We start from the raw sequence: 72,089 nt of genomic DNA, 5'->3' as shown, positions 1-72,089 counted from the left end.
CATTGTCTCTGATTGGGAATCATACTTAGGCAGCCTTTTTTCCTTTGTATTTTGTGGGTAGTTGACTTTGTTAGTGGCCTGTATAGCCCTAGTAAGCTTCACATTCATTTAGTTGTTTCTTGTTGGCGACATTCCTAAATAAAAATACATGTACGCTCACCACGCTGCACCTTGGTCCGGTCTTTTCCCTGACGACATTCGTGACAGAACTGCCCACCACCAAAGGACCAAGCAGCGTGGCCAGGAGAGGTTGCACATGGGACGGTCAGTGGAGCTGATGTTGGAACCAGAGCCAGTCGGGGAGAAGAAGGTGAACTTGGAGGGGAGTGAAGGGAGTGAAGCAGAGACAGTTAAGGAGTTGATGGGGAGATTGGAGGAGAGAGTTTGTGCATGAGGCACGACATTCGCCCTACGAAGCGTGTCCTCAGTTTAATGTCACCTGAGTCAGCTCTCTATACGCATCCTGAGGTACGTGCTAGCCGTCTGGTGAAGACTGTGCCAGCTCTACTCTCCAGACCTCCACAGCCCGGTGAGTCCTGCGCTGGCTCTGCGCACTGTGTCTCCGGTGCGCTGTGACAGGCCGGTTTGTCCTATGCCTGCATTCCGCACTTGCCGGGCTAAAGTGGGAATTCAGCCAAGAGGAGCGGTGCAAGGTCTAAGCACCAGATCTCCAGTGCTCCCCCACAGCCCGGTTCGACCTGTGCCTGCACTCTGGAGGTACCGGGCTAAAGTGGGCATTCAGCCTGGAAGAGTGGTGCCAAGGATACGCACCTGATCTCCAGTGCTCCCCACAGCCCGGTTCATCCTGTGCCTCATCCACGGACCAGGCCTCCAGTAAGTCTCCCCAGCCTGGTTCATCCTGTGCCTCCTCCAAGGACCAGGCCTCCAGTAGGTCTCCCCAGCCTGGTTCATCCTGTGCCTTCTCCAAGGACCAGGCCTTCAGTAGGTCTCCCCAGCCTGGTGAGTCCTGTGCCTGCTCCACGGGCCAGCCCGGGGCCTGCAGCGACGGTCCCCAGTCCGGGGCCCGCAGCGACGGTCCCCAGTCCGGGATTGGCGACGAGGGTCCCCACACCAGAGGCGCCACCAAAGGGGGGGGGGGGAGGGGGCAGAGGTGGAGGGGGGTCTATGTCCCGCACCAGAGCCGCCGCCTTAAGGGATGTCCACCCGGACCCTCTCCTTTAAAGTCAGGTTTGCGGCCGGACCTTTGGGGGGGTACTGTCACGCCCTGGCCATAGAGAGGCTTTTATTCTCTATGTCGGGTAGGCCAGGATGTGACTAGGGTGGGCATTCTAGTTTCTTTATTTCTATGGTTCTCAATCAGGGACAGCTGTCTATCAATGTCTCTGATTGGGAATCATACTTTGGCAGACTTTTGTCCTTTGTATTTTGTGGGTAGTTGACTTTGTTAGAGGCCTGTATAGCCCTATTAAGCTTCACATTCGTTTTCTTGTTTTTGTTGGCGACATTCCTAAATAAAAAGAAATGTACGTTCACCACACTGCACTTTGGTCCGGTCATTTCCCTGATGACGTTCGTGACACTATGTTGAAAATGGGTTAGCATGATGACATAATCCTGTGGATGAAGTTTCCACTTCAAAAAAACGAAATAACTTTTTTCAAATCCAATGTAATTTTCACTAGATTCCACGTCACAATACGTTGACAAATTACTTAGAAACAACGCTCATTTAACCAGTTTGTGCCAAGTGGGTAGCTCTTTCGCTTTCTACGCCTTCTCCGACTGCAGTAGCTGTAGCTGAAAGCAGTCAGCGCAAGCAGTTATTGTGCAGGGGTGGATTGTGGAGAGCGTGGTCGCACCCATTACACTACTTGCATAAGTCATCTCTCTTGACATTTAATTGTCTTGGTCATCTGTCTAAAAATTAAGAGAGAGAGAGATGGAGCCAGGTTGAGGTGATAGTGGAGAGTGTGGCTACACTCGACTACAGTGTGGTGTCTTATAATAAAATCCTAGCCGCCATCTGAGAGGGATCCTAAAGTTTATGATGCACAGTTTATGATGGCAATTTTCATGGTTGAATGTGAAACACACCATATGGACAGTGTAGTCACATTTACAAAAACAAGTGACTCAAATGCAGAGGCAGCTCAATTCGTCTTACAGTTTCAATTTGCTTTCGATGCTGGTCAGTTAGCAGGGAACGTTTGCTTCAAGGCTTTGATTCTACCAGGGACCTGTAAACATATTACATGACTTGATTAGAATGATATATTCATGCCTGTTTTAATATCAGTCTTGACATAAAACAAATCATGAACCACCAATTGATTTACGCATTTTACCGGCAGATAATACTTTGCAGTATGATTTAATTATGAATTTATCCAGCATGATGAATTACTGTTCTAGAATAAATGGTAGAAAACCTCTTAATGACAAATCCCTTGACGACTATCATTAATCATCCTTTGTCAATCGGCAGGTGATTCATTATCCGGTCCAGTCCACAACTACACTTCAAAACTAACCAATACCTCAGCTGTTTCAAGGTAGCCTACCTACAACGTGGCTCATTTGACACCAAAAGAATATCAGGTGGAAAAGAAATCGAAGAGCACCATTCTCAATCTAGGAATGAACCCCAATTTTAGCTTGATTCGCAGGTGTAAGCATCAGGGGAGATTGAATGCCACCTCTCATTGAAGCCAGGAAAGTTTGAGGCCTACCACGGTACTGCAGGCATTGTCAGCAGAAAACAGGATCCCCATTATAGTGAATGGGAAAATCTTCGTAGTCAGTCTTTGTGTAAAAAAAAAGTTTTTTCATGGTACCAATAATTGCTTCTAATACACCAGATGTATTTCATTGAACCAATTATTTAAAAAATCACACACAAAATATGTTATAAGGATGATTTAGATGCTAAAGGCAGCCTGCAGTACACCGGTCGGCCTTCAACTTGAGTTGCTCACTGAGAGGGGGCAGCACTGAGCTAGCCTGCAATGTCACTTCCTGGAGTAGCTCAAACTGTGCATGTTATGTCTCCATGAGACGTCATCTTAACCAACTTAATCTGTCTTCAATGTGCTATTGAGTCTTCACATAGAAATTAATGTTGTCACGTGATCAATGGCTTTGTTATGTCCATTCATATACAGTACCAGTCAAAAGTTTGGACACACCTACTCATTCAAAGGTTTTTCTTTATTTTTTACTATTTTCTACATTGCATAATAATAGTGAAGATATCAACACTATGAAATTACACATATGGAATCATGTAGTAACCAAAAAAGTGTGAAACAAATCAAAACATATTTTATATTTGAGATTCTTCAAAGTAGCCACCCTTTGTCTTGATGACAGCTTTGCACACTCTTGGCATTCTCTCAACCATCCCCATGAGGTAGTCACATAGAATGCATTTCAATTAACAGGTGTGCCTTGTTAAAAGTTCACTTGTGGAATTTCTTTCCTTTTTAATGTGTTTGAGCCAGTCAGTTGTGTTGTGACAACGTAGGAGTGGTATACAGAATATAGCCCTATTGGTAAAATACCAAGTCCATATTATTGCAAGAACAGCTCAAAGAAGCAAAGAGAAATGACAGTCCATCATTACTTTAAAGCATGAAGGTCAGTAGATCCGGAAAATGTCAAGGATTTTGAACGTTTCTTTAAATGCAGTCGCAAAAACCATCAAGCGCTATGATGAAATCGGTTCTCATGACGACCGCCACAGGAAAGGAAGACCCAGAGTTACGTCTGCTGCAGAGGATAAGTTCATTAGAGTTAACTGCACCTCAGAATGTATCCCAAATAAATGCTTCACAGAGTTCAAGTAACAGACACATTTCAACATCAACTGTTCAGAGGAGGCTCATGATCAAATTGCTGCCACTACTAAAGACACCCAGACTTGCTTGGGCCAAGAAACACGAGCAATGGACATTAGACCGGTGAAAATCTGTCCTTTGGTGTGATGAGTCTAAATTTGAGATTTGTGGTTCCAACCACCGTGTCTTTGTGAGATGCAGAGTAGGTGAATGGATGACCTCCACAAGTGTGGTTCCCACCTGGAAGCATGGAGGAGGAAGTGTGATGGTGTGGGGGTGCTTTGCTGGTGACACTGTCTGTGATTGACTTAGAATTCAAGGCACACTTAATCAGCATGGCTCCCACAGCATTCTGCAGCGATACGCCTTCCCATCTGGTTTGCGCTTAGTGCGACTATCATTTGTTTTTCAACAGGACAATGACCCAACACTCATCCAGGCTGTGTAAGGACTATTTGATCAAGAAGGAGAGGAAGGGAGTGCTGCATCAGATGACCTGGCCTCCACAATCATCCAACCTCAACCCAATTTAAATGGTTTGGGGTGATTTGGACCGCAGAGTGAAGGAAAAGCATCCAAAAAGTGCTTAACATATTTGGGAAGTCCTTCAAGACTGTTGGAAAAGCATTCCAGGTGAAGCAGGTTGAGAAAATGCCAAGAGAGTACAAAGCTGTCATCAAGGCAAAGGGTGGCTACTTTGAAGAACGTAAAATATAAAGTATATTGTGTTATTTGTTTAACACTTTTATGGTTACTACATGATTCCATGTGTGTTATTTCATAGTTTTGATGTATTTACTATTATTATACAATGTAGAAAATAGTAAGAATAAAGAAAAACCCTTGAATGAGTAGGAGTGTCTAAACTTTTGACTGGTACTGTATACAGTCATTGGTAAGCATTTAGCTAGCTCTACTCTGACTAATCTCGATGCCAGTCAGCCAGGTTGCAAATGAAAAGCACACACAGAGATCCTTCATCCATCGCACATTTTAAAGGGCTAAATGAAGGAATGTGGGGCTAAAACACAAAGCCCTTATTTTTAACTAGGCTCAACCCTGCTGGCAGGCAGTGCTGCAGTGTACTGCAGACCACCAGTGGTGTGTTTTCATACCAGGGTGTACAATTAAAATGTTTCAGAAGTGCAGATTTGGCTTAGCAGCAACAGAGCCCCCCGGGCGAGGTTAGAGGCACCTCATAATAAGATGGAGGGGTAGACGCCAAAGCTAGACAGATTACTGCCAGGAAAGGAAGAGAACACACCATTTATTAAATGATGCCCACTTTTGTTGGTTACCAGACGCTGCCAGGCACTAACAAACACTACCGTGATGACAGAGAGAGAGAGATCTTTGACGCGTCAATTTAGCATACGCCTTGTGATCGAGATATGACAATGTTATCATTACGGTAGGATGACTTCGGTTTGATTATAGAGCCAAACGATTCACATCAATTGTAAAGTGTAGAAAAAACATGGCGTGGAAACCAAGTCTTTAATCCATGATTACTAGCATTTGCCATGTTATTGGCTTATAACAAAAACGGTCTATATCTGCTTTTTTCAACTCATGCAGGCTACTTTATGTTATGTACTGTACATGCACTGTGAGAAACATTTGTATGTAGTTCAGTGAGCCGCTCTGTTACTATCAGCCCAAACCGCACTGATTCCATATTCCTTTTATCTACTTTGATCTAGTTTTTCAGGGAGGCTTCTCGGAATTTCATTCGTGGTCTTGTCACAGCTTTAATTACATTGAGAAAATCCTGTTCGGACAGAAGATGAACAAAGAAGCCCTTTCCTCGATAGAATTGGCAACGCCGAGATACTGGACATAGACCTACTGCTTAATAACAACTTTTTCATACACCACCATCCTTTTATATTACATTAAGATGAGCTGAAAACATGTTAGAAAAATGCCAGGATCTTGAAATATCAAAATAATCCCACATATGTTCTGATCTATATATCTATCATGGAATTGGACCCAGAGTGAGCCTCCATTCCTCAACATGTTCTAATCCAACAGGCTCACTGTGACACCTTTGTTGCACTGCACAGATGGCCTAGTTTGGAACAGCCTGCGATGAGAGTTCCACCGAGATGTTTATTTACTTCTTCATTTGTTCCAATTCTTTTCGGAATCCCTCCACACCCCATATAATTAAAAATAGTCCAGCATCTCCGCCTGGTGCTCTAATTCCACGGCCTCTTTGAGAAAATGAATGATGTACGATACCACAATATTAACAATATTAACAACATTACACATTTCTCGAAACGATATATCTTCTGGGAGCAAATCTATTTTGTCAGTGTATAATGCAAGGAGAAGAACATTTCATATTGTGGTGAGAAAGATTGCCAACCCATCACTTTCACCCGTGTAATATTGGATACCTTACTTTGTTTATCATCTGACTGTAGGGATCTATGGCACGTGTTATGTCAGACAAACAAAGGAAGTAGCAGCCATGGTGTACAGCATTAGTTCCAGCTTCAAAAGATAATACCTCATTATTGTGAGCAACAAAGAAACGCATCAGCGCCAACGATGAGTACTTCACTGAGTTGCTTGGATATGATTGGCCTACATTATCTGCATATGTCTACACACCATAATGGAGGCTTACCATACACAGGAACAAAGCATTATGGGAGCCATCATTCAAATGAGCTATGTTCAGAGCTCTACAGAAAAAGTAAAGGCAGCCACAGTTCTTGGATTTGTTTGAAAGGAATGGATTCTTCAACCGGCAAAGTAAAGACGCAGATGTTCCAGATTCAGTTTTTTATTCTACTGAGTATTTGCCTCTAACTTTTGTGATTTTCTGTAGACTTTAGAGTGTTCCCGGAAATGGCTTTGAACATACATTAGTCACTCGAATACGATCACATTTGACAGTCTGATACACCAATAAGGGCAATCTGAGTCTAGAGATACTTGTGAAGCAGAATCTGTCTCCAAACACAATAAGAATAGTTGGCTTCAAGCAGATTGAAATTAATTATTTTGCTCGAACAGGGCAGAGGATAGGAACCTGATGTATCAATCTCAACCCTATAAAAAAATGGGCATCTGCCCCGGAGTGAGAGATAGTGAAATATAGGCCATTGAAGTGAACAACTGCAAGGTGATTGTCATTGTTCAGCAAAACACTGTGCTGCTTGGCAGTAGCATATAGAAGGTAATACATTAATTTGGTTAAGAAGGGCTCCAATGTAACACATCGATCTGTCATGCAGTGGGAGTAGATTGATTGCGTCCCCCATGGAGAGTGATCTAGTCTCGGATTACATCATAACTCTGACGCCACTGTGAATAATAAACAACAAATCTGGATTTATAATCTGGTGAGAGATTCAAGGCTATCTATCGTCTATGAGACTACTTGCTTCATGAAACAGTTGAGATTTTTTGTAGAGTAAAACTTAATCCTTCTTCAACAGGGTGACAATTAAAATAATCTAGAGCTGATTGTGAGACAAATTACAAATAACTTTTAAATGGGCACATAGTTTTTTTCTTCAGTTTATAAAAGTACAGATTAAGAGTTTCATGTAAATGCTGTGCCAATGAAGCCAATTAAAAGCCAACAGGACAACAGCACTGACACTTCATTCTTCCACACTAACACTGGTTCCCTCACAGCTGTATTGGAGCATAGAGGAAGTTCATTGGAACAGCAAATGGAACAGAGGTTAAAGGAGCACATCTGAATTACTCCCATTTCATCCATCAGCTGTAATTGTTGGCACTGTGAATGCATTCCATGTTCCATTGAGAACAGCAGCATTTCCCTTTTTCCATCGAGGACTTAAAAGCTTGTAATGCAAGATATCTATTGTATTCACTATCGCCGCAAGAGCCATCATCAGAAAATGAGAACTCTGAAGAAAGGTGTCAGGGTAGGTCCTCATCATCAGCCAAACAAATTATTTCAAGGCTGAGTATCTGCTGAAAAAATGTATTTTCTTGACATGGGTCACAATGTAAACGCTTTGAATCCAGATATTTGGTTGCATTCAGCACTCCAATACGAACCATTACTAGAAAACAAGAACTAAGGTGTGGGAATTAGTCCTCATCATCAGCCAAAGAAGATAAATTTTTATCAGCCAAAGAAGATACATTTTTATCAGCCAAATAAGATACATTCTTTTCAAAACAGATAAAAAGCAAGACAGAGTATCTGCTGAAATAACGTAATATCTTGACATGGGTCACAACTTAAAAGCATTGAATGCAGATAAGCATGAGCCCTTACTAGAGAACGAGAACTTTGAACAAAGGCGTGCAGATAGGTTCTCATTTTTTATTTTTTTATTTTGCCTTTATTTAACTAGGAAAGTCAGTTAAGAATAAATTCTTATTTACAATGACTCATCAGCCAAAGACGACATTGTCCCCACAGTGAAGGTTTTTCCCAACCAAAAGCCATGGGTTAGTGGTGAAATTTGAGCTATGCTAAAAGGGCTAACAACCGCATTCAACTCTGGGGACACGGACGCTTACAAGATATCTGACTACAACCTCCATAAATCCACCAGACAAAGGAAAGGACAATACAGGAACAAGCTGGAATCTTACTACAACGGATCCTACACACAATGCATGAGGCAGGGATTGCAGACCATTACGGATTACAAGGTGAGATCCAGCTGTTTTACCCACTGATGTCCCCCTACCAGATGAGCTGAATGCTTTTTATGCTCGTTTTCAGGCGACCAACACACAGAGCCGTGAATGAGAGCTCCTGCTATCCTTGAAGATTACTGTATGTGATCTCGCTCTGCTTGGCTGACATAAGAAAGACTTTTACTCGCAGGGCAGGGGGACCAGACGGAACACCCGGGCACCTCCTCGGGCAACTCCTCAGGATATGCGCAGACTAGGGGGACCACATGTCCCGGATTGTGCAGGACAGTCCAGCATTTTGGTCCTTTGTCACATGTTCCGCAACCAAACAATCATGTCCCACATTTTATCAACAAATTCAGACATCACCACCAAAAAAAGGTTGATCTGTCCCGTATTTCAGTCAGACATTTCAACCTGTCTCTTGCAGTCACATTGCACGTATGAAAATATTTTATAAGGATGTTGTAGCCTATTCTACTGGTGATGTTAAACACTCCAATCCAATCGTTGCTGAGATCTGATATCCTGCACAGTGCAAGAGGAGATGTAGGCCAGTGTCATTGGCCTATCTTCAACCAATCATATTTCTCAAATCTTTTTGGACTAAATTCTAGCTGAACTTGGAGAGGAGGGTTAGGCCTCCTAAAGATTTAACTACTTATAAAAAGCGTTCTTCTGATGACGACCTACAAAAATAAGTAAATAGCCATATTAGACTGAAAGATATAAGGTCATTTCATCAAACTTGTGAGGCTCTCCATGCTCATTATTTGTTAATTCAACATATTTGCTGCTACTTCACTCAATCCCGTTTTAAAAGACTCCCATCCGAACTGTTTTACATTTCCTGAGAGCAACCAGAAATGTTTCCTTGGCCAAATATTCAGAGTAGATTTTCATAAAACAGCCACACATGAGCACCACTTCTCACAATGGTGCTGGTTTAGTAAAGTTAGATCAAAGCTAAATCAATGTCTTGGAAGATCACAATGATATTCTAACATTACTGTTACACCCCCCCCCAAAAAATTATGAGATTTTATCATGCGGGAAAATTCAACAACGCACACGCACTAGGCAGAATGTGCTTTGATTGAAACACAATACAGGAAGGCGATGTAGTTTGTTAACAGCATCTGCTCTAATTTGCTCACAAAACAGTAATTCAAGGAGATCTAAATGCATATTCCCATGAAACTGATTGATATCAAATGATTGGCATGCAGATGCAGTTTGGACATTTCACTGGTAAAACGTGAAGAATTATCATCCATGATTGACAGTGATGATGCCATGGCCTATTTTGAAATTAGGTATGTCTAATTTGGTGTTTGAAGTTATTAAAATAAGGCATTTTATTTAGACAATGGGTAGACAATTGGAGGATGCATTTTATGCATATTCTACAATGAAATTCAATATCTATCGGTACAAAATTTAAAGACATTATGACATCATTTACATTGCTCTCTGGGGGGGTTACACCGTCCCGCAAATGTATCGCAAAATCATTCTATTTTAAAACTTCTTTAGGGATAGGGTCTATTTTCCTGAATTTCTGCCTGACTGACGTGCCCAAAGTAAACTGCATGTTACTCAGTCCCAGAAGCCAGGATATGCATATAATTGGTAGCATTGGATAGAAAACACTTTGGGGTTTGTAGAAATGTTAAAATAATGTCTGAGACATTAAACCTCTCTAGGCTAGGGGGCGGTATTTTCACATCCGGATGAAAAGCATGCCCAAAGTAAACTGCTTGCTACTTAGGCTCAGAAGCTAGGATATGCATATTATTAGTAGATTTGGTTAGAAAACACTCTGAAGTTTCTAAAACTGTTTGAATAATATCTATGAGTATAACAGAACTTGTATGGCAGGCGAAACCCAGAGGACAAACCATCCAGGAAATTTTTATTTTTGAGGTTACAGTGTTTTCAATAATTTTTCTATGTGGATCTAGATTTCTAAGGCACTTGGTTGCAGTTCCTATTGCTTCCACTAGATGTCAACAGTCTTTAGAAATTGGTTGATGTTTTTCCTTTGAGTAATGAAGAAGTAGCCATTTCCTATCTGGGTGGATAGCCAAGTGTACTGTTGTGGTTGGGGCATGCGACTTGAAAGCTCGCTCCACTTTGTTTTTATCTGCTATTGAACGCAGTTTGTCCCGTCTTAAATTTGATCGATTATTTACATAAAAAAATACCTAAAGTTGGATTAGGAAAGTTGTTTGAAATGTTTGGACAAAGTTTACAGGTAAGTTATTAGATAATGTGTAGTCATGTCTGACGAGTTGGAACCGGTGTTTTTCTGAATCAAACGCGCCAAATAAATTTACATTTTGGAGATATAACGATGGAATTTATCGAACAAAAGGACCATTTGTGATGTTTATGGGACATATTGGAGTGCCAACAGAGACGCTCTTCAAAGGTCAGGCATATCATTATTGCTGAGTTTTGTGTCACGTCTGGCGGGTTGAAATATGATTGTCATGTGTTTGTTTGATGGGGTGCTGTCCTCAGATAATAGCATGGTTTGTGTTTGCCTTTTTGAAATCTGACACGGTAGCTGGATTAACAAGAAGTAAAGATTTAATTTGGTGTATTGCACTTGTGATTGTATAAAAGTTAAATATTTCTAATGATTTAATTTGAATTTGGCGCTTTGCTATTTCCCCGGATGTTGTCAAATTAATCCCGTTAATGGGATTTGATCCCTAAGAAGTTTTAACACAATTGATATGGCAGGTGAAATTCCAAAGAACAACCAACAGGATTTTTTTTTGAGGTCCCAGGCTCTTATAATGGAAAACTATGGGTCCTATGTAATTTCAGCTCCCATATTGCAATTCCTATGGCTTCCACTAGATGTCAACAACAGTCTTTGTTCATTGTTTCAGGCTTGTTTCTTCAAAAACGAGCAAGAATTTGAAGTTTTTGTAGGAAGAGTCCTGGTACAATATCAGTCGAAGAGGACGCGCGAAGAGGACGCGCGATTACTAATTTTAGTTTTCTATTGAACATACTTCTTTCCGTATGAAATATTATAGTTTATTTACATTTTAGAATACCCAAAGATTGAATAGAAACATTTGACTTCACTAGTTTGACCTGTTTGAACAAAGTTTAGCGGTAGCTTTTTGGACTCCTTTGTCTGCACGTTGAATGAGTGGATTACTGAAATCGATGGCGCCAACTAAACTGACTTTTTGGGATATAAAGAAGGATTTTATCTAACAAAACAACCATTTATGTTGTAGCTGGGACGCTTGGGATTGCAAACAGAGGACGATTTTCAAAAGTACGTGATTTATTGAATCGCTATATGTGATTTTGTGTAGCCTGTGCTGGTTGAAAAAAATGTTGATGTGGGGCGCCGTCCTCAGACAATCGCATGGTATCCTTTCGCTGTAAAGCCTATTGTAAATCTGAAAACGCAGTTAGATTAACAAGAATTTATGATTTTAAATTATATAAAATACTTGTATGTTCATGAATGTTTAATATTACAATTATTTATTTGAATTGCGCACCCTCCAATTTCACCGGATGTTGTCGCCTGGTGTCCCGCTAGAGGGATGCCTATGCCGTGTTGTCACCCTAGAGTACACCAGTTGGCAAGTGTCTTTATGGGCATATTCAACCCCTCACTGTCCCAGGCTGTAATCCCAACATGTTCAACGGCTGTAATCTCAACAAGACCACCATTGTTCCAGTCCCAAAGCAATCTATGGTAACCTGACTCAATTAACTTCGTCCAGCAGCACTCTGTAATCTGTAATAAAGAACTCAAAGAACTCCATCATACCAGACACCAAAGATCCACTCCAATTTGCATACCACCCTAATAGATCCACAGACAAGCCTTTTTAATTGCAATTGGATCCTGGATTTCCTGACGGGCAGACCCTCAGTGGTGAGGGTAGGCAACAACACCTCTGCCACACTGACTCACAACATGGGGGCCTCCCAGGGGTGTATGCTTAGTCCCCTCCTGTACTCCCTGTTCATCCTGGACTGTGAGGCCAGTAATGACGCCAACTCCATCATTAACTTTGTTGGTGACACAACGGTGTCACCGACAATGATAAGACAGTCTGCAGGGAGAAGGTAAAATCCCTGGCAGAGTGGTGCCAGGACAATAACCTCTCCCTCAACATCAGCAAAACCAAGGAGGTTATCCTAGACTACAGGAAACAACCCCATCTAGGACCTTACATTGTCCAACTATACCGGAACGGCACCTCTTTGGAGCTGATGAGGGCCCGTGTCTTGCCATTTCCTGCTCAATGTTGCTTTTTTATGGCTATTTTTAGCATTAATTATAATTTTGTTTGCTCAGAATATTACTGACATCTTCAACCTGTCCCTGTCCCAGGCTGTAGCCCCACCTGCTTTAAGGAGACCACCATCATCCCAGTGCCCAATAAAAAACAATGTGACATACCCAAATTACTATTGCCCCGTCACGCTCACCTCTGACACAATGAAGTGCTTCGAGAAGCTGGTCATGGCCCACATCAAGGCCAACATGCCAAAAACACTGGACCCATTCCGATTTGTATACTACTCTGACAGATCCAAGGAAGATTCAATTTCCATCGCTATTCACATGGCCGTAACACATATGGACAAGAGGAAACACCTACAGTTGACGTCGGAAGTTTACATACACACATTTCTTGTTAAAAAAACTATACTTTTGGCAAGTCGGTTAGGACATCTACTTTCTGCATGACACAAGTAATTTTTCCAACAATTGTTTACAGACAGATTATTTCACTTATAATTCCCTGTATGACTTTCCCTTTAAACAGCTTGGAAAATTCCAGAAAATGAATACCATGGCTTTAGAAGCTTCTGGTAGGCTAATTGACATAATTTGAGTCAATTGGAGGTGTATCTGTGGTTGTATTTCAAGATCTTCAAACTCAGTGCATCTTTGCTTGACATCATGGGAAAATCTAAATAAATCAGCCAAGACCTCAGAAAAACAATTGTAGACCACAAGTCTGGTTCATCCTTCAGAGCAATTTCCAAACGTCTGAAGGTACCATGTTCATCTGTACAAACAATAGTACACAAGTATAAACACCATGGGACCACACAGCCATCATAGCACTCAGGAAGGAGACGTGTTCTGTCTCCTAGAATGAATGTACGTTGTACGTTGGTGCGAAAAGTGCAAATCAATCCCAGAACAACAGCAACGGACCATGTGAAGATGCTGGAGGAAACAGGTACAAAAGTATCTATATCCACAGTAAAACGAGTCCTATATCGACATAACCTGAAAGGCTGCTCAGCAAGGAAGAAGCCACTGCTCCAAAACTGACATTAAAAAGCCAGACTACGGTTTGCAACTGCACATGGGGACAAAGATCGTACTTATTGGAGAAATGTCCTCTGGTCTGATGAAGCAAAAATAGAACTGTTTGGCCATAATGACCATCATTATGTTTGGGGGATGCTTGCAAGCAGAAGAACACCATCATGTTGTTGGGGTGCTTTTCTGCAGGAGGGACTGGTGCACTTCACAAAATAGATGGCCTCATGAGGATGGAAAATTTGTGGATATATTGAAGTAACATATCAAGACATCAGGCAGGAAGTTATTAAAGCTCGCAAATGGGTTTTCCAAATGGACAATGACTCCAAGCATACTTCCAAAGTTGTGGCAAAATGGCTTAAGGACAACAAAGTCAAGGTAATGAAGTGGCCATCACAAAGCCCTGACCTCAATCCTATAGAAAATGTATAGAAAATATAGAACATTTGTGGGCAGAACTGAAAAAGTGTGTGTGAGCAAGAAGGCCTATAAACCTGACTCAGTTACACCAGCTCTGTCAGGATGTCAGGAAATTCACCCAACTTATTGTGGGAAGCTTGTGGAAGGCTACCCAAAACATTTGATCCTAGTTAAACAGTTTAAAGGCAATGCTACCAAATACTAATTGAGTGAATGTAAACTTCTGACCCACTGGGAATGTGATGAAAGACATAAAAACTGAAATAAATCTTTCTCTCTACTATTATTCTGACATTTCACAATCTTAAAATAAAGTAGTGATCCTAACTGACCTAAGACAGCAATTTCCACTAGGATTAAATGTCAGGAATTGTGAAAAACTGAGTTTAAATTTATTTGGCTAAGATGTATGTTAACTTCCGACTTCAACTATTCAACGCGATTGTTCTGTCCAAGCTTGACACCAAGCTTAGATCCCTGGCTCAGACCACCTTCAGCAACAGGATCCTGGACTTCCTGACTGGCAGACCACAGACTGTTAGGATTGGCAACAACATCTCCTCCACACTGTTAACTTAGGGGCCCCCCAAGGGTGTGTCCTCCAGCCTATGTTGTACTCCCTGTTCAACCACAACTGTGTGGCTGCGCATGACACCAACTCCATCATCAAGTTTGAATAGGTCCCACCCCGCTCAGAGAGAGACACATAGCTGCATGTGAGCTCTCACGTTTTTCAACATGTTTTTACAATAGGATAGATTTGGAGTTAGATAAACTTGGATTTTTCGGCAGGAACATGTGCAGGTTGCTACCCTCCACAGCATGGCCTTCTCTCCAGATCAAAACTCCAAATCTACAATCTAATTTTAACCAAGCTATACGGAGTGGGATCTAGCAAACAAACGGCAGAGAGCTGAGGACACCATTCAACCTGGAACTCAGCTGTCAGGCTTGCAAGGACAGACCAGATACAACTTCAATTAGCACTAAGGCGTGAAGTAAAAGGTGTCGAGGCCTTTGGGCCCAACAAGTGACAGGAGTCTTTGAAGCGCCCTTTGAAGCCCCCTCCTGCTGTTCAAAGACCATTCACTGGCATTTTCTACAATAAATCTGCCTCCAGAAATAAAAGCTTCTCCAAAGTGGCTGTGACACCTACTCCCGTTGCCTGCTGCAACGCTGCTTGGATTCTACCTGGCAATCTGTACACCGTCTGCCCTGGCCTGTCTCCCCCTGTCTGGTACAGGTACCCCCACCACACTCCCCACCTCTCTCCCGAGCTTTCGCTGGTCTCCAGCACACACACACTGTTGGGGTGAGTGACTCTGAACTTACAATGATCGTTATATACAGTGGGGCAAAAAAGTATTTAGTTAGCCACCAATTGTGCATGTTCTCCCACATAAAAAGATGAGAAAGGCCTGTAATTTTCATCATAGGCACACTTCAACTATGACAGACAAAATGAGAAAAAAATCCAGAAAATCACATTGTAGGATTTTTAAAGAATTTATTTGCAAATGATGGTGGAAATAAGTATTTGGTCACCTACAAACAAGCAAGATTTCTGGCTCTCACAGACCTATAACTTCTTCTTTAAGAGGCTCCTCTTTCCTCCACTCGTTACCTGTATTAATGGCACCTGTTTGAACTTGTTATCAGTATAAAAGACACCTATCCACGACCTCAAACAGTCACACTCCAAATTCCATTGTAGCCAAGACCAAAGAGCTGTCAATGGACACCAGAAACAAAATTGTAGACCTGCACCAGGCTGGGAAGACTGAATCTGCAATAGGTAAGCAGCTTGGTTTGAAGAAATCAACTGTGGGAGCAATTATTTGGAAATGGAAGACATACTGTACATGACCACTGATAATCTCCCTCGATCTGGGGCTCCACGCAAGATCTCACCCCATGGGGTCAAAATGATCACAAGAACGGTGAGCAAAAATCCCAGAACCACACGGGGGGACCTTGAATGACCTGCAGAGAGCTGGGACCAAAGTAACAAAGCCTACCATCAGTAACATACTACGCCGCCAGGGACTCAAATCTTGCAGTGCCAGACGTGTCCCCCTGCTTAAGCCAGTACATGTCCAGGCCCGTCTGAAGTTTGCTAGAGAGCATTTGGATGATCCAGAAGAAGATTGGGAGAATGTCATATGGTCAGATGAAACCAAAATATATATTTTTGGTAAAAACTCAACTCGTCGTGTTTGGAGGACAAAGAATGCTGAGTTGCATCCAAAGAACATCATACCTACTGTGAAGCATGGGGGTGGAAAAATCATGCTTTGTGGCTGTTTTTCTGCAAAGGGACCAGGACGACTGATCCGTGTAAAGGAAAGAATGAATGGGGCCATGTATCGTGAGATTTTGAGTGAAAACCTCCTTCCATCAGCAAGGGCATTGAAGATGAAACGTGGCTGGGTCTTTCAGCATGACAATGATCCCAAACACACCGCCCGGGCAACGAAGGACTGGGTTCGTAAGAAGCATTTAAAGGTCCTGGAGTGGCCTAGCCAGTCTCCAGATATCAACCCCATAGAAAATCTTTGGAGGGAGTTGAAAGTCTGTGTTGCCCAGCAACAGCCACAAAACATCACTGCTCTAGAGGAGATCTGCATGGAGGAATGGGCCAAAATACCAGCAACAGTGTGTGAAAACCTTGTGAAAACTTACAGAAAACGTTTGACCTCTGTCATTGCCAACAAAGGGTATATAACAAAGTATTGAGATAAACTTTTGTTATTGACCAAATACTTATTTTTCACCATAATTTGCAAATAAATTCATAAAAAAATCCTACAATGTGATTTTCTGGATTTTTTTCTCCAATTTTCATTTCTGTCATAGTTGAAGTGAAAATTACAGGCCTCTCTCATCTTTTTAAGTGGGAGAACTTGCACAATTGGTGGCTGACTAAATACTTTTTTGCCCCACTGTAATTTATATTTGTCTTGTGCATTTTGCTTTGTTATTTGCCTCATGACTCCTGCATGCTTGGTTGACTACGAACTTTCTTTACCCAACCGTGGGACAGACTCACAATCGGGACTCTGATTCTCTATTGGTTACACTGACTTTTGGCCTCCCATCCTATTCCAACCACCTCCCGCCTTTTTTTGTATTCATGTTACCTGATGAAATTGCTGTACAATATGATCTTGTTGCCATCTGATGCACATTCAGATGTCATAAATCAACACTGCAGAGCTCTCCCTGTCCTATGCCGTGCCTTGATTGTATTACTATTGTTGATATCTGGAAATGTGCATGTACACCCTGGCCCATCTATTGTTGCTAGCCCCAATTCTGACTGGGGCTCTGATATCTGCTTCACTGATTTCTCCTCGTTTCTGCACGTTAACACTAGCAGCTTATTACCTAAAATGGATGAATTGAAAGTGTGGGTTCACAGCTCCAATCCAGATGTGTTGGTCATTACTGAGACGTGGTTAAGGAAGAGGGTTTTGAATACTGATGTTAACCTTTCTGGTTATAACCTTTTTCGGCAAGACAGATCTTCCAAAGGTGGGGGAGTGGCAATCTTTACCAAGGATCACCTTCAGTGTTCGGTTGTCTCCACCAAGTTTGTCCCCAAACAATTTGATTTGTTGGTTTTAAGCATTCGACTTTCAAATAGCTCTTTGTTGACTGTTGCTGGGTGTTATCGTCCTCCATCAGCACCGTCCTTTACCCTACCTGCCCTAAGCTCTCTCCTGGCCTCTTACACAAAGTCTGAATTTCTCCTGCTAGATTACCTAAACTGGGACATGCTTAATCCACCTGACCAAGTCCTAAAGCAATGGGACTCCCTAAATCTTTCTCAGATTATTACCAATCCCACAAGATATGACTCCAAACACCCAGAAAAGGCTACTCTCCTTGATGTTATCCACACAAACAATCCTGATAGGTATTAGTCTGGTGTTTTCTGTAAAGGCCTTAGTGATCACTGTTTTACAGCCTGTGTTCGTAATGGCTGCTCAGTGAAACAACCTGTCCTGATTTGTCATAGATGCTTGCTAAAAAACTTAAATGCGCAAGCCTTCCTTCATGACCTGGCATCTGTAAAATGGTATAGAATCAGCTTGATCCCCTCTGTCGAAGACGATTGGACCTTATATTTGGATATTTTCAGTGGTATTGTTAACAAACACGCCCCCATAAAGAAAATTAGAATTAAAAACAGGTTCAGCCCCGGGTTCGACTGTTATCTTGCAGAGTTACTCCACCTCAAGAATTGCATTTGGCGAAAGGCTCAGCACACGCATACTCAGGCTGACTGGCTTTCGTTCAGGCAAATGAGAAAGAAGTGCACTCTGGCTATCCGGAAGGCCAAAGTTAGTTACCTTAATGAGGAGTTCTCTCTCCGTGGGTTTAATCCCAAGAAGTTCTGGAAAACAGTTAAAGACCTGGAGAATAAACCCTCCTCCTCACAGCTGCCCGTGTCCCTTAATATTGATGATGTGGTTGTTACTGACAAGAAGCACATGGCTGAGCTCTTTAATCACCACTTCATTAAGTCAGGATTCCTGTTTGACTTTCCCGTCCAATATTTCTTCATCTCCCACCCCTTCTAATGTGACTATCCCCAATGTTTCTCCCTCTTTTCACCTTCCCGCTACAAAGCTTCTCCCTGCAGGCAGTCACTGAGTCCGAGGTGCTAAAGGAGCACCTGAAACTTAACCCCCCAAAAAACATCTGGGTCAGATGGTTTAGACCCTTTCTTCTTTAAGGTTGCTGCCCCTATCATCACCAAGCCTATCTAAAACCTTTTAAACCTCCTTTCTGGGGAGGTTCCCATTACTTGGAAGGCAGTCACGGTTCGTCCTTTATTTAAAGGGGGAGATCAAGCTGATCCTAACTGTTATAGGCCTATTTTGCCCTGTTTATCAAAAGTGTTGGAAAAACTTGTCACTAATCAACTGACTGGCTTTCTTGATGTCTATAGTATTCTCTCGGGTATGCAATCTAGTTTCCGCTCAGGTTATGGATGTGTCAGTGCAACCTTAAAGGTTCTCAATGATGTCACCATTGCCCTTGAATCTAAGCAATATTGACTTGGCAAAAGCTTTTGATACTGTAGACCATTCCATTCTTGTGGGCCAGCTAAGAAGTATTGGTGTCTCTGAGGGTCTTTGGCCTGGTTTGCTAACTACCTCTCTCAAAGAGTGCAGTGTACAAAGTCAGAAAATCTGGGAATGTCAGCCACTGCCTGTCACCAAGGGAGTACCCCAAGGCTCGATCCTAGGCCCCACGCTCTTCTCAATTTACAAACAACATAGCTTAGGGAGTAGGAAGCTCTTTCATCCATTTATATGCAGATGATACAGTCTTATACTCAGCTAGCCCCTCCCCGGGGTTTGTGTTAAATGCTCTACAACAAGGCTTTCTTAGTGTCCAACAAGCTTTCTCTACCCTTAACCTTGTTCTGAACACCTCTAAAACAAAGGTCATGTGGTTTGGTAAGAAGAATGACCCTATTCCCATAGGTGTGATTACTACCTCTTGAGGGTTTAGAGCTTGAGGTAGTCACCTCATACAAGTTTTTGGGAGTATGGCTAGAGGATACACTGTCCTTCTCTCAGCACATATCAAAGCTGCAGTCTAAAGTTAAATCTAGACTGGGTTTCCTCTATCATAATCGTTCCTCTTTCACCCCAGCTGCCAAACATACCCTGATTCAGATGACCATTCTACCCATGCTAGATTACGGAGACGTAATTTATAGATCTTCAGGTAAGGGTGCTCTCGAGCGGCTAGATGTTCTTTACCATTCGGCCATCAGATTTGCCACCAATGCTCCTTATAGGACACATTACTGCACTCTATACTCCTCTGTAAACTGGTCATCTCTGTATACCCGTCGAAAGACCCACTGGTTGATGCTTATTTATAAAACCCTCTTAGGCCTCACTCCCCGCTATCTGAGATATCTACTGCAACCCTTATCCTCCACATACAATACCCGTTCTGCCTGTCACATTCTGTTAAAGGTCCCCAAAGCACACACATCCCTGGGTCGCTCCTCTTTTCAGTTTGCTGCAGCTATAGACTGGAACGAGCTGCAACAGACACTCAAACTGGACAGTTTTATCTCAATCTCAAAGACTCAATCATGGACACTCTTACTGACAGTTGTGGCTGCTTTGTGTGATGTATTGTTTTCTCTACCTTCTTGCCCTTTGTGCTGTTGCCTGTGCCCAATAATGTTTGTACTATGTTTTGGGCTGCTACCATGTTGTGTTGCTACTATGCTGTGTTGTCATGTGTTGCTGCCTTGCTATGTTGTTGTCTTAGGTCTCTCTTTATGTAGTGTTGTCTCTCTTGTCGTGATGTGTGTTTTGTCCTATATTTATATTTGATTTATTTTACATTTTTAATCCCTGCCCCCGTCCCCGCAGGAGGCCTTTTGCCTTTTGGTAGGCCGTCATTGTAAATAAGAATTGTTCTTAATTAACTAACTTGCCTAGTTAAATAAATGTTCAATGAATTAAATAAATAAAAGTTTACTCGGCATCGACATCACTGAGGACTTGTCATGGACCAACAACACCACAACTAGGAAAGTCTATGGTTGCCTGGAGTGGTTCTCAATCAGAGGCAGGTGTTTATCGTTGTCTCTGATTGGGAACCATATTTAGGCAGCCATATTCTTTGAGTGTTTCGTGGGTGATTGTTCCTGTCTCTGTGTTTGTTTGCACCAGATAGGGCTGTTTTTTTTCCACGTTACGGTTAGTATTGTTCGTTATTATCTTTATTAAAGATTAATCGAAATAACCACGCTGCATTTTGGTCCTCCTCTCCTTCATCGGAAGAAAACCTTAACAGAATCACCCAACCACAACAGGACCAAGCGGCGTGGTGACAGGCAGCGGCAGCAGGAGCAGCGCAAGGAGGAATAGACATGGGAGGTCGTTTTGGACGGCAAGGGTTGTTACACTTGGGAGGAGATCCTGGCTGGAAGAGATCGCCTCCCATGGGAACAGATGGAGGCACTTAGGAGAGCAGAGGCAGCCGGAGAGAGGAGCCGGTGATACGAGGTAACACGGTTGGCAAGGAAGCCCGAGAGTCAGCCCCAAACATTTCTTGGGGGAGGCACACAGGGAGTATGGCGACGCCTGGTAGGAGACCTGCGCCAACTTCCTGTGCTTACTGGGGGGCTAGAGAGACCGGGCAGGCACCGTGTTATGCTGTGGAGCGCACGGTGTCTCCAGTGCGGGTGCATAGCCCGGTGCGGTACATACCAGCTCCTCGTATCGGCCGGGCTAGAGTAGGCATCGAGCCAAGTGTCATGAAGCCGGCTCTACGCATCTGGTCTCCAGTGCGTCTCCTTGGGCCGGCTTACATGGCACCAGCCTTGCGCACGATGTTCGCCTGCATAGCCCAGTGCGGGCTATACCACCTCGCCGCACTGGCAGGGCGACCGGGAGCATTCAACCAGGTAAGGTTGGGCAGGCTCGGTGCTCAAGAGCTCCAGTGCGCCTGCACGGTCCGGTCTATCCAGTACCACCTCCACGCACCAGCCCTCCGGCTTCCTGTGCGTGTCCTTGGCCCAGTACCACCAGTGCCAGCACCACGCACCAGGCCTACAGTGCGCTTCGCCTGTCCAGCGCTGCCAGAGCCTTCCTCCTCTCCAGCGCTGCCGGAGTCTCTCGCCTGTCCAGCGCTGCCAGAGCCTTCCTCCTCTCCAGCACTGCCGGAGTCTCCCTCCTCTCCAGCGCTGCCGGAGTCTCCCTCCTCTCCAGCGCTGCCGGAGTCTCCCGCCTGTTCAGTGCTGCCAGAGTCTCCCTCCTCTCCAGCGCTGCTGGAGTCTCCCGCCTGTTCAGCGCTGCAAGAGTCTCCCGCCTGTTCAGCGCTGCCAGAGTCTCCCGCCTGTTCAGCGCTGCCAGAGTCTCCCGCCTGTTCAGCGCTGCCAGAGTCTCCCGCCTGTTCAGCGCTGCCAGAGTCTCCCGCCTGTTCAGCGCTGCCAGAGTCTCCCGCCTGTTCAGCGCTGCCAGAGTCTCCCGCCTGTTCAGCGCTGCCAGAGTCTCCCGCCTGTTCAGCGCTGCCAGAGTCTCCCGCCTGTTCAGCGCTGCCAGAGTCTGCAAGGAGCCGCCAGAGCTGCCAGTCTGCAAGGAGCCGCCAGAGCTGCCAGTCTGCAAGGAGCCGCCAGAGCCGCCAGTCTGCAAGGAGCCGCCAGAGCCGCCAGTCTGCAAGGAGCCGCCAGAGCTGCCAGTCTTCAAGGAGCCGCCAGAGCCGCCAGTCTGCAAGGAGCCGCCAGAGCCGCCAGTCAGCATGGAGCCGCCAGAGCCGCCAGTCAGCATGGAGCAGCCAGAGCCGCCCGTCAGCATGGAGCAGCCAGAGCCGCCAGTCAGCATGGAGCAGCCAGAGACGCCAGTCTGCCAGGATCCACCAGAGCCGCCAGTCTGCAAGGAGCCGCCAGAGCCGCCAGTCTGCAAGGAGCCGCCAGAGCCGCCAGTCTTCAAGGAGCCGCCAGAGCCGCCAGTCAGCCAAGATCTGCCAGAACCACCAGTCAGCCAGGATCTGCCAGAGCCATCAACCTTCCTGAGCTTCCTCTCAGTCCTATGTTTCCTCTCAGTCCTGAGTTTCCTCTCAGTCCTGAGCTACCCCCCAGTCTTGAGCTACCCCTCAGTCCCGAGCTACCCCTCAGTCCCGAGCTACCCCTCAGTCCCGAGCTGTCCCTCAGTCCGGAGCTGCCCCCCAGTCCAGTGGGGCCCTTGGTTAGGGTTACTAGGCCAAGGTTGGCGGCGAGGGTCGCCAATATAAGGACTAAGCGAACTAAGACTTTGTTGGAGTGGGGTCCACGTCCCGCACCGGAGCCGCCACCGTGGACAGATGCTCACCCGGACCCTCCCCTATGGGTTTATGTGTGCGGCCGGGAGCACCTTGGGGGGGCACCTTGTTTTTGTTTTCTTTATTATTTTGGTCAGGCCAAGGTGTGACATGGGTTATTTATGAGGTGTGTTTTGTCTTAGGGTTTTTTGTAGGTTATGGGATTGTGGTATAGTCTAGGAAAGTCTATTGTTGCCTGGAGTGGTTCTCAATCAGAGGCAGGTGTTTATCGTTGTCTCTGATTGGGAACCATATTTAGGCAGCCATATTCTTTGAGTGTTTCGTGGGTGTTACGCACGCCTCTATGAAGAGGGAACGCAACACCCTGCTACAACTAAACTCTCCGTGAAGTGAAAAAGGTATGGACTGTAGGTGCGAGTAAGGATGACAACAGGCAGAATGTGGTACCGTTTACAAGGACTTTATTCCTTTACACGGTAATATGGGGAAAAGGGGCTGGACGGAACCAAAGCAAAGAAAGTAAATCTCAAAGCCTCCCCTCTCCTATCTTACCTGCAAAACCAATACTTACCTAATTTAGCACCACCTGGTGCCCTAACCAAAATACAGGGGGTGGTCAGCCCAGGTCTTACCTTGTGTGCCTAGACAGTGAATATACTACGGGTATATGTATGCCCGCGGGCCTCTTGCCTAAGCACTCCCTAGGTGCCTTTCCCTTCTCCCCTGGGAACAAATGAAACAGAATATTAAACAATTTCACAAACAAACTAAGAAACAAAGGACATCAAATAACCTCTACCTGAGCAACAAACTCACAGAACATACCACTTCCCAGCAATGAACTCCCAGCAAAATCAACCTCTAACAAAATCTCTCTCAGCAATCCCTACCTCCAAAACTAGCAAATCTCTCTAGCAAAATCTCTGCAATGACCTCCCAGAAAATCTCTCCCTCCTGAACAGAACACTGGCTTTTATATAGCTTCCGAAGGAATGGGTAATTGGAGACAGCTGTGTCTTGACGAGGGGGCGGGGTCAGCTCTCCAATTAACCATGGAGTCGACCAATCAGCTGCTTGAGGGATTTCAGGAAGCCATTTCCTGAAATAAACACATGCAAATACACAAACTACAACACATAAACTGGGGAACGTCACAGTGGGTGATTGTTCCTGTCCCTGTGTTTGTTTGCACCAGATAGGGCTGTTTTTTTTTTCACGTTACGTTTAGTATTGTTCGTTATTATCTTTATTAAAGATGAATCGAAATAACCACGCTGCATTTTGGTCCTCCTCTCCTTCATCGGAAGAAAACCTTAACAGTAGTATACATTTTGCCTTTCTGTATTATACTTATGCTAAAATGTTTATTCTACTCTACTGCCATTTTATGTTTGTATTCAGATGTTTTACTATTGCACTGTTGAGAAGGAACCTGCATGACATTGGATGATGTATAACATGCGTGTCCCGTAGATACAGCTGATACAACCTTAAACTTGAAACTAAACATTTGAAGAGGTTTGGCATGGCCACCTCAGAACAGGAACTTTTACAGGTGCAGCATTGAGAGCATTCTGTCTGGCTGCATCGCCGCCTGGTACGGCAACTACACCACCCTGAACCACAAGGCTCTACAGAGGGTGGCGAAGACTGCCCAGTCCATCACTGGGGGCGAGCTCCCAGCCATATGCAGGATATCTACACCAGCCGGTGTCTGAGGAAGGCCCGGAAGATCGCCAAGGTCTCCAGCCACTCCAGTTATGGACTGCTCTCTCTACTACCTTTTGGCAGGTGTTACCGGAGCATCAGCTCTCGGACCAACAGGTTCCGAGATAGCTTCTACCCCCAGGCCATAAGACTTTTGAACAGCTGTATAGCTGCAGCACAGACCTGTACTCACCTTTACTATAAGAGACAATCTGCACTGACTCTCACTTAACCATCCTTACACACACACGCACGCACGCACCATTGCTGCTACTATTTATTATTATTTATATTAGCTGCTTAACAATGTCACTATTCCCTTTAGCACATTTCATAGTCTATAATGTATATTCTTATTATGGGCATGGACACTGAGTGTACAAAACATTAGGAACACATTCTTTATATTAAATTGCACCCGCTTTTGCCCTCAGAACAGCCTCAATTCATCGGAACATGGACTCTACAAGGTGTTGAAAGTGTTCTAGGGTATGCTGGCCCATGTTGACTCTAATGCGTCCCATGGTTGTGTCAAGTTGGCTGGATATCTTTCGGCCGGTGGACCATTCTTGATACACACGGGAAACTGTAGAATGTGAAAAACCCAGCAAAACAGTGTGCCTGGCACCTACTACCATGCCCTGTTCAAAGGCACTTACATTTTTTGTCTTGCCCATTCACCATCTGAATGGCATACATACACAATCCATGTTTTAATTGTCTCAAGGCTTAAAAATCCTTCTCCCCTTGTCACGCCCTGACCTTAGATATCTCTGTTTTCTTTATATTTTGGTTACGTCAGGGCGTGACTAGGGTGGGTACGCTAGTTTTTGTCTAGGGTTGTCTAGGGATTGTCTAGGTTTTTTTGTATGTCTAGAGTTTTTGTAGGTCTAGGTGATTTGTATGTCTATGGTGGTCTGATATGGTTCCCAATCAGAGGCAGCTGTTTATCGTTGTCTCTGATTGGGGATCATATTTAGGTAGCCATTTCCCTTTGGTGTTTTGTGGGATCTTGTCTATGTGTAGTTGCCTGTCAGCACTCGTTTGTATAGCTTCACGTTTTATTTTGTTATATTGTTAGTTTGTTCAGTGTTCATTCAGTTAATAAATAAGAATGTACGAATACCACGCCTTGGTCTCATTCGTATGACGAATGTGACAGAAGATCCCACCATAAAAAGACCAAGCAGCGTGTTCAAGAGGAGTGGACATCCTGGGCCCGGGAGGAAGATGAATGGAGGACATCCTGGACCTGGGAGGAGGTAATGGCAGGGGACAAGACCTTGCCATGGAAGCAGGTGGAAATAGCGCAGGAGGAACCGCAACGATACGAAGGACACGGCTAGCACGGAAGTCCAAGAGGCAGCTCCCAAATTAATTTTTTTCCGCAACGCATATAAGGCCCTGCCCCGCTCTCCTTTCGGAAAAGCTGACCACGACTCCATTTTGCTGATCCCTGCCTACAGACAGAAACTAAAACAAGAAGCTCCCGCGCTGAGGTCTGTTCAATGCTGGTCCGACCAATCTGATTCCACACTCCAAGACTGCTTCCATCACTTGGACTGGGATATGTTCCGTATTGCGTCAGACAACAACATTGACGAATACGCTGATTCGGTGAGCGAGTTCATTAGAACGGGCATTGAAGATGTCGTTCCCATAGCAACGATTAAAACATTCCCAAACCAGAAACCGTGGATTGATGGCAGCATTCGCGTGAAACTGAAAGCGCGAACCACTGCTTTTAATCAGGGCAAGGTGACTGGAAACATGACCGAATACAAACAGTGTAACTATTCCCTCCGCAAGGCAATCAAACAAGCTAAGCGTCAGTATAGAGACAAAGTAGAATCTCAATTCAATGGCTCAGAAACAAGAGGTATGTGGCAGGGTCTACAGTCAATCACGGGTTACAAAAAGAAAACCAGCCCCGTCACGGACCAGGATGTCTTGCTCCCAGGCAGACTAAATACCTTTTTGCCCGCTTTGAGGACAATACAGTGCCACTGACACGGCCCGCAACTAAAACATGCCGACTCTCCTTCACTGCAGCCGACGTGAGGAAAACATTTAAACGTGTCAACCCTCGCAAGGCTGCAGGCCCAGACGGCATCCCCAGCCGCGCCCTCAGAGGATGCGCAGACCAGCTGGCTGGTGTGTTTACGGACATATTCAATCAATCCCTATCCCAGTCTGTTGTTCCCACATGCTTCAAGAGGGCCACCATTGTTCCTGTTCCCAAGAAAGCTAAGGTAACTGAGCTAAACGACTACCGCCCCGTAGCACTCACTTCCGTCATCATGAAGTGCTTTGAGAGACTAGTCAAGGACCATATCACCTCCACCCTACCTGACACCCTAGACCCACTCCAATTTGCCTACCGCCCAAATAGGTCCACAGACGATGCAATCTCAACCACACTGCACACTGCCCTAACCCATCTGGACAAGAGGAATACCTACGTGAGAATGCTGTTCATCGACTACAGCTCGGCATTTAACACCATAGTGCCCTCCTGGGTCTCGACCCTGCCCTGTGCAACTGGGTATTGGACTTCCTGACGGGTCGCCCCCAGGTGGTGAGGGTAGGCAACAACATCTCCACCCCGCTGATCCTCAACACTGGGGCCCCACAAGGGTGCGTTCTGAGCCCTCTCCTGTACTCCCTGTTCACCCACGACTGCTTGGCCACGCACGCCTCCAACTCAATCATCAAGTTTGCGGACGCCACAACAGTGGTAGGCTTGATTACCAACAACGATGAGACGGCCTACAGGGAGGAGGTGAGGGCCCTCGGAGTGTGGTGTCAGGAAAATAACCTCACACTGAACGTCAACAAAACAAAGAGATGATTGTGGACTTCAGGAAACAGCAGAGGGAACACCCCCCTATCCACATCGATGGAACAGTAGTGGAGAGGGTAGTAAGTTTTAAGTTCCTCGGTGTACACATCACAGACAAACTGAATTGGTCCACCCATACAGACAGCATCGTGAAGAAGGCGCAGCAGCGCCTCATCAACCTCAGGAGGCTGAAGAAATTAGGCTTGTCACCAAAAGCACTCACAAACTTCTACAGATGCACAATCGAGAGCATCCTGTCGGGCTGTATCACCGCCTGGTACGGCAACTGCTCCGCCCACAACCGTAAGGCTCTCCAGAGGGTAGTGAGGTCTGCACAAAGCATCACCGGGGGAAAACTACCTGCCCTCCAGGACACCTACACCACCCGATGTCACAGGAAGGCCATAAAGATCATCAAGGACAACAACCACCCGAGCCACTGCCTGTTCACCCCGCTATCATCCAGAAGGCGAGGTCAGTACAGGTGCATCAAAGCTGGGACCGAGAGACTGAAAAACAGCTTCTATCTCAAGGCCATCAGACTGTTAAACAGCCACCACTAACATTGAGTGGCTGCTGCCAACACACTGACTCAACTCCAGCCACTTTAATAATGGGAATTGATGGGAAATGATGTCAAATATATCACTAGCCACTTTAAACAATGCTACCTAATATAATGTTTACATACCCTACATTATTCATCTCATATGTATACCTATATACTGTACTCTATATAATCTACTGCATCCTTATGTAATACATGTATCACTAGCCACTTTAACTATGCCACTTTGTTTACATACTCATCTCATATGTATATACTGCACTCAATACCATCTACTGTATCTTGCCTATGCCGCTCTGTACCATCACTCATTCATATATCTTTATGTACATATTCTTTATCCCCTTACACTTGTGTCTATAAGGTAGTAGTTTTGGAATTGTTAGCTAGATTACTTGTTGGTTATTACTGCATTGTCGGAACTAGAAGCACAAGCATTTCGCTACACTCGCATTAACATCTGCTAACCATGTGTATGTGACAAATAAAATGTGATTTGATTTGATTTTACATGGGGATATTGTCAGAGTCAGGGGTTAGACCAGAGCCAACTCCCCGTGCTTATCATGGGGAGCGTGTGACTGGTCAGACACCGTGTTACGCAGTGATGCGCACAGTGTCTCCAGTTCGCATTCATAGCCCTGTGCGTTCTATTCCAGCTCCTCGTATTTTCCGGGCTAGAATGGGCATCCAGCCAGGAAGGATGGTGCCGGCTAATGCACTCCTAGTCTCCAATACACCTTCTTGGACCAGGATATCCTGCGCCGGCTCTGCGTACTGTGTCTCCATTGCGTCTGCACAGCCCAGTGTGTCCTGTGCTAGCGCCGCGCACTTGCCGGGCTCAAGTGAGCATCCAGCCAGGACGCATTTTGCCAGCTCTACGCTCCAGATCTCCAGTGCGCCTCCACAGTCCAGTACGTCCTGTGCCTCCTCCCCGCACTCTCCTTGAGGTGCGTGTCTTCAGCCCGGTGCCACCTGTACCGGTCCCACACGCCAGGCCTCCAGTGTGCCTCCACAGTCCAGTACGTCCTGTGCCTGTTCCCCACACTCGCCCTGACCTTAGATATCTCTGTTTTTTAAAATATTTTGGTTAGGTCAGGGCGTGACTAGGGTGGGTACGCTAGTTTTTGTCTAGGGTTGTGTAGGTCTAGGTGATTGGTATGTCTATGGTGGCCTGATATGGTTCCCAATCAGAGGGAGCTGTTAATCATTGTCTCTGATTGGGGATCATATTTAGGTAGCCATTTCCCTTTGGTGTTTGTGGGATCTTGTCTATGTGTAGTTGCCTGTCAGCACTTGTTTGTATAGCTTCACGGTTCGTTTTGTTCTTTTGTTAGTTTAGTGTTCATGCAGTTAATAAATAAGAATGTACGCATACCACGCTGCACCTTGGTCCCATTCGTATGATGAATGTGACACCCCTCTTCATCTACCCTGATTGAAGTGGATTTAATCAATAATGGATCATAGCTTTCACCTAGATTCACCTGGACATTGTATGTCAAGGAAAGAGCATGTTTTTTTTACACTTAATGTATTTTCATACATTGCTATCAAAAAAATACTACTTACAGTTTTTCACGATTGCTTGAGCACATTTGTCCAAACAGAATTAACTTTTTTCAAAACAGTTAACACGCAACCCCAAACTGAAACATGTTTCAGACAATTGATTAACAAAATGTATTAAGAATCTAAAAACATTAAATACATGACACAAATCAATTACCTCCATCAAAACATACAACTTGTTATGTAATGGAAAGGTATTTCAAAAAACAATAAATACTAACTACAACTATCAATATAGCCTAACACGGTTAACCCTCATGAAAGTCAAGTAAACATATTATCACAGCATGGGCTGTACTGTTTTTCTCCTAAAATTATTTGATCAAACCAATCCAAGTCTTTATTTAACCTTTTTCCATTTTGTCCTTTACAAATTCAGTGATGCTGTACAGTATACCCAGAGAATAAACATAAAATTCACCAAGCTAACAAATCACTGCAAAAACAAAGCAATGTCAAAAAAGGCAGCACAAACAACACATACACCACATGCACCACATTCAGTCCAATTGTTCTTGTCGATCAGGCCACAAGTATTCATCAACATCACACTGGATGTTTTCCCTCGCAATGCCGCAAGTTAAACATTTCCTTGCATGGCACATTCACGCTTGGCAGTCCTCTGAAGTGATTGCCAGACAACCCGCATTCATTGCATCTAGGAGGGACATCTGGTCATGTGGACGGTAATCATAAACGTTCCACCTCCATGCATCTGAACCCCTATTCCTCTATGGGCCCCTCTATCTCTCCTTTGTCCTTGCACTTGGCCTCTTACTTGGTCCATTCTTGCAAACAGCAACTCAGAGGTGACCTCTTTTATGCATGAATAAGGACTGATTGCTGATTGAACAATTGTGCAAAGAAGTTTTGCACATGTGTCGGATAGGTTCACATTCATGGGTGTAATTTGTATCAATTGTGACAAAATGTTTTAATTTAGTTTGACATGATTTACTCCACTGAGTTTTGCGTCTTTTGTAGAGAGTTGTGTTACTGTTTTGCTAAAATGTGTTTAGCATTTGCATTGTGTGTGAAAGCAATGAGAAATTACTTACAGTTTTGCAAAAAAATATGTTGGTTAGATTATCATAGAGATGAAGACCTCAGTTTCATTAAAAGTATCTTAGCAATTGAAAAAAACTGTAATACTTATTGTCTATTTTTTTGTGACAAATGTGTACTGCACTGTTTACACCCCGTATCCTGTGCACGTGACCAAAAACGTTGATTTGATTTGAAGAGACTAGAAACAATACCCAACTCTTTTATTCATTTTAAATTTTAAATTGTGCAGTATCTGTTTAAGAACTGTAAATATCTTGATGATGGACACAGTGTGTATACTTATTATCACACATATGAATTTAGTTTGTTAGCTGGGCAAAAGGATCAAGATGAGTTTAATTGGGCAGAATTAGCTGCAACGTGTTCACAGTTAATTAGATGCGCTACCATGTTGAATTTAAGGCCTGTTGAGTAGTACGTCTGATTGCTGTCACAACAACGCAGGTGTTCACTAGCCACCTTGGGTTCACACCACTTCTCTGTCTCTCTTTTCTCTGTCTCTCTTCTCTCCTTCTCTCTCTTATCCCCCTCTCTCCCCCTCTCTCAGACTCAAGTCAGAGTGTTAAATGAGGAGAGAAGTGTAAGACCTTAGTATATTGTTCGTTAACAGCTGAAATGAATATTGATGCATACTAATAATTCAGAGAATATGTTTCAGAGGAAGGAATATATTGGTTACATGATATGACACATACTGTAATGGTTAATGGACTGCTTTTCTAGCACAGACTGGAATATGTTCCGGGATTCTTCCGATGGCATTGAGGAGTACACCACATCAGTCACTGGCTTTATCAACAAGTGCATCGAGGATGTCGACACCACAGTGACTGTACGCACATTCCCCAACCAGAAGCCATGGATTATAGGCAACATTCGGTCTGAGCTAAAAGGTAGAGATGCCGCCTTCAAGGTGCGGGACTCTAACCCGGAAGCTTATAAGAAATATTGGTAGGCCCCCGACAAACCATCAAACAGGCAATGCGCCAATACAGGACTAAGTCTACTAGTGCCTTCAAAGCTCATCACTAAGCGAAGGATCCTGGGTCCAAACACCTCCCTCTGCAACTGGATCCTGGACTTCCTGACGTGCCGCCCCCAGGTGGTGAGGGTAGGTAGCAACACATCTGCCACGCTGATCCTCAACACTGGAGCCCCACAGGGGTGCGTGCTCAGTCCCCTCCTGTACTCCCTGTTCCCCCATGACTGCATGGCCAGGCACGACTCCAACACCATCATTAAGTTTGCAGACGACACAACAGTGGTAGTCCTGATCACTGACAACGACGAGACAGCCTATAGGGAGGAGGTCAGAGACCTGGCCGGGTGGTGCCAGAATAACAACCTATCCTTCAACGTAATCAAGACAAAGGAGATGATAGTGGACTACAGGTAAAGGAGGACCGAGCACATCCCCCATTCTCATCGACGGGGCTGTAGTGGAGCAGGTTGAGAGCTTCAAGTTCCTTGGTGTCCACATCACCAACAAACTAGAATAGTCTAAACACACCAAGACAGTCGTGAGGGCACGACAAAACCTATTTTGTCGTGATAGGTTTCCGAGTCCGAACAGTTTGTCGTGCAACTGTTCGTCCTCTGACCGCAAGGCACTACAGAGGGTAGTGCATATGGCCCAGTACATCACTGGGACTAAGCTGCCTGCCACCCAGGACCTCTACACCAGGCGGTGTCAGAGGAAGGCCCTAAAAATTGTCAAAGACCCCAGCCAACGACTGTTGTCTCTGCTACTGCATGGCAAGCGGTACCGGAGCACCAAGTCTATGATTAAAAGGCTTCTCAACATCTTTTACCCCCAAGCCATAAGACTCCTGAACAGGTAATCAAATGGCAACCCGGACTATTTGCGTTTTGTCCCGCCCACCCCTTTACTTATCTATTGTTTACCTAATACCTATTTTTCACTTAAAAATTGCACTGTTGGTTTGGGCTCGTAAGTAAGCATTTCGCTGTTTCACCTGTTGTATTCGGCTTATGTGATAAGTACACTTTGATTTGAGTTGAATTACATTGTCACAGCTGCATAGAGTAATAATGCTGTGTTATAGGCTATATTTTTTAAAATATATATTTACATTTACATGTGACAGAGTTAGAAGAGTTAATGCTTTGTCTTACTACCAAACCCCTCTGATGATATTAACATTAATAGCAAAGAACAGTAATGGAGAACAAAAAGCATAACAATTATTTAACCAAACAGCAACTACTCAGACATAGCATATCTCATTGTGGACTGATATTAAAAACAGCTTTGAAAGAACGGATAATTCAGCCCTAGAAAAAAATGCCATGGGGCACACAAATCGCTTTAAATTTCAAGTCTTAGTAGAACCCCTCCTCATCTTTGAATTGTGTGTTAGCCTCTCCTCCTTTATATATATGTCTTGAGTATTTGGTCATGTGAGATGTGTATGTGAGGCTATGTAGACTGCGGAGTGACATTTTATAGAGATTCTCAAGTACTTTTAGCCAGTAGCTTTGAAAGTGGCATTCACGAGCCAAAAGTGGTCCTCGAAAATTGGGTACTACATCACATATGTGCAGATATGTGCACCACCTCATTCTTCTCTCTTTCTTGTTCTGCTGTGCGTACATCTTGCTAGGTGTCACTCAAATGGCGAGGCACTGACGCTTATTGGCTTGATGGTACTTTCATTCATACCATGGTACTTTCACATACCACGGTATAGTCTTAATCATGGAAATGTACCATGGTTTTAGATTTGAAGTATGATGTTACTGCTGTGCACCTAAATAATACCATGGTATTGCCTAATTTATACCATTTTATAGATGTGGCTCATGGAAATACCATGTTTTTAAACGGCATTATACATTCTACCGTGGTAACGCACAATTATGTGAATGGTACCAAATGTTTTTATATGGTACCATCTTTATTAATTGTGCATTACAATAGTACAATGGCAGTATAATGCATTAAATAAATAAGCACCCCCTCCATATACCAGTACTGGCAAGTTTCTGATAAAGTCAGAGGCAGGCTACTATTGTTGGTCCTAGTTTGTCTGTAACATCAAAGAAAAAGGGAAATAGTTGCTTTGAAAAAGGAGTAATACTTTCTTTTAAGTACCATTTTTTGTTCATGTTGCCAAATGGAAATGTGGGAGAATGTTACAGTATTTATAGTCAAGAGGTGTTGTGCTTGTATTGGCCCACAGAGGGAGCCGCTAACTTGAGTGGTTGCGACATGCGCTCTCACTCTACAGTGGCTCTCGCGCTAGCCTGCCTAGTCAGTGAGTCAGTTAAATGAGAGAGCCACCAGAAGCAGCAGATAAACAAAATATTTTAAATGTTATCATCACGGTAAGTAGTTACAAAGCATTAAATATTAAACACCAAGTTAAGTGGAGTGTAATGATATAATTGTTGTTAGTTTTTTATGATAGTTTAATTAATTTATGAACGTCTGTTAGCATAGAAGCTAACGTTGGCTAAAGTTAGCTCCAGTCAAGTTAGCCTGTTGCAGTCATGGCAGCAGGATCAACAAACATTCACCGGAGTGTAAACAAAGGGAAACATTGTAACTTGCTCTTTTTAGGGAAATGTTGAGAAATACATAATGAAAATGTTTTTATGAGATAAGATTATAAATGATACCTTTTTACAAATAGCTTTTTAGTATGTTGGCTATTTAGATTTGTATAAGAGTAGCCAAGTCAGTTGAATGAGAGAGAGCTATAACTGAAAACTTGAAGAGAGATGCACCAGATGAACTAATGTAAATCCTCAGGTTTCAGACCCCATTCATTCTTCTCACCATACCCTATCCAGGTACCAAGGTTTAAGAGGGTATATACAATACACTTACAAGATCATGTGTGTTGTGGTTTTTCACTATGAGCTAAAGGGGTTTAAGAGGGTACTAGGACCACTATTTTCCATTGCAGAGCAGGTAGTCAATGTTGCATTATGTGAGTACCATAAATTACTACGTTTTTGGTCAAATTACCTGAAAAAACATTTGGACACAGACCATCATTATACATTGTAAGTAACTACTATGCTTTAACTTTTCACTACATGCTCCTAGTACAAAACCATGGTATTTTGTTAATTTTTCTACCATGGTTAATTTTGTAAGGGCCACGTGGGGTAACATTTTGGGAAAATGGCGCAGCACAGCTTCCAGAAAACTGTCAAATTGAGGCAAGACAGTAATTCTGCTCATAGATTATGCATGCATAAATTAAACATTGACACATTCAACCCGAAGTGGGAGGTTTAAAAAAGACTTGTCTCCAAAATCTTTCATAGTACACTTTGCATTCTGCTGCTGTTCCCAACTAACTCCTAATGTGGCCCATTAACACACCATTTGCCCAATCAAATTAAAAGTGGCAGTGGGTTGCTGGTTTGCTCATGATGAGGATGGAGATCTGATTGTGCTGCAGGCCTGTTCAGTGCTCTGTGTACAGCATGCAGGCTGATATGGGGCTGGCGTAGCTAGCGTGGTGATTGGGCCGATTGCACAGTGATTATATGTTGGCTAGGGCTTAATGGGGTGCTGTTTGTGCTTCCAAGACTGATCTGGGAGAAACAGGATGTTTTTATGGTGACATGTCCATCTTCTTTTCGGAGACAGGGGGGAGGAGAGGGGGATTTTCAAATTCTCGTGTGACAGACAAGCGAGTGTGACATACTGTATAGCATATTGTTGTATTTTTCTTGTCATTGTAAATAACTGTCAAGATAAATGTGGGGATTAATGTTTAATGATGAATTAATTTATTTCATCCAGTTTTGGCACACTGGATAAGGAACCGTTGCACCTCATATAACTGCGCTTGTATGATTATATAATAAATACATAAATATTGCATGGCAAATAGCTTTTTTAGTCAAACAGCTTTTGCTTCACTGAATTGTGATGGCTCCCATACAGCACTATAGGGCAAAAGCTCAGCACCAATTGTTGTAACCACCAACCACCCACAGATCCCCAAACGTTACAGCCGAGGCACTTTGGCATTCTGTCAGTCCTGTGGGAAATAGGGTTTCAGTGGCTAGTTGGAGAGACAGAGGAAGAGAAAGCTTATGAATGTCATTACAGTCCTCTATGGACTCTCTGCAAGACTGACTCACCCCAGAATGGTTCATAGTCATTGCCGTGGTCCTGAAAAGCCGAGACGTGGCTGTTTTTCAGACCATACACAGGGGGAAAAAAGGTAAAGAAAGAAAGAAAATCCCAATCAGGTGGGGTGACTCCCATCGAATTACAATGCCTCAGATAAGCAGATAAACAGGAAGAGAAATTAAATCCACCAGACCTTACAGACCCTCAGAACCAGGATTAGACCACCGCTGGCCAGGTCCTCTAGGGAGCCGATATACAAAATAACAAGTGACAGAAATTCCTGGCCTTTCATAAGAGTATAGCGCACAATGAGGGGACTGAAAAAGTAATAATTTCCAATCATTTCATAGAGCTCTTTTCATTTCCTAAAGCTCACTATTAAATGATCCTCATTCATCTCTTACAAGGCTTTTAAGGTGGTTTCTTTTATCTGATACATTCCTATACGCTGGTTTAGCCTACAGGGTAATAATGGACGTTTTAAGGGGTGTTGCATATTAATGCTGAGTGATTTGAGTAGTGAATCCATTGGGTTCTGCAGTAAAGCAGCAACGACTCTCCCTTCCCATGTTCCCACTGTTCTTAAAAGCATTATTAAGCAAAACTAAATTGTTCCATTCAACGCATGACTGAAGCTTAATTCTCACTGGGAAATTCTCCATTGGAAGTAGCTCAGTATTACTTGGCACAAGTCATGATTAGTGGTGTGTATTCATGGGTGCCAAGGGAAGCCAGGCTTCCCCAAATATTGGAACAATAAAATGATAAAATATTTTCTCTTTCTTCTCCCTCTGTGTTTTCATAATTTTCCGTCAATTGGCAAGTGGCTGAATCTCACCCGAGAAATTGGAACTCTGCCTAAAAGGCCAGCATCCCGGAGTCGCCTCTTCACTGTCGACATTGAGACGGGTGTTCTTTGTTTCTAGCCATTTTGAGCCTGTAATCGAACCCACAAATGCTGATGCTCCAGATACTTAACTAGTCTAAAGAAGGCCAGTTTTATTGCTTCTTTAATCAGCCCAGAGTTTTCAGCTGTGCTAACATAATTTAAAAAGGGTTTTCTAATGATCAATTAGCATTTTAAAATAATAAACTTGGATTAGCTAACACAAATGGAACATTGTGTTCCATTGGAACACAGGAGTGATGGTTGCTGATAATGGGCCTCTGTACACCTATGTCGGTATTCCATTAAAAATCAGCCATTTCCAGCTACAATAATAATTCACAACATTAACAATGTCTACACTGTATTTCTGATCAATTTGATGTTATTTTAATGGACAAAAAATGTGTTTTTCTTTCAAGAACAAGGACATTTCTAAGTGACCCCAAACTTTTGAACAGTAGTGTACACACACTTTTGTCATTTATTTATTTTTGCCTGTTTTTCTTGTTATTTTGGCATTAATTCGTGTCACATATCAGTTTGCAAAAAAAAATAAAAAATCCTTTAGTTAATAAAGCCGCATATAAACATGGTCTCTTTCTCAAATAAGGCAGCTCCAAAATGCAGGTGTTTCAGCCTAGCTCAGTGCTTTATGTAGTGGAGGGGCAGCCAATGACAATTTTTTTATTTTATTTTATTTATTTCACCTTTATTTAACCAGGTAGGCAAGTTGAGAACAAGTTCTCATTTACAATTGCGACCTGGCCAAGATAAAGCAAAGCAGTTCGACAGATACAACGACACAGAGTTACACATGGAGTAAAACAAACATACAGTCAATAATACAGTATAAACAAGTCTATATACAATGTGAGCAAATGAGGTGAGAAGGGAGGTAAAGGCAAAAAAAGGCCATGGTGGCAAAGTAAATACAATATAGCAAGTAAAACACTGGAATGGTAGTTTTGCAATGGAAGAATGTGCAAAGTAGAAATAAAAATAATGGGGTGCAAAGGAGCAAAATAAATTAAATACAGTTGAGAAAGAGGTAGTTGATTGGGCTAAATTATAGGTGGGCTATGTACAGGTGCAGTAATCTGTGAGCTGCTCTGACAGTTGGTGCTTAAAGCTAGTGAGGGAGATAAGTGTTTCCAGTTTCAGAGATTTTTGTAGTTCGTTCCAGTCATTGGCAGCAGAGAACTGGAAGGAGAGGCGGCCAAAGAAAGAATTGGTTTTGGGGGTGACTAGAGAGATATACCTGCTGGAGCGTGTGCTACAGGTGGGAGATGCTATGGTGACCAGCGAGCTGAGATAAGGGGGGACTTTACCTAGCAGGGTCTTGTAGATGACCCTACAATACAGAGGGCAGGCATTGGTAATCTTCTCTAGTTGTGCTGTGATTAGCTCAGTGTTCTGTCACTCATCAGGACACCACGTCACCGCAGAATCTACAGGGCGAGCTAAGCAGTTCAAGCCCCCTTGGGTGCTGCCATAGATTTACAGTGCCTTGCGAAAGTATTCGGCCCCCTTGAACTTTGCGACCTTTTGCCACATTTCAGGCTTCAAACATAAAGATATAAAACTGTATTTTTTTGTGAAGAATCAACAACAAGTGGGACACAATCATGAAGTGGAACGACATTTATTGGATATTTCAAACTTTTCTAACAAATAAAAAACTGAAAAATTGGGCGTGCAAAATTATTCAGCCCCTTTACGTTCAGTGCAGCAAACTCTCTCCAGAAGTTCAGTAAGGATCTCTGAATGATCCAATGTTGACCTAAATGACTAATGATGATAAATACAATCCACCTGTGTGTAATCAAGTCTCCGTATAAATTCACCTGCACTGTGATAGTCTCAGAGGTCCGTTAAAAGCGCAGAGAGCATCATGAAGAACAAGGAACACACCAGGCAGGTCCGAGATACTGTTGTGAGGAATGGTTCAAAAATAAACATATCCAGGTGTTAGAATGGCCAAGTCAAAGTCCAGACCTGAATCCAATTGAGAATCTGTGGAAAGAACTGAAAACTGCTGTTCACAAATGCTCTCCATCCAACCTCACTGAGCTCGAGCTGTTTTGCAAGGAGGAATGGGAAAAAATGTCAAGTCTCTCGATGTGCAAAACTGATAGAGACATACCCCAAGCGACTTACAGCTTTAATCGCAGCAAAAGGTGGCGCTACAAAGTATTAACTTAAGGAGGCTGAATAATTTTGCACGCCCAATTTTTCAGTTTTTGATTTGTTAAAAAAGTTTGAAATATCCAATAAATGTCGTTCCACTTCATGATTGTGTCCCACTTGTTGTTGATTCTTCACAAAAAAGTACAGTTTTATATCTTTATGTTTGAAGCCTGAAATGTGGCAAAAGGTCGCAAAGTTCAAGGGGGCCGAATACTTTTGCAAGGCACTGTACATAAAAAATGACCATCCAATAAGGCTCAAGGTTATTTACCACAGACAAAATGACATCAAATCATGTTATATCTACCATAGCTTTGATTGGACTGATCATGTCAACATCATACTTTCACAATCTTAGCTACCAAGCTAGACAAACAGTCATCATCATGAATCTTGTCGACAATCTACTGGCAAATCATTTTCAATCCTTGTGATACGAAGAGAAATTGTAGATAAAGTGTATCGGTGCTCATTTTCCATTGGACATAAACATTACACAACAAGTCGGAAATTACAAATTCAACACTGAGTGGTTTGGAAGTAATCAGTGGCTAACTGCGAGCGTCACAAAGCAATCACTATTTTGCTTCCCCTGCCCGTTATTTGGTGGAGAGGGTGTGTGGTCCATCTGGGTTTAAGGGTCTCTTTTCCAAGCTTAAAGGATAAATATTCACACGCAACACCATGGGCCAGAAAAGGTTGAATACATTGGCCATGCTGTCAATCCAGCATTAGTTCTGCTGCGTTCAAAACAACTGGAAACTCGTAACTGGGAAATCTCAGACTTCAGTGTGTTCAAGACAACTGGGAACTCAGACTGGAAAAATACATTTAATGGTCACCCAATTCGGAATTCCAAGTCGGGAACTAAAGCCTCTTTCTAGAGCTCCGACCTGAAGATCACTGACGTCATGATTCGACCATGTTTTTTTCTGAGTTCCAAGTTGTCTTGAAAGCATCATAAATCCTTGTATGTCTTGTAATATGCCAGGGAGATATGTATACTGTAGCTAAGAAAGTAATACTATGTGTATGTTGTGTAATAAGCTGTTAGTAGCCCATGTGTCTCACCCTAATAATTTGGTCCCTCTCCCCCTCAGACCTTAGCCTACTGTTCTGACTTGGCGGTGCAAATGTAGCCTATAGCCTGTTTTAGAGAAATGTCATCATTGAATGTTGTAAGAGCTTTCATTGTCTGCTTATATGTCCCCTTTATTTATCCTACAGTTCTAACTTGGTGTACAGAGAGAATACTGTAAGAATGACCCATGTTCTGAATTTTGTCGCTGTCCATTTCAAAAGCGCTGAACAAATATATATATATCGACTACTTGCTCATATCTTAAACTAAATTACGGCTTGCCTGTTATCTGCTCATTGTCACGATCGTCGTATGGAGTAGACCAAAGCGCAGCGTGGTTAGAATACATTCTTCTTTATTTAATGAAGGGTGCTGGACGTGGACCCCACTCCACCATGGTCTTAGTCCGCTTTTGTGGCCTCCTAGGAACGGCGACCCTCGCCGCCAACCTAGGACTGGCAACCCTACTAAAGGCACTGGACTGAGGGGCAGCTCCGGACTGGCTGACGGCTCTGGCAGCTCCTGGCTGGCTGACGGCTCTGGCAGCTCCTGGCTGGCTGACGGCTCTAGCAGCTCCTTGCTGGCTGACGGCTCTGGCAGCTCCTTGCTGGCTGACGGCTCTGGCAGGTCCTGGCTAACTGACGGCTCTGGCAGGTCCTGGCTGACTGATGGCTCAGGACAGACTGGCGGCTCTGACGGCTCAGGACAGACTGGCAGCTCTGACGGCTCAGGACAGACGGGAGACTCTAGCAGCTCAGGACAGACGGGAGACTCTAGCAGCTCAGGACAGACGGGAGACTCTAGCAGCTCAGGACAGACGGGAGACTCTAGCAGCTCAGGACAGACGGGAGACTCTAGCAGCTCAGGTCAGACGAGGCACACAGTAAGCCTGGTGCGTGGTGCCGGCACTGGTGGTACTGCTTCGAGGACATGCACCTCAGGGCGAGTGCGGGGAGCAGGAACAGGGAGAACTGGGCTCTGGCGACGCACAGGAAGCCCGGTGCGGGGGGCTGCCACCGGAGGGCTGGTGCGTGGAGATGGCACTGGATAGACCGGACCGAGAAGGCGCACTGGAGATCTGGAGCACCGAGCCTGCCCAACCTTACCTGGTTGAATGCTCCCCGTAGCCAGGCAAGTGCGGCGAGGTGGAATAGCCCGCACTGGGCTGTGCAGGCGAACCGGGGACACCATGCGTAAGGCTGGTGCCATGTATGCTGGCCCGAGGAGACGCACTGGAGACCAGATGCGTAGAGCCGGCTTCATGGCACCTGGCTCGATGCCCACTCTAGCCCGGCCGATACGAGGAGCTGGAATGTACCGCACCGGGCTATGCACACGTACCGGGGCCACCGTGCCCTCCACCGCATAACACGGTGCCTGCCAGGTACAACGCCCTCTCTCTCCACAGTAAGCACAGGGAGCTGGCGCAGGTCTCCTACCTGACTTTGCCACACTCCCCGTGTGCCGTCCCCCAATACATTTTTGGGGCTGCCACTCGGGCTTCCAGCCACGCCGCCGTGCTGCCTCCTCATACCGACGCCTCTCTGCTTTCGCTGCCTCCAGCTCTGCTTTGGGACGGCGATATTCCCCTGGCTGTGCCCAGGGTCCTTTGCCGTCCAGAATCTCCTCCCAAGTCCAGAAGTCCTTTGATTGCTGCTGCTGTCTGTTACCACGCTGCTTGGTCCATTGTTGGTGGTTATTCTGTCACGATCGTCGTATGGAGTAGACCAAAACGCAGCGTGGTTAGAATACATTCTTCTTTATTCAATGAAGAACATGAAGAACACTTAAACAAAAACAACAAAACGAATAAGACGACCGTGACCACTACATAAACAATGTGCTAACGTGCAACATAACATAGCCAATAACCCACGTAATACCCATTGACGATGGCTGCCTCAATATGGTTCCCAATCAGAGACAACGATAAACACCTGCCTCTAATTGAGAACCAATCTAGGCAACCATAGACCAACATAAACACCTAGATGAAAACAACCCCATAAATCTACAAAAACCCCTAGACAGTACAAACACCCTAGAAAAAGACAAAAAGACATATATCACCCATGTCACACCCTGACCTAACCAAAATAATAAAGAAAACAGCATACTAAGGTCAGGGCGTGACACTCATGGATCCCTTATGCAATAGTTTGTCCAGCTCAATTTTTCAAGTGTCAGTGTGCAGCGGTTAGGACGGAGTCAGGCGCAGGACACAGAACTGAGTTTAAACATACTTTACTCTAAAAATTCACAAACAACTTCCATACGGGGGAAAATATTCCAGCTCGACACAAAAGAGCGACCATTTAACAAAGAACAAACACACACAAAACCATGTGGGAACCAGAGGGTTAAATAGGGAATAAATTATAACGTAATGGAAACCAGGTGTGTACAATCAAGACAAAACAAATGGAAAAAGAAACGTAGATCGGTGGAGGCTAGAAAGCCAGTGACGTCGACCGCCGCCCGATCAAGGAGAGGCACCAACTTCGGCGGAAGTCGTGACACAATTGTTATGTTGCTTATATAGGTCTAGCTCATTGGTAGTTATTCATCATTTTAAGCAATGTTGGAATGATATCATTGTTTTGCTTACGTCGTGTATTATAATTAGCTTGTGCTTTTCTTCATGAGGAGGGGATACTATATGTTGTTGGGTCTGTAACCATGTTTGCCAGAGACAGTGTCTTCCCATTCAAGTAATAGACCCAAGTAATTCCAGTTGATATTGTGAAGGTTGTTTTGTTTGCGCAATGCACTGTCTGTGTGTCAGGATACTGTCTAGAAAAGTGGATCCTTGCAATTGTATTTTCCTTCCTTTTTAGACCACAGAGGTCTAATAAAATAATACAATGTTGTATAGTGGCTTTGCTGGCATGCAAAAAAAAAAGGTTTTGTTTGCCCCATTGCCACGGACGTGCACACGCACACACACACACACACACACACACACACACACACACACACACACACACACACACACACATAAATCAGTACCCTGGAAAGCCACATGGTATTTAGAAACATTGATTGGACTAAATAGTTCAAATCAAATTTGATTGGTCACATACACATGGTTGGCAGATATTAAATGCGAGTGTAGCGAAATGCTTGTGCTTCTAGTTCCGACAGTGCAGTAAAATCTAACAAGTAATCTAACAATTCCACAACAACGTCCTAATACACATAAATCTAAAGGGATGGAATAAGAACATGTACATATAAATATATGGATGAGCGATGACCGAGCGGCATAGGCAAGGTGCAATAGATGGTATAAGATACATATGAGTTGAGTAATGTAAGATATGTAAACATTATTAAAGTGACATTATTTAAAGTGACTAGTGAACCATTTATTAAAGTGGTCAATGGTTTGAGTCTTTACTGTATGTAGGTAGCAGCCTCTCTGTGTTTTTGATGGCCACTTTAGTTTTTGGTGTCTTTAAGTTCTTTTTCAGTGTATCCAACAAAGCATATACTGTATAGTGTTGTTGATTTGATGATGTATTATCACAACATAGGTTGTAATATGGCTTTTTTTACTGGCTTGGCTTCCAGAGTGACTGTACCTACGCACTGCTACTAGTCATGATAGCTTTGATGGAAACATTGACTAGAATGACGTTTACATGAAAATAGAATTGGGAATTATGTAACGGCAACTAGTTAATTGTCTACATTCAAAGATGGGAATTATTCATTAAGTTTTGGTCCCATATTCCTACACTGTAAAAATTACTCTTTGGATCAACCTAAAAAAATATACTTAAATTGGTTACAAGTAGTTCTCAAATGAGAAATTCAAAATTTGTTGAAACCAAACACATGATTCAATGCTAACTTTTTTATTTGATAATTACCAAAGCTATTGCTTTCAACACTCAACTTACGTTTCCCATTTGGTTAAACTTAATAAATTAAAAACACAAATATTTAACGTAAATACAGCCCGTCTTTTCCTCTTGCTCCAAGTTCACTTTTTAATTTGGAATTATCCATCTAAATTTCTGTAACACTTACATTACGTTTCCCCTATTATTATGTAACGAAACAGTAATAACTGTAGTAACAACATAGTAGTTACATAAATGTTACGATGTTATTACATGGTAATAAGGTTGTAGCGCTATCAGTTACTACAGAGTTGGAACAAAGAATGTGTAATTACACATTCACTTGCTGAAGGTTATTCCACATGTGTAATAACTGATGTTATTACACATTTTATTGTGCCACTATGTACCAAATGTTTTGTAATTACACATTTGAAAGTCACTTGTGAATTACCATGTTAATAACCTGAAACAAAATCTGACCTTGTTTCATCAAACTACAAGGTGCCACTACCATCGAAACCACATGTAATACCAGGGTTGAAAAAAATAAGCTAGGACCTGGTAACAACAATTGTAACAAGGCACACCGGTCATTTTCTATTTGTTTATTTCTATGTTACGACCTGGCTCAAAGGCTATACCGAATAAAGTGTAATAAAATAACAACGTAATTACATTGATATACTTGTAATTATCATGTACCAACACGGGAGCAAGCAACTTAACGTAAAGTGAAACCCAGTAGGGAGTAGGGTACAGCCTTATAATTACTATGTAGTAACAACGTAACAACCTTTGCAGACAATAGACTAACCAGGATAACTTATGAGACAGGAGAACATTAGGTAAAGCCTTTTAGTTACATTGAACTTACAATGAAACAATCTTTAAAAACCAACTCTGTAATTACAATGTTTTTTACAAGGGATAAACATGTATTTACAATGCACTTACCCAGTATTAAGCAACAATGTAAAGTGAAGTGAAATGTTGAATTACTTTGTAGTTACAATATAACAACCTTTGCAGACAATAGGCTAACCTGGAGAAACAAGGAGACATGAGACCATTTTTCAGTTTTACTTTTCTTTAAAGGATTTGACAAAGATTCATATTCAAGCCATTCAAATTAAATTCCTAATTTCAGACTCAAAGCAATAATTATTAGCAGAATGTACTAACACGTGGTGGTAAAGCCAGCTAGCTAGCATTTCCCCATTTTTCTATAATGTAGCTAGCTAAGCACTGGCACAATATATTTAATTTAATTTTACCTTTATTTTGTCAGGGAGTCATACTGAGACCAAGGTCTCTTTTATAGATGAGCTCTGAATTACACTGCTCAAAAAAATAAAGGGAACACTTAAACAACACAATGTAACTCCAAGTCAATCACACTTCTGTGAAATCAAACTGTCCACTTAGGAAGCAACACTGATTGACAATAAATTTCACATGCTGTTGTGCAAATGGAATAGACAACAGGTGGAAATTATAGGCAATTAGCAAGACACCCCCAATAAAGGAGTGGTTCTGCAGGTGATAACCACAGACCACTTCTCAATTCCTATGCTTCCTGGCTGATGTTTTGGTCACTTTTGAATGCTGGCGGTGCTTTCACTCTAGTGGTAGCATGAGACGGAGTCTACAACCCACACAAGTGGTTCAGGTAGTGCAGCTCATCCAGGATGGAACATCAATGTGAGCTGTAGCAAGAAGGTTTGCTGTGTCTGTCAGCGTAGTGTCCAGAGCATGGAGGCGCAACCAGGAGACAGGCCAATACATCAGGAGACGTGGAGGAGGCCATAGGAGGGCAACAACCCAGCAGCAGGACCGCTACCTCCGCCTTTGTGCAAGGAGGAGCAGGAGGAGCACTGCCAGAGCCTTGCAAAATGACCTCCAGCAAGCCACAAATGTGCATGTATCTGCTCAAACGGTCAGAAACAGACACCATGAGGGTGGTATGAGGGCCCGACATCCACAGGTGGGGGTTGTGCTTACAGCCCAACACCGTGCAGGACGTTTGGCATTTGCCAGAGAACACCAAGATTGGCAAATTCGCCACTGGTCGCCCTGTGCTCTTCACAGATGGAAGCAGGTTCACACTGAGCACGTGACAGACGTGACAGAGTCTGGAGACGCCGTGGAGAACGTTCTGCTACCTGCAACATCCTCCAGCATGACCGGTTTGGCGGTGGGTCAGTCATGGTGTGGGGTGGCATTTCTTTGGGGGGCCGCACAGCCCTCCATGTGCTCGCCAGAGGTAGCCTGACTGCCATTAGGTACCGAGATGAGATCCTCAGACCCCTTGTGAGACCATATGCTGGTGCGGTTGGCCCTGGGTTCCTCCTAATGCAAGACAATGCTAGACCTCATGTGGCTGGAGTGTGTCAGCAGTTCCTGCAAGAGGAAGGCATTGATGCTATGGCCTGGCCCGCCCGTTCCCCAGACCTGAATCCAATTGAGCACATCTGGGACATCATGTCTCGCTCCATCCACCAACGCCACGCTGCACCACAGACGGTCCGGGAGTTGGCGGATGCTTTAGTCCAGGTCTGGAAGGAGATCCCTCAGGAGACCATCCGCCAACTCATCAGGAGCATGCCCCGGCGTTGTAGGGAGGTCATACAGGCATGTGGAGGCCACACACACTACTGAGCCTCATTTTGACTTGTTTTAAGGACATTACATCAAAGTTGGATCAGCCTGTAGTGTGGTTTTCCACTTTAATTTTCAAACTCCAAATCCAGAACTCCATGGGTTGATACATTTCCATTGATAATTTTTGTGTGATTTTGCTGTCAGCACATTCAACTATGGAAAGAAAAAAGTATTTAATAAGAATATTTAATTAATTCAGATCTAGGATGTGTTATTTTAGTGTTCCCTTTATTTATTTGAGCAGTGTATATTAATGACAGAAAAAACACACATCATGAATGTAAGAAGTTTGGAACCACCAAGACTCTTCCTAGAGCTGGTCGCCCGGCCAAACTGAGCAATCGAGGGAGAAGGGCCTTGGTCAGGAAGGTAACCAATAACCCAATGGTCACTCTGACAGAGCTCCAGAGTTCCTCTTTGGAGATGGGAGAACATTATTGAAGGACAACCATACAATCAGGCCTTTATGGTAGAGTGGCCAGACGGAAGCCACTCTTCAGTAAAAGGCACATGACAGCCCGCTTGGAGTTTGCCAAAAAGCACCTAAAGGACTCTCAGACGATTAGAAACAACATTCTCTGGTCTGATGAAAGCAAGCTTGAACTCTTTGGCCTGCATGTCAAGATTCATGTCTGGAGGAAACCTGGCACGATCCCAACGGTGAAGCTTGAAATATCCAATAAATGTCGTTCCACTTCATGATTGTGTCCCACTTGTTGTTGATTCTTCACAAAAAAATACAGTTTTATATCTTTATGTTTGAAGCCTGAAATGTGGCAAAAGGTCGCAAAGTTCAAGGGGGCCGAATACTTTCGCAAGGCACTGTACATCATGAAAAGGATCTCATAATGGGGATCTCATAATAATAAACTTTTCCAACAGGACAACGAACCTAAGCACACATTCCCCTTCGATAACCACCAAGATTTGGTGTGAAATTGTCATGCACTGATCCCATGTCTCCACATAGTTTTGCAAACAGGCATGCATGCAGAGGATGTGGTTTGATGTAGTTTACAATCGAAGTTACATGTTGCAGTGTATCTCCATACTCAGCTCTTTTGATGCCAGTTGCTCTCGGTGTATCATAAACTCAACAAAAAAAGAAATGTCCTCTCACTGTCAACTGCGTTTATTTTCAGCAAATGTAACATGTGTAAATATTTGTATGAACATAACATGATTCAACAACTGAGACATAAACTGAACAAGTTCCACAGACATGGAATAATGTGTCCCTGAACAAAGGGGGAGGGGGTCAAAATCAAAAGTAACTGTCAGTATCTGGTGTGGCCACCAGCTGCTTTACTGCAGTGCATCTCCTCATGGACTGCACCAGATTTGCCAGTTCTTGCTATGAGATGTTACCTAACTCTTCCATTAAGGCACCTGCAAGTTCCCGGACATTTCTGGGGGGAATGGCCCTAGCCCTCACCCTTCGATCCAACAGGTTCCAGACGTGCTCAATGGGATTGAGATCTGGGCTTTTCGCTGGCCATGGCAGAACACTGACATTCCTGTCTTGCAGGAAATCACGCACAGGTTGAGCAGTATGGCTGGTGGCATTGTCAAGCTGGAGGGTCATGTCAGGATGAGCCTGCAGGAAGGGTACCACATGAGGGAGGAGGATGTTTTCCCTGTAACGCACAGCGTTGAGATTGCCTGCAATGACAACAAGTTTAGTCCAATGATGCTGTGACACACCACCCCAGACCATGACGGACCCTCCACCTCCAAATCGATCCCGTTCCAGAGTACAGGCCTCGGTGTAATGGTCATTCCTTCGATGATAAACGCGAATCCGACCATCACCGCTGGTGAGACAAAACCGCGACTCGTCAGAGAAGAGCACTTTTTGCCAGTCCTGTCAGGTCTAGCGACGGTGGGTTTGTGCCCATAGGCGACGTTGTTGCTGGTGATGTCTGGTGAGGACCTGCTTTACAACAGGCCTACAAGCCCTCAGTCCAGCCTCTCTCAGCCTTTTGCGGACAGTCTGAGCACTGACGGAAGGATTGTGCGTTCCTAGTGTAACACGGGCAGTTGTTGTTGCCATCCTGTACCTGTCCCGCAGGTGTGATGTTTGAATGTACCGATCCTGTGCAGGTGTTGTTACACGTAGTCTGCCACTGTGAGGATGATCAGCTGTCTGTCCTGTCTACCTGTAGTGCTGTCTTAGGCGTCTCACAGTATGATTTATTGTCCTGGCCACATCTGCAGTCCTCATGCCTCCTTGCAGCATGCCTAAGGCACGTTCACGCAGATGAGCTGGGATTCTGGACAGCTTTCTTTTGGTGTTTCTCAGAGTCAGTAGAAAGGCCTCTTCAGTGTCTTAAATTTTCATAACTGTGACCTTAATTGCCAACCGTCTGTAAGCTGTTAGTGTCTTAACGACCATGTCTTAACGACCGTTCATTAATTGTTTATGGTTCATTGAACAAGTATGGGAAGCAGTGTTTAAACCCTTTACAATGAAGATCTGTGAAGTTTTGGGGATTTTTACGAATTATCCTTGAAAGACAGTGTCCTGAAAAAGGGAGACGTGAGTTTACAATACATCCATATGGCAGAGGGAGACTCAATCATAGACTCAATCATAGCCAAAGTGCAAGGGCCTGCCAGCCGTCCCACCATAGATGGAACCTCATCTGTGCAAAAGCCCACCGTTCGAATCTGGTTTCCGTCAATATAGCCACACAGTACACTAAACATCCTATGTTCAATTTCATGCTCGGGAATCGTGAGACAGAACAATATGTCCTCGTAAATAGCATTCCAGACATGTATAGTGATCAAAAGTCAATGCAGGGCATCTCGGCCCTCACAGCTAACGTCCAGTTGGAGAGCATAAGCTGGGGAGTTTTTGAGTCGTTCTGTCAGTTCTCTTGATTCCTAGAAATAGCATACATTCTTCATGTAACAGTGTTATCTGACAACAGTAATGATGTGAGTTTCTGTGCCTCTGCCTCCCCACATATCGTTTTCACCATATCATTTGCGTCCGGAAATATCAACGTTTCTGCAGTAGTGTGTGGTTTCGTAGAGTAGTGGGACTATTCATTCACAGTTGGAATGATTCAAGTGCAATGGTCAAGTGCAGTCTTTTCCCATTATCAAATCAAATAAATAAAATCAAAGGAAATACAATTGTATTGGTCACATACACGTGTTTAGCAGATGTTATACCGGGGGTAGCGAAACGCTTGTGCTTCTAGCTCTGACAGTGCAGTAATATCTAACAAGTAATATTTAACAATTACAGAACATATACCCAATACACACATCTAGTAAAGGAATGGAATTAGGAATTTAAAAATATATGGACGGGCAATGTCAGAGCGGCATAGAATAAGATACAGTAGAATAGTACAGTATAGGATACAGTATATACATGTGAGATGGGTAATGCAAGATATGTAGACATTATTAAAGTGACTAATGTTCCATTTATTAAAGTGGCCAGTGATTTCAAGTCTATGTATATAGGCAGGAGCCTCTATGTGCTAGTGATGACTATTTAACAGCCTGATGGCCTTGAGCTGTTTTTCAGTCTCTCGGTCCCAGCTTTGATTCACCTGTACTGACCTCACCTTCTGGATGATAGTGGGGTGAACAGGAAGTCGCTCGGCTGGTTACTGTCCTTGATGATCTTTTTGGCCTTCCTGTGACATCAGGTGCTGTAGGTGTCAGGTAGTTTGCCCCCGTGATGCGTTGGGCAGACCGCACCACCCTCTGGAGAGCCCTGGGGTTGCGTGCGGTGCAGTTGCTGTATCAAGTACTGATGCAGCCTGACAGGATGCTCTCGATTGTGCATCTGTAAATGAGGATGCAGAGGAACTTGAAGCTTTCCACCTTCCCGTCAATTTAGATAGGGGAGTGCTCCCTCTGTTGTTTCCTGAAGTCCACTATCATCTCCTTTGTTTTGTTGACGTTGAGCGAGAGGTTCTTTTCCTGGCACCACACTCCCAGAGTCCCCACCTCCTCCTTGTAGGCGGTCTCGACATTGTTGGTAATCAAGCCTACCACTGTTGTGTCATCTGCAAACTTGATGATTGAGTTGGAGGTGTGCTTGGCCACGCAGTCATGGGTGAACAGGGAGTACAGGAGGGGACTGAGCATGCACCCATGTGGGGCCGAAGCGGGGTTCAGATCTTGGGCCTCGAGCTTAATGATAAGCTTGGAGGGTACTATGGTGTTGAATGCTGAGCTATAGTCAATGTACAGCATTCTTACATACATATTCCTCTTGTCTAGATGGGATAGGGCAGTGTGATGGCGATTGCATTGTCTGTGGATCTATTGGGGCGGTAAGCAAATTGAAATGGGTCTAGGGTGACAAGTAAGGCAGAGGTGATATGAACCTTGACTAGTCTCTCAAAGCACTTCATGATGACAGAAATGAGTGCTACGGGGCGATAGTCATTTACCTTTGCTTTCTAGGGTACAGGAATAATGGTGGCCATCTTGAAGTATGTGGGGACAGCTGAATGGGATAGGGAGAGATTGAATATGCCCGTAAACACATCAGCCAGCTGGTCCGTGCATGCTCTGTGGACGTGGCTAGGGATGCTATCTGGCCCGGCAGCCTTGCGAGGGTTAACACGCCTAAATGGAGAGCCCATGGAGATGGAGAGCCCACAGTCCTTGTTTGTGGGCCGCATCGGTGGCACTGTGGGCAAAGAAAGAGTTTAGTTTGTTTAGAAGCAAGACGTCGGTGTCTGCGAAGTGGCTGGTTTTCCTTTTGTAGTCCGTGATTGTCCGTAGACCCTGCCACATACGTCTCGTGTCTGAGCCGTTGAATTACGACTCCACTTTGTCTCTATATTGACGTTTTGCCTGTTTGATTGCCTTGCGGAGGAAATAACTACACTGTTTGTATTCTGCCATATTCCCAGTCACCTTGCCATAGTTAAATGCGAAGGTTCGCGCTTTCAGTTTTGCATAAATGCTGCCATCTATCCACGGTTTCTGGTTAGGGTAGGTTTTAATAGTCACAGTGGGTACAACATCTCCTTTACACTCCCTGATGAACTCAGTCAATGATATTCTCGGAAGCTGAAACATATCACAGTCCATGTGAACAAAACAATCTTGAAGCGTTTATTCTGATTGGTCAGACCAGTGTTGAATAGTCCTTAGCACGGGTACTTTCTGTTTGAGTTTCTGCCTATAGGAAGGGAGGAACAACATGGAGTCATGGTCAGATTTGCCGAAAGGAGGTCAGGGGGAGAGCCTTATAGGCATCCCGAAAGTTGGAGTAACAGTGGTTGAGTGTTTTGGCAGCGAGCTTACTACAGTTGATATGTTGATAGAAATCGGGATCCTTTTTCTCAAATTTGCTTTGTTAAAATCCCCAGCTACAACAAATGCAGCCTCAGTATATGCAGGTAGCCTAGTGGTTAGAGTTTTGGACTTGTAACCGAAAGGTTGCAAGATCAAATCCCTAAGCTGACAAGAAAAAATTGTGTTGTTCTGCCCTTGAACAAGGCAGTTAACCCACTGTTTCTGGGTCGTCATTGAAAATAAGAATTTGTTCATAACTGACTTGCCTAGTTAAAAAAAAAATATATATATGTGGTTTCCAGTTTGCATGAAGGTCTTTGAGGGCTGTCGTGGTATCAGGGAACTTTCTGGTTTAATTTGATCTTTTAGATTTGAATAACTTTCATTTAGATTTTTAAAGTTAACCACATTACAATGATTTTGAGATACAAAGACGATATCATATATATACTCTTTTGTATATACAGTATACAGTGCATTCAGAAAGTATTTAGACCCCTTGACATTTTCCACATTGTTACGTTACAGAATTATTCTAAAATGGATGAAATACTTTTTTCCCCTCATTAATTTACACACAAAACCCTATAATTGCAAATTTATAAATCTAAAACTGAAATATCACATTTACATAAGTATTCAGACCCTTTACTCAGTACTTTGTTGAAGCACCTTTGGCAGCGATTACAGCCTCGAGTCTTCTTGGGTATGACGCAATAAGCTTTGCACACTTAGATGTGGGTTGTTTCTCCCTTTCTTCTCTGCAGATCCTCTCAAGCTCTGTCAGGTTGGATGGGGAGCACTGCTATTTTCAGGTCTCTCTAGAGATGTTCGATTAGGTTCAAGTCCGGGCTCTGACTGGGCCACTCAAGGACATTCAGATACTTGTCCCAAAGCCATTCCTGCGTTGTCTTGGCTGTGTGCTTAGGGTCGTTGTCCTGTTGGAAGGTGAACCTTTGCACCAGTCTGTGGTCCTGAGCACTCTGGAGCAGGTTTTCCCTCAAGGATCTGTCTGTACTTTTCTCCATTCATCTTTTTATTTTTTGCAGAGATGATTGTCCTTCTGGAATGTTCTCCCATCTCCACAGAGGAACTCTGGAGCTCTGTCAGAATACCCATTGGGTTCTTGGTCAAGGCCCCAGTGACCAAGGCCCTTCTCTCCTGATTGCTCAGTTAAGCCGGATAGCAGGATCAAGGAAGAGTCTTGGCGGTTTCAAACTTCTTCCATTTATGAATGATGGAGGTCACTGTGTTCTTGGGGACCTTCAATTCTGCAGAAATATTTTGGTACCCTTCCCTAGATCTCTGCTTTGACACAATCCTGTCTCTGAGCTCTACGGACAATTACTTCGACCTGATGGCTTGGTTTTTGCTCTGACATGCAGTGTCAACTGTGGGAACATATAAAGACAGGTGTGTGCCTTTCCAAATCATGTCCAATTAATTGAATTTACCACAAGTGGACTGCAATCAAGTTGTAGAAGCATCGCCAGGATAATTAATGCAAACAGGATGCACCTGAGCTCAATTTTGAGTCTCATAGCAAATTGTCTGAATAGTTATGTAAATTATTTATTTATTTTATTGATGACTTTTTTACATTTGCAAAATAAAATAAAAACTTTTCGCTTTGCCATTATGAGTTATTGTGTGTGGATTGATGAGAAAAAGGAGTCTGAATACATTCTGAATGCACTGTATATATTTTTCAGGATTTTGGAAATTCTCTCTACGGGATCTGTGTCCCTAAACCGGGACAGTTGTTGCTCAGTATGCGATAATGTGACTAGAATGACGCTGTAAACAACAGCCAACATTCCGGGACAAAGAAATGTCTTACAATATATGAGCAAAAAGCTTAAATTATTGTTAATCTAACTGCAGTATCCAATTTACAGTAGCTATTACAGTAAAAATGTACCCTGCTATTGTTTGAGGATAGTACACAACAAAACACTTATCACGGTAACTGGTTTGATACATTCACCTCTGAAGGTAAATCATGTACTTGCATTCAGTAATCTTACTCTGATTTGTCATCCTGAGGGTCCCAGGGCTAAAATGTAGCATAGTTTTGTTTGATCAAATCTATTTTTATATTAAAATGTAGGAACTTGGTTCTACAGTTTGACCCCACTGCTGCCTCTGGCTCCACACCCACCCCGCCCGGCCATCTAGATGTGTGAAGGTTTGTGTATTTTCTGTAAGGAAGGTAATGATCCATCATGACATTCCTGGGAGTGTGTGAACTTAGATTGTTTATTACAATAGCATTTTTTATGTTCTTTTGAAGTACTTGTACTTGAAAATGTATAAATTGACCAATTCGGCACATTTTGGTAAACTCCTGGCAGACTTCATACCAAATATTGTGTGGTGATGTAATTCTTTACTGGATCAGTCTGAAACTTTGCGCACACATTGCTGCCATCTTGTGGACAACATTTAAATTACACCTGGAATCTTATCTCAATGTATGGCCTTTCTCTTGCATTTCAAAGATGATTGGAAAAAAATAAATGAAAACGCATTTTTTTTGTTTGTATTATCTTTACCAGATCTAATGTTATATTCTCCTACATTGGTTTCACATTTCCACAAACTTCAAAGTGTTTCCTTTCAAATGGTATCAATAAAATGCATATCCTTGCTTCAGGTCCTGAGCTACAGGCAGTTAGATTTGGGTATGTGATTTTAGGTGGAATTTGAAAAAAAGGGTCCTATCCTTAAGAGGTTTTTAAGGCTCACCACCTTTGTGAAGGGGGAGTACATTGGCTACCTTCAATCCAAACAATAGTACTAGATATAATCGTCAGGTTAAAAATATGGGTTAATGATTCAGAAATCATGAGGGCAGAGCTGCAGCAAAAATGGATCAAGCATATCAGCCCCGGTGGATTTTTTTTACATCTACAATCTTAAGCAAGGCATGTAGTACATCACAGGTAGTAAATTGATGAAATGAAAACAAAGACTCACTAGAAGTTGACCGGTTAACCGTTGAGTCAGCTAGATGCTGGCAGAGGGAAGAGCATCGATTGGCTGACCAGGAATCATGAATCAATGTCAACAATTTTCCAACTCATTCAATAAATGTTACAAAGTTGTCATAAAGCTAATGAACATGTAGTTAACAATGTTATTTCACTATTTCGAGACTTACATTGCACTTTTGCACAATACAAACATTTATAAACACTGCAAATTAAGAGACAGAAATTGCATGTGGCTTCCATTTTGGCTGTAGAGGAGCATGTGAGAGGTCAGTATGACATCACTTCCTGGTGAACTCTCACTTCTACAAAAATAAAAAATCATGAAACATTTAATTAACCTTTTTTGTTAATTATTTAGCGACTGACATTGTACATTTGCACATTCAAAAGAAGAAAAATAAGAAGTCAGAAGAACAGTTGTCAGTAGTTAACACAGCCACAAAGTCCTAATTATCACTAAACACCATCCATTTCTACAATTTATCTTCTTAAAATCGGATTTTAAACCTAACCCTTACCTTAACTCTAGTCTTGCGTTGCCATACCTCCAAAATCAAGTCTTTGTCATGGCTCCCTTGGAGGTCTGGAGAATTTTTGTTTTGCAGCAAGATTATAGCGACAAGATTTTGATTGGATGTTACATTTCAAGAACCCTCCCCCCACACGCCCAAGGGCCCTCCCAGGCCCACCCATGACTGCGCCCCTGCCCAGTCATGTGAAATCCATAGATTAGGGACTAAATAATTTATTTACATTTCCTGATTTCCTTATATGAACTGTAACTCACTAAAATTGTTGAAATTGTTACATGTTGCGTTTATATTTTTGTTCAGTATAAGTGGGAAGTGGGAATTTTCAATATATGACTGGGATAAAATCCACTTGAAAGGCCCTTCAACTGGTAATTACTAGTGGGAAATGCATCTATCATCCCTGACCTCCGACTTTTCCCACATACTTTTCCCTCTGACATCACCTGCTAAGGAAATGACCTCGATAACAACATTTTCGGCAGTTAAATGTAACAACAAAACATTATTTCTAAAAAGCAATCTCTTAATATGATTTTTGAACTCTATAATGTGTTTACAAGCATGATAGCTGTACTTTTAGTTTATGGTTGACGCAGCTTATTGGCCATTAGCCAATTGGCATTTTTCAATGCGTTCAAAACACATGAGTGCATTCAACTGGTATTTAAGACTTCACAACTGGTACATTTCCACCTCCCACAATATATTGGGTAGGAAAATGTACCATTATATTAGATTATCCACACATGTACCCTAAAAGGTACCATCAGTACCATGTGAGTTCCTATGAGTACCTGTGAAGGTACCTAATGTGTACTGTACCTGTGAACTTTTTGTACACCAGGGAACAGTACTGTACTGTAACCATACTCTTATATTTGAGAGTGTGTGGATATACATGTATGATCTTTGTAACAAATAACCATCTCAAATAACCATAATTCGTGCAATTATTGACTTGATTCCTGGCAACTTTTAGGGGGGGGTGGCACACAATGCAAATAGTCCGGGTAACCATTCGGTTACCTGTTCATGAGTCTTATGGCTTGGGGGTAAAAACAGTTGTGAAGCCTTTTTGTCCTACACTTGGCACTCTGGTACCACTTGCCATGCGGAAGTAAAGAGAACAGTCTATGACTGGGGTGGCTGGGGTCTTTGACAATTTTTAGTGCCTTTCTCTGACACTACCTGGTGTAGAGGTCCTGGATGCCAGGCCGCTTTGCCCCAGTGATGTACTGGGCCGTACGCACTACCCTCTGAAGTGCCTTGCTGTCGGAGGCTGAGCAATTGCCGTACCAGGCAGTGATGCAACCAGTGCTCTCGATGTTGCAGCTGTAGAACCTTTTGAGGATCTCAGGACCCATGCCAAATCTTTTTAGTTTCCTGAGGGGGAATAGGCTTTTGGACCAATCTGCTTTGTTGTTGATGTGGACACCAAGGAATTTGAAGCTCTCAAACTGCTCCACTACAGCCCCATCGATGAGAATGGGGACGTGCTCGGTGCTCCTTTTCCTGTAGTCCACAATCATCTCCTTAGTCTCGGTTACGTTGAGGGATAGGTTTTTATTCTGGCACCACCCGGCCAGGTCTCTGTCCTCCTCCCTATAGGCTGTCTCGTCATTGTCGGTGATCAGGCCTACCACTGTTGTGTCGTCAGCAAACTTAATGCTGGTGTTGGAGTCGTGGGTGAACAGGGAGTACAGGAGGGGACTGAGCACGCACCCCTGGGGAGCTCCTGTGTTGAGGATCAGTGTGGCAGATGTGTTGCTACCTACCCTCACCACCTTGGGGCGGCACGTCAGGAAGTCCAGGATCCAGTTGCAGATGGTGTTGTTTAGTCCCAAGATCCTTAGGTTGGTGATGAGCTTTGAGGGGACTATGGTGTTGGAACGCTGAGCTGTAGTCAATGAATAGCATTCTCACATAGGTGTTCCTTTTGTCCAGGTGTGAAAGGGCAGTGTGGAGTGCAATAGAGGTTGCATCATCTGTGGATCTTTTTGGGCGGTATGCAAATTGGAGTGGGTCTAGGGTTTCTGGGATAATGGTGTTGATGTGAGCCATGACCAGCCTTTCAAAGCACTTCATGGCTACGGACATGAGTGCTACGGGTCGGTAGTCATTTAGGCAGGTTGCCTTTGTGTTCTTGGGCACAGGGACTATGGTGGTCTGCTTGAAGCATGTTGGTATTACAGACTCAATCAGGGACATGTTGAAAATGTCAGTGAAGACACCTGCCAGTTGGTCAGCACATGACCGGAGCACACGTCCTGTTTATCCGTCTGGTCCCGCAGCCTTGTGTATGTTGACCTGTTTAAAGGTCTTACTCACGTCGGCTACGGAGAACGTGATCACACAGTCGTCCGGAACAGCTGATGCTCTCATGCATGCCTCAGTGTTGCTTGCCTCGAAGCGAGCATAGAAGTGATTTAGCTCGTCTGGTAGGCTCGTGTCACTGGGCAGCTCGCGGCTGTGCTTCCCTTTGTAGTCTGTAATAGTTTGCAAGCCCTGCCACATCCGACGAGCGTCGGAGCCGGTGTAGTATGATTCAAACTTAGCCCTGTATTGACGCTTTGCCTGATTGATGGTTCGTCGCAAGGCATAGCGAGATTTCTTGTAAGCTTCCGGGTTAGAGTCCCCGCACCTTGAAAGCGGCATCTCTACCCTTTAGCTCAATGCGAATGTTGCCTGTAATCCATTGCTTCTGGTTGGGGTATGTACGTACAGTCACTGTGGGGACTACGTCCTCAATGCACTTATTGATAAAGCCAGTGACTGATGTGGTGTATTCCTCAATGTCATCGGAAGAATCTCGGAACATGTTCCAGTCTGTGATAGCAAAGCAGTCCTGTAGTTTAGCATCTACTTCATCTGACAATTGTTTTATAGACCGAGTCACTGGTGCTTCCTGCTTTAATTTTTGCCTGTAAGCAGGAATCAGGAGGATAGAGTTGTAGTCGGATTTACCAAATGGAGGGCGAGGGAGAGCTTTGTATGCGTCTCTGTGTGTGGAGTACAGGTGATCTAGAATGTTTTTCCCTCTGGTTGCACATTTAACATGTTAATAGAGGTTTGGTAGAACTGATTTAAGTTTCCCTGCATTAGAGTCTCCGGCCACTAGGAGCTCCGCCTCTCGGTGAGTGGTTTCCTGTTTGCTTATTTCCTTACTCAGCTGACTGAGTGCGGTCTTAGTGCCAGCATCTGTCTGTGATGGTAAATAAACAGCCACGAAAAGTATAGCTGAGAACTCTCTAGGCAAGTAGTGTGGCCTGCAGTTTATCACAATATACTCTACTTCAGGTGAGCAAAATCTAGAGACTTCCTTAGATTTCGTGCACCAGCTGTTGTTTACAAATATGCACAGACCGCCGCCCCCTCGTCTTACCGGAGTGTGCTGTCATATCCTGCCGGTGCAGCGTGTATCCTGCTAGCTGAATATCCATGTAGTCATTCAGCCACGATTCAGTAAAGCATAGGATATTACAGTTTTTGATGTCCCGTTGGTAGGATATTCGTGATCTTACCTCGTCTAGTTTATTTTCCAATGATTGCACGTTGGTGAGTAATATTGACGGTAACGGCAGCTTTCCTAGTTTTCTTCTCCGGGTCGGGACGAGGCATCCGGCTCTTCGTCCTCTGCGTTGCTTCCTTTTGCGAATAATTGGGATGTCTGACCTGTGGGGTGTTTGGAGAATATTGTTTGAGTCCTGCTTGTTGTTGTTGTTGTCTAATCCGAGGTGAGTGATCACTGTCCTGATATCCAGAAGCTCTTTTCTTCCGTAAGATACGGTTGCAGAAACATTATGTACAAAATAATTTACAAATATTGCGGGAAAAACACATAGTAGCACAATTGGTTAGGAGACCGTAAAACGGCGGCCGTCTCCTCAGGCGCCATTTTCTTTTATGCATTTCCTTTACCTTTGATGATACATCAAGGGCAAATTATTTATCCCCCTCCTCGACTCCCATTTACTCTACGACAGTTGATAGTGAATTTCATAAATCATTAGTTCTAATTAACAGACCTATAGGTCATAGAGACAACACTACTGAACTAATGAGACATTAATGAAGCTCAGTAATGACTTATCCATGCACCCAACAGGTATAATTTAAATAGTCATAATAAAGACTGTAAAGGACCAAGGTCTCCAAGGTCAAGACCATTTGATCGTACCACCATTTTCCTTGCCATGTTTTCCAACAGTATGCAATCTATGCATAATTTCATTGACATCATGGCATCTTCAGTCTGTCCTTCAAATATATCCTGTCAGTCATTGGTAATTTCTCCATGACAGGACTGATCTGAAAATGCCTTAAATAACTGGAGATATGGGCTCTTCCCCAACCCTGGTCCTCCAGTCTGACACTTTTCCATCCCTCTCTTCTTGTGTCCTGTTTCACATGGTTTATGGCAGAGTGATAAATAACAGATCCAATGCTCAGCCTTCTCGGCTCCCAAGCCCAGTTTTCCTGGCCCACGTCCTATCTGGGCTGTACCAGAGACTGTGTGCGGTTGAGTGATATATTGACCATGTTGGGCTTGTGACAGCTTTTTCGCCAGTGTATTCTGTAGAGCACTGGTCCAAAATAAAAAGCCAGTAGTATTACACACTGTAGCTTTGTATCTTTCCAAAGCATGTTCCAAAGAGATGATCCAAGGTGAGGGAGAACTTTTTTTATTGGGTCTTTCTGATAGGATGGTGAGCAAGGTTTGGTGGGGGCATAGAAAAGTTGAAGGTTGTTCTCTGAAAAGCCTTCCCTATCTCCATTCCTCTACACTGAGAATGACAATTCCCAACTCTGCATCATCAGGGAATTGTCTGAGTATTTTCCTTTAACAATAGAGAGATATATGTGAGATGTACAAGGTACTTTGAAGGTTGACTAACACATTGAACTTTGTACAGCATATTCAAGGTTCTTTATAAAGCCTTCCTTGTGAAGTCGTTACATCCTTGGTATTTGAAAATGGCTCAGTGTCCCTTATCCAAGAAGTCGTTACACCACACAGTGCTATTGACTCAGAATGTGATCCCTCTTTTACTGACCTTTAATTAATGAATTAATTCATAATTTCTGCTTTTTGAGCCATCATTTTCTACACGCACGTTGAAGTTGATAAATAGCCAATGTTAGGTTCACAAGCTGTTAGATTCAAAATGTTTGTGTTGGGAGGACTGCATTTGAACAGCTTACTGTAGTTATGAATGTATTGATCATTTTATTTGTGGACACCCAAACCAATTGAACATAAGTTGGCGATACAATATTTTCTACTGCCATCATATTAGTTTAAAATAATGTATTTAGTGCAAGTTGTGTGTGTGTTTTTAGGAAGCCGGTGCAGTAGTAGTATGTTCTGTGCATACTGATTTCAAAATAATAGGTAGTGTTCTAGTTCTTATGGGTGTATGTCAGACAGAAAAGATATGTCTCAGATGGCACCCTATTGCCTATATAGTGCACTATTTTTGACCAGAACCCTATGGAGGAATAGGGTGCCAAACATTATCTTAGGGAGAAGAGGGCTCTTCCTTAATGCTACTACAGTGCTTTGTCCCTGTAATCCATCACATCACATGCACCATTATGGCCAAAATAGACCAACTAGGGAAACATTTCCTGGAAGCCTCAGGGAGCTTGTTTCCCTTCAACACTGCCCATTGCGAAACACGGGGCCTGATGACTAACATTTGTCTGTAGACTCTGCACTCCCCATCCCCCTTTGCGACAGGTGGATATCTGTGATGTTTTTCCCACTGTGAACAACATAGTTTTCTAGTGTCAGCCTCCCCATCTACAGCTATTTATCTGCTGGGTTTGCACCCTTGGAAAGACTGGCTATCTGCGTTGCTACGAACAGGTTAATGTACTTTTAAGCACACCCCTCTCCACAGATTAGCATGATTAATATGACTGCACGCTAAGCCGCTCTCCACCGCTACCTTTCTTTACCCACCTCTCTCTTTTTTAATCTCTTTCTTGTTCTCTCCATTTCTGCCAGATGCTATCAATCCAAAGGGGAGAGGAGAAGAAATCAAAGGTAGATTTGAGACTTTGAAAGCCAAGAAAGCACTGCGGTTATCTCCCGTTGTTCAGAATGACATGTTACAGGGCTCACAATGTAAAGTACACACACTTTATGGAAACATAATCTGAGGAGGGAGGTTAAATGAGGGAATGCATTTACGACGCTCCGTCTAAGCATAGAACAATGTTTCGATTGGTCCACAAACCTCAGAACTGAAACAATTCCCTGTGATAACTCCCCCGGGCTAATACTAGGCATTCAGACATAATTTCAAACCGAAGACTAATTCCATTTCTACATGTCATTTACTGATAATACCAGGCTTTCATGTTGATAAAATGGGGGAGTATCAACTGATTAATGGGTTTCATCAGTTTTCATTTGGTATGACAACAATAACTGCAGGTACTGGCGTTTGATTGGCCGAGTATGCAATTGCGATGTATTGAAGATGGGGATTGAGAAAATTCCCTCAGGGATTTGACTAGTTTGCAATGGAAAGTGAGGCTTTGAAACAAAGCACTTGAACAGAAGCTGAATTTAATACCTATTCTGCCCATCTCTCTTGTATAATTCTGATTACAGCGATGGCCCAGCTAGAGGGACATAACACATTCACTTTCTCTCTCCGTCAGTATCATTAGTTTGAAATGTCAAGGTTGTCTTTGTGAGGTAGTGGTTTACGGGAAAGAGTTTAGCCCACAGGGAGTGGAGATATGTATGTGTTTATGACACACAGTTCTGACAATGACTACAGAGATCCAACAGAGAGATGGACATTTTTTTCACACTGGGTTCGACAAGTGTCAGACAATGGACAGGTGTCAGTCAATCAGGACCGTGTTGATTTGTGTGTGTGTGTTAAATACACCTTAGCATTCACAGTCCTGCTGTTTCTTTCCTGTCTGTGATGAGTTTAGTATGTAAGTCACCATTAGCATTTTGTGTATATCTTCCAATTGAGGTTAGTTTTTACTTAACATTGTTGTCCAATCTAAATACAGGCCTCCTGATCCTATTTTTATTTATACATTTGCTGACAGTATTAATTTTGGATGAGGGCTGGTTAGGTGCTAGGGCATAGGGGAGGGAAGTTAGTTTAAGCACCTCCATTCCAGACCACTGTATGAGCCCCATGGGTCTTCTATCTTCAGATTAAAGATAAAGTAATTAGAGGCCATTTTGTTTGAGTATAGCCTTCGTTTAAAACAAACCCTATGAGGACACAACTCTCTCTAATATTTTTGGCATGCATCGCTTTAGTATCCCTCATTTAGGCCATTTGGAGTTTTAAATTGAAATGCGCCCACAAAGCTTTGTACCCACAAAGCCCCTGTGACCAGTGTGTAATTATCTTAATCTCCCCTTAAGCCCATCATTACATCCCTGAGAGGGCAGGCCCTTTAAAAGAGGCTGTTTGAAGAAGTGATAAATGTGAGATTATGCACATATTTATGTGTGAAATACACACACTCATCCACCTCTTCGGCTGGGTTTGAAAAAAAAAGATGCAGAGGCTGCTGCAATATGAAATAATGGATGATGAAGCATCATATACCAAGATAAGATGCCTCTTGTGAGCAATCTTGAGTATCATATTTCATCTGTCTCATGTAGATTAATTTTTCTATCCCTTGAACGATGTCACAGAATAGCTTGGACTTAATCGCAACACCAATTGAAAATGGTTCGAGATGAATGTGGCAGGTTTATAACGCGGATATAATCGTATTTACTGTGAGTTGTATTAAGCACACGCAACATCGAGGAGATCTCCGTCAAAATCATTTTCTGTTGTCTGTGTAGATGAGGTTATGAAAGATACAGATGCTTCGCCAATAAAGTCCTCTGAATATAAAATACATAGAAAGTTTATCCTATAAACTGTAGATTTCTAATCTGGTGGGCCAATGTGTTTCCTGCCATGCCGTCACGATTTGTGTACTAAGCAAAGGTTAGCTTTCAAAACTTCTACAACCACTAGCACCCATTGAGGTAGCCCTACATACAATACTAGGTGTTTCTGTTGGCAGAGAAATGGGGTGAAGACATAAATGTTTCATCTCTCAATTCCATCTAAGTCAACCTTTCCAAATGAACACTGCACAGCTTGTTACAGTACGTAGTTCTATATTCATATCTTTGTTTGAGTACAGATTCACAGCTGTTGGATTGTGCCTATAACACTCTGAGCACAAACTGGTTGATTCAACATTGTTTCCAGGTCATTTCAATGAAATTACAGTACATTAAACCAATGTGGAATAGACGTTGAATTGACGTCTGTGCCCAGTGGAGAGCTTCTATTTGTTTGTTTGTTTCTTGTGAGACAAGCAGCATCTCTCACGTCAATTCCTAAGTAGGAGAGCCATTAAAAAAAAGAGTTTCAGGAGCCAGTAAGCCCACATGCTTCCACTTATTTCGTCAAATGGTTACTTTGCGTCTGATGAGTTTCTCAGCTTCTCAGCTATTAGAGTGTTTATTGTGTTTAACCCCTGTGGGAGGTACAGATGTGCAGCTCACTGTTGGATCAGTCCCCGGAGGCTACTGATGCAGCTGTTTCTGTAAACATTACAATCAAAACTATAACATACTGTAACTAGCTCAATTCTAAATGAACTACCATATTATTCTTGTTTAGGCCTCAATCTACTATTCAAATCAAATCAAATTTCATTTGTCACATGCGCCGAATACACAGGTGTAGACCATACAGTGAAATGCTTACAAGCCCTTAACCAACAATACAGTTTTAAGAAAATACCTATATAAAAAAATTAAGAGATAAGAATAACAAATAACTAAAGAGCAGCAGTAAATAACAATAGCGGGGCTATATACAGGGTTTACCGGTACAGAGTCAATGTGTGGGGGCACTGGTGTTGAAGTAATTGAGGTAATATGTACATATAGGTAGAGTTATTAAAGTGACTATACATAGATAATAACAGAGAGTAGCAGCACCGTAGAAGAGGGTGGAGGGGGGGGGGGGTGCAAATAGTCTGGGTAGCCATTTGATTAGCTGTTCAGGAGTCTTATGGCTCGGGGGTAGAAGCTGTTTAGAAGCCTCTTGGACCTAGACTTGGCGCTCCGGTACCGCTTGTCATGCGGTATTAGAGAGAACAGTCTATGACTAGGGTGGCTGGAGCATTTGACAACTTTTAGGGCCTTCCTCTGACACCACCTGGTATAGAGGTCTTGGATGGCAGGAAGCTTGGCCTCGGTGATGTACTGGGCCGTTCGCACTACCCTCTGTAGTGCCTTGCGGTCCGAGGCTGAACAGTTGCAATACTAGGCAGTGATACAATCCATCAGGATGCTCTCGATATTGCAGCTGTAAAAGCTTTTGAGGATCTGAGGACCCATGCCAAATCTTTTCAGTCTCCTGAGGGAGAAAAGGTTTTGTGATATCCTCTTCACAACTGTCTTGGTGTGCTTGGACCATGTTAGTTTGTTGGTGATGTGGACACCAAGGAACTTGAAGCTCTCATTCTGCTCCACTACATCCCCGTCGATGAGAATGGGGGCGTGGTCGGTCGTCCTTTTCCCTGTATTCCACAATCATCTCCTTCGTCTTGATCACATTGAGGGAGAGGTTGTTGTCCTTGCAGCACATGGTCAGGTCTCTGACCTCCTCCCTATAGGCTGTCTCATCGTTGTTGGTGATCAGGCCTACCCTGTTGTGTCATCAGGAAACTTAATGATGGAGTTGGAGTCATGCCTGGCCATGCAGTCATGAGTAGGGGACTGAGCACGCACCCCTGAGGGGCCCCCGCGTTGAGGATCAGTGTGCTGGATGTGTTATTACCTACCCTTACCACCTGAGAGTGGCCCGTCAGGAAGTCTAGGATCCAGTTGCAGAGGGAGGTGTTTAGTCCCAGGGTCCTTAGCTTAGTGATGAGATTTGAGGGCACTATGGTGTTGAATGCTGAGCTGTAGTCAATGAATAGCATTCTCACATCGGTGTTCCTTTTGTCCAGGTGTGAAAGGGTAGTGTGAGTGCAATAGAGATTGCATCATCTGTGGATCTGTTGGTGCAGTATGCAAATTGGAGTGATTTCTGTAATAATGGTGTTGATGTGAGCCATGACCAGCCTTTCAAAGCATTTCATGGCTACAGATGTGAGTGCTACGGGTCGGTAGTCATTTAGGCAGGTTACCTTAGTGTTCTTGGGCACAGGGACTATGGTGGTATGCTTGAAAGATGTTGGTATTACAGACTCAGACAGGGACAGGTTGAAAATGTGAGTGAAGACACTTGCCAGTTGGTCAGCGCATGCTCGTTGTACACATCCTGGTAATCTGACTGGCCCTGCGGCCTTGTGAATGTTGACCTGTTTAAAGGTCTTACTCACATTGGCTGCGGAGAGCGTAATCACACAGTCGTCTGGAGCAGCTGATGCTCTCATGCATGTTTCAGTGTTACTTGCCTCGAAGCGAGCATATATGTTTTTTTAGCTTGTCTGATAGGCTCGTGTCACTGCGCAGATCTCAACTGAAATTCCCTTTGAAGTCTGTAATGGTTTGCATGACTTGCCACATCCGACGAGTGTCAGAGCCGGTGTGGTACGATTCGATCTTAGTCCAGTATTGACACTTTGCCTGTTTTAATTTTTGTCGGAGGGTATAGCGGGATTTCTTATAAGCTTCCGGGTTAGAGTCCTGCTCCTTGAAAGTGGTAGCTCTACCCTTTAGCTCAGTGCGAATGTTGCCTGTAATCCATGGCTTCTGGTTGGGGTATGTACGTACGGTCACTGTGGGGACTACGTCCTCGATGCACTTATTGATAAAGCCAGTGATTGATGTGGTGTACTCCCCAATGCATATTCTGAACATATTCCAGTCTGTGCTAGAAAAACAGTCCTGTAGTTTAGCTTCTGCTTCATCTGACCACTTTTTTATTGACCGACCACTTTTTTTATCACTGGTGCTTCCTGCTTTAATTTTTGCTTGTAAGCAGGAATCAGGAGGATAGAATTAGGATCAGATTTGCCAAATGGAGGGCGAGGGAGAGCTTTATACACATCTCTGTGTGTGGAGTAAAGGTGGTCTAGATTTATTTTCCATCTGGTTTCACATTTAACATGCTGATAGAAATTTGGTAACACTGATTTAAGTTTCCCTGCATTAAAGTCCCCGGCCACTAGAAACACCACCTCTGGATGAGCGTTTTCCTGTTTGCTTATGGCGGTATACAGCTCATTGAGTGCCGTTTTAGTGCCAGCATCGATCTGTGTTGGTATATAGACAGCTACGAAAAATACAGATGAAAACTCTCTAGGTAGATAGTGTGGTCTACTGCTTATCATGATATAAAACCTTGAGACTTCCTTAGATATTGTGCACCAGCTGTTGTTTACATTTATGCATAGGCCCCCGCCCCATGTCTTACCAGAGGCTGCTGTTCTATCCTGCCGATAGAGTTTACAGGGCAAGAAAACATTTTTGAACCCTTTGGAAATACATTGATTTCCTCATAAATTGGTCATAAAATTTGATCTGATCTTCGTCTAGGTCATAACAATAGACAAACACAGTCTGCTTAAACTAATAACACACAAACAATTATATGTTTTCTTGTCTTTATTGAACACACTGTGTAAACATTCACAGTGCAGGGTGGGAAAAGTATGTGAACCCTTGGATTTATTAACTGGTTGACCCTCCTTTGGCAGCAATAACCTCAACCAAACGTTTTCTGTAGTTATGGATCAGACCTCCACAACGGTCAGAACGATTTTTGGACCATTCCTCTTTACAAAACTGTTTCAGTTCAGCAATATTCTTGGGATATCTGGTGTGAACTGCTCTCTTGAGATCATGCCACAGCATCTCAATCAGGTTGAGGTCAGGGCCTCTCCAGAAGACGTATTTTATTCTGTTGAAGCCATTCTGTTGTTGATTTACTTCAGTGTTTTGGGTCGTTGTCCTGTTGCATCACCCAAATTCTGTTGAGCTTCAATTGGCGGACATTCTAACATTCTCCTGCAATATGTCTTGATAAACTTGGGAATTCATTTTTCCGTCAATGATAGCAAGCTCTCCAGGCCCTAAGGCAGCAGAGCAGCCCTCAAACCATGATGCTCCCTCCACCATATTTTACAGTTGGGATGAGGTTTTGATGTTGGTGTGCTGTGCCTTTTTTTCACCACACATAGTGTTGTGTGTTCCTTCCAAACAACTCAACTGTAGTTTCATCTGTCCACAGAATATTTTGCCAGTAGCGCTGTGAAACATCCAGGTGCACTTTTGCAAACTTCAGATGTGCAGAAATGTTTGTTTTGGACAGCAGTGGCTACTTCTGTTGTGTCCTCCCATGAACACCATTCTTGTTTAGTGTTTTACGTATCATAGACTGGTCAACAGAGATGTTAGAGATGTTCCAGAGATTTCTGTAAGTCTTTAGCTGACACTCTAGGAATCTTCTTAACCTCATTGTGCATTTTGCGTTGTGCTCTTGCAGTCATCTTTGCAGGATGGCTACTCCCAGGGAAAGAAGCAACCGTGCAGAACTTTCTCCATTTATAGACAATTTGTCTTACTGTGGACTGATGAACATCAAGGCTTTAAGAGATACTTTTGTAACCTTTTCCAGCTTTATGCAAGTCAACAATTCTTAATCTTAGGTCTTCTGAGATCTCTTTTGTTCGAGGCATGGTTCACATCAGGCAATGGTTCTTGTGAATAGCAAACTCAAATTTTGTGAGTGTTTTTTATAGGGCAAGGCAACTCTAACCAACATCTCCAATCTCGTTTTATAGATTGGACTCCAGGTTAGCCGACTCCTGGCTCCAATTAGCTTTTGGAGAAGTCACTAGCCTAGGGGTTCACATACTTTTCCCAAACTATACTGTGAATGTTTAAATGATGTATTCAATATAGACAAGAAAAATACAATCATTTGTGTGTCATTAGTTTAGACACACTATGTTTGTCTACTGTTGTGACTTAGATGAAGATGAGATCAAAGCACCCTGATCCACAAAATCTCTGTTTCCATCTCCAGCGAATTATAAAGTTGAAGTCGGAAGTTTATATACACCTTAGAGAAGTACATTTAAACTCAGTTTTCACAATTCCTGACATTTAATCCTAGTAAAAATGCCCTGTTTTAGCTCAATTAGGATTACCACTTTACTTTAAGAATGTGAAATGTCAGAATAACATTAGAGATAATTATTTATTTCAGCTTTTATTTCTTTCATCACATTCCCAGTGGGTCAGAAGTTTACATACACTCAATTAGCATTTGGTAGCATTGCCTTTAATATGTTTAACTTGGGTCAGATGTTTCAGGTAGCCTTCCACAAGCTTCCCACAGTAAGTTGGGTGAATTCTGGCCCATTCGTCCTGACAGAGCTGGTGTAACTGAGTCAGGTTTCTAGGCCTCCTTGCTCACACACACTTTTTCCGTTCTGCCCACAAATTTTCTATATGATGGAGGTTAGTGCTTTGTTATGGCCTCTCCAATACCTTGATACCTTTTGCCACAACTTTGGAAGTATGCTTGGGGTCATTGTCCATTTGGAAGACCCATTTGCGACCAAGTTTTAACTTCCTGACTGATGTCTTGAGATGTTGCTTCAATATATCCACATAATTTTCCTACCTCATGATACCATCTATTTTGTGAAGTGCACAAGTCTCTCCTGCAGCAAAGCACCCCCACAACATGATGCTGCCACCCCCGTGCTTCACGGTTGGGATGGTGTTCTTCGGCTTGCAAGCCTCCCCCTTCTTCCTCCAAACATAACGATGGTCATTATGGCCAAACAGTTCTATTTTTGTTTCATCAGACCAGAGGACATTTCTCCAAAAAGTACGATATTTGTCCCCATGTGCAGTTGCAAACCATAGTCTGGCTTTTTTTTATGGCGGTTTTGGAGCAGTGGCTTTTTCCATGCTGAGTGGCCTTTCAGGTTATGTCGATATAGGACTCGTTTTACTGTGGATATAGATACTTTTGTACCTGTTTCTACCAGCGTCTTCACAAGGTCCTTTGCTATTGTTCTGGGATTGATTTGCACTTTTCGCACCAAAGTACGTTCATCTCTAGGAGACAGAACACGTCTCCTTCCTGAGTGGTATGATGGCTGTGTGGTCCCATGCTGTTTATACTTGCATACTATTGTTTGTACAGATGAACATGGTATGTTCAGGCGTTTGGAAATTGCTTCCAAGGATGAACCAGACTCAACCAGGATGATTTATTTTGATTTTCCCATGATGTCAAGCAAAGAGGCACTGAGTTTGAAGGTTGGCCTTGAAATACATCCACAGGTACACCTCCACTTGACTCAAATTATGCCTCCTAAAGCCATGACATAATTTTCTGGAATTTTCCAAGCTGTTTAAAGGCACAGTCAACTTAGTGTATGTAAACTTCTGACCCACTGGAATTGTGATACAGTGAATTATAAGTGAAATAATCTGTCTGTAAACAATTGTTGGAAACAATGACTTGTGTCATGCACAAAGTAGATGTCCTAACCGACTTGCCAAAGCTATAGTTTGTTAACAAGAAATTTGTGGAGAGGCTGAAAAATGAGTTTTTTAATGACTCCAACCTAAGTGTATGTAAACTTCTGACTTCAACTCTATATTTATATGTACAGTGCCTTGCGAAAGACCTTTTGCCACATTTCAGGCTTCAAACATAAAGATATAAAACTGTATTATTTTGTGAAGAATCAACAACAAGTGGGACACAATCATGAAGTGGAACGACATTTATAGGATATTTCAAACTTTTTTAACAAATCAAAAACTGAAAAATTGGGCGTGCAAAATTATTCAGCCCCTTTACTTTCAGTGCAGCAAACTCCAGAAGTTCAGTGAGGATCTCTGAATGATCCAATGTTGACCTAAATGACTAATGATGATAAATTACAATCCACCTGTGTGTAATCAAGTCTCCGTATAATTTTGCACGCCCAATTTTTCAGTTTTGGATTTGTTAAAAAAGTTTGAAATATCCAATAAATGTCGTTCCACTTCATGATTGTGTCCCACTTGTTGTTGATTCATCACACAAAAATACAGTTTTATATCTTTATGTTTGAAGCCTGAAATGTGGCAAAAGGTCGCAAAGTTCAAGGGGGCCGAATACTTTCGCAAGGCACTGTATATACAGTATATATATATACTGTATATATATATTTTTTTAACCTTTTTTTAACTAGGCATTTCAGTTAAGAACAAATTCTTATTTACAATGAAAGCCTAGGAACAGTGGGTTAACTGCCTTGTTCATGGGAAGAACAACAGATTTTTACCTTGTCAGCTCAGGGATTCAATCTAGCAACCTTTTGGTTTCTAGTCTCACCCCCTAACCACTAGGCTACCTGCCGAAAGACAGGGATCAGGTCCTGGCCGGGTGTCTGTAGCATATCCCTCCTGTCCAACTCATTGAAGAAAAACGTTTTGTCTAATCTGAGGTGAGTAATTGCAGTTCTGATGTCCAGAAGCTATTTTTGGTCATTTGAGACGGTAGCAGCAACATTATGTGCAAAATAAGTTACGAACAATGCGAAAAAACTAACAAAATAGCATGGGGCCATCATGAAATTAATTACTGTGACCTCATTGGTTCAAGCCTCTTGCAAGTAGCAGTATCTGGCTTACTTGAGAATGGGAGAACCACATGTCTGATATTCATAACATATTTAATGATTTCATATTCATAATTGATCAATTGCTTTTCTTGTACGAGCAAACAAACATCAGAACTGATTTCCCCTCTCACTTATATATAGATGGGTTATCTAAGATACAGGGATTACATTTGAACCTGCGTACATGTATATTTAAACTCAATGTAATTGCCTGTCAGCCCATTCCGTGGCTGACAACTTAATTAACTTGTTTCATCATATTGGTTGGCGAATGGGTTTGACACATGTACGCGAGAGGAGAGTGACAGCGTTGTGAGAGAGCACAGATGCTTGTGAAGGGGTGTTTTTGATGAGTGAGAGGGCAGGTAATGAGAATGAGTTTTCGTATGAAAATATGTTACAATTAAATGACAGTGTAATGGTTGCGTGCTCAGAATAGCTGATTAGCTCTACAGACTCTGGTCATTCACTTTCAACAGCCTAGCCCCTTCCACCTCTTCTCAGAAATGTATATTGAAACCTCATTCTCAGGATTAATTATTGCCAGAGTATGACGATGGCCATGATGACAATACACAAATGGTGTTACTACATACTGTATATATTGGCCTATGCGTCAATTAGGATTGGTAACTCTTCTCATAATTCTCAGGAACATAGAATGCATTTTGAAACCTCATCCTCAGAATTGTTTACCAGAATTATTATGAGGGCCATGTCTACATCACATCGTGTTTGTTGCTAGGTCTACACACAATATACACCTGCATATTGTAGGCTAAGTCTTGAGGTCTATTTCATGGATCAGATGGTATGATTTGTGAAATCACTGCATAACCAAATGAGATGTGACAATCATGTATCTCTAGCCGTCTTTCTTTGATGTACCTTTGAAACTCACTTCAAAGCCTTTGGTTAAGGACCAGCGAAGGCCTGTAGTATTGAAGTCTTCACCATAGAGGGGCACGGTGGGGGCTCGGGATGGCAGAGCCCGTGAACTGAGCCAGTTCAAAGGAGTATGGAAGAAAAGCAGCTGTAAGAAGGTCCTTGACACAGAGCTCAAACGACACAAAAGACTAACAGGAA

The sequence above is a fragment of the Oncorhynchus nerka genome, linkage group LG6, assembly GCF_034236695.1.
Source record: "Oncorhynchus nerka isolate Pitt River linkage group LG6, Oner_Uvic_2.0, whole genome shotgun sequence".
Lineage (NCBI taxonomy): Eukaryota > Metazoa > Chordata > Actinopteri > Salmoniformes > Salmonidae > Oncorhynchus > Oncorhynchus nerka.
The sequence above is the reverse complement of the archived record's forward strand: the minus strand, read 5'-3'. Positions refer to the sequence as shown.